At 52.1% G+C, this 67,500-nt stretch overlaps 1 protein-coding gene across 1 annotated transcript; it reads left to right on the top strand.

The window, feature by feature from the left end:
* Nucleotides 1-16,540: 16,540 nt before the first annotated feature.
* LOC142908160 (uncharacterized) lies at nucleotides 16,541-41,054 on the top strand. The gene is made up of 5 exons (XM_076058451.1): nucleotides 16,541-16,895; nucleotides 33,636-33,750; nucleotides 35,631-35,876; nucleotides 35,997-36,693; nucleotides 41,007-41,054. Exons 1-5 carry the CDS (start codon nucleotides 16,541-16,543, stop codon nucleotides 41,052-41,054), a joined length of 1,461 nt encoding a protein of 486 aa, XP_075914566.1.
* Nucleotides 41,055-67,500: the final 26,446 nt, after the last annotated feature.

The following is a 67,500-nucleotide window of genomic DNA, read 5'->3' as shown; positions in this document are numbered from 1 at the left end:
TCACCATCATCATCATCACCATCATCATCATCACCACCATCATCACCATCAACACCATCATCATCAACATCATCATCAACATCGTCATCAGCATCATCAACACCGTCACCATCATCAACATCATCATCAACACCGTCACCATCATCACCACCGTCATCATCAACACCGTCATCATCATCACCATCATCATCATCACCATCATCATCATCAGCATCAACACCATCATCATCATCATCAACACCATCATCATCATCATCAACACCATCATCATCAACACCACCATCATCAACACCGTCACCATCATCACCATCATCACCGTCACCATCATCATCATCACCATCATCATCATCACCACCATCATCATCATCACCATCAACACCATCATCATCAACATCATCATCAACATCGTCATCAGCATCATCAACACCGTCACCATCATCAACATCATCATCAACACCGTCACCATCATCACCACCGTCATCATCAACACCGTCATCATCATCACCATCATCATCATCACCATCATCATCATCAGCATCAACACCATCATCATCATCAACACCATCATCATCATCATCAACACCATCATCATCAACACCACCATCATCAACACCGTCACCATCATCACCATCATCACCGTCACCATCATCATCATCACCATCATCATCATCACCACCATCATCATCATCACCATCAACACCATCATCATTAACATCATCATCATCAACATCGTCATCAGCATCATCAACACCGTCACCATCATCAACATCATCATCAACACCGTCACCATCATCACCACCGTCATCATCAACACCGTCATCATCATCACCATCATCATCATCACCATCATCAGCATCAACACCATCATCATCATCAACACCATCATCATCATCATCAACACCATCATCATCATCATCAACACCACCATCATCAACACCATCAACATCATCACCATCATCACCGTCACCATCATCACCATCATCATCATCACCATCAACACCATCATCATCAGCATCATCACCATCATCATCATCACCATCAACACCATCATCACCATCATCAGCATCATCACCGTCACCATCATCATCACCATCATCAGCATCATCACCGTCACCATCATCACATTCATCAGCATCATCACCGTCATCATCATCACCATCATCATCATCAACACCATCATCACCGTCACCATCATCACCATCATCAGCATCATCACCGTCACCATCATCACCATCATCAGCATCATCACCGTCACCATCATCACCATCATCATCACCATCATCAGCATCATCACCGTCACCATCATCACCGTCACCATCATCACCATCATCAGCATCATCACCGTCACGATCATCACCATCATCATCGTCGTCACCATCATCACCATCATCATCATCAGCATCATCACCGTCACCATCATCACCATCATCATCACCGTTACCATCATCATCACCATCAACACCATCATCACCATCATCATCATCAACACCGTCACCATCATCATCATCATCAACACCGTCACCATCATCACCGTCACCATCATCACCATCATCACCATCATCACCATCATCATCATCACCGTCACCATCGTCATCATCACCATCATCACCATCGTCACTATCGTCACCATCATCATCACCATCATCAGCATCATCACCGTCATCATCATCACCATCATCATCATCAACACCATCATCACCGTCACCATCATCACCATCATCAGCATCATCACCGTCACCATCATCACCATCATCAGCATCATCACCGTCACCATCATCATCATCATCACCACCATCATCAACACCGTCACCATCATCACCATCAACACCATCATCACCATCATCATCAACACCGTCATCATCATCAACACCGTCACCATCATCATCATCATCAGCATCATCACCGTCACCATCATCACCATCATCAGCATCATCACCGTCACCATCATCATCATCACCACCATCATCACCATCGTCACCATCATCATCATCACCATCATCACCATCATCACCATCATCATCAACACCGTCACCATCATCACCATCATCACCATCATCATCAACACCGTCACCATCATCACCATCATCACCATCATCACCATCATCACCATCATCATCAACACCGTCACCATCATCACCATCATCATCAACACCGTCACCATCATCACCATCATCACCATCATCACCATCATCAGCATCATCACCGTCACCATCATCACCATCAACACCGTCACCATCATCATCATCAACACCGTCACCATCATCATCATCAACACCGTCACCATCATCACCATCATCACCATCATCACCATCAACACCACCATCATCAACACCGTCACCATCATCACCATCATCACCATAAACACCGTCACCATCATCACCATCATCACCATCAACACCGTCACCATCATCACCATCATCATCAAAACCGTCACCATCATCACCATCATCACCATAAACACCGTCACCATCATCACCATCAACACCGTCACCATCATCACCATCATCACCATCATCAGCATCATCACCGTCACCATCGTCACCATCATCACCATCATCACCATCATCACCATCAACACCATCATCACCGTCACCATCATCACCATCAACACCGTCACCATCATCACCATCACCATCCACACCGTCACCATCATCAACACCGTCACCATCATCACCATCATCACCATCAACACCGTCACCATCATCATCATCAACACCGTCACCATCATCACCATCATCACCATCAACACCGTCACCATCATCATCATCATCAACACCGTCACCATCATCACCATCATCACCATCAACACCGTCACCATCATCATCATCAACACCGTCACCATCATCACCATCATCACCATAAACACCGTCACCATCATCACCATCAACACCGTCACCATCATCACCATCATCACCATCAACACAGTCGCCATCATCATCATCATCATCAACACCGTCACCATCATCATCATCAGCGTCACCACCATCACCATCATCACCATCATCACCATCATCATCATCAGCATCATCACCGTCACCATCATCACCATCATCACCATCAACACCACCATCATCAACACCATCACCATCATCAACACCGTCACCATCATCACCATCATCACCATCATCAGCGTCATCACCGTCACCATCGTCACCATCATCACCATCATCACCATCGTCACCATCATCACCATCATCACCATCATCACCGTCACCATCATCACCATCAACACCGTCACCATCATCACCATCATCACCATCAACACCACCATCATCAACACCGTCACCATCATCAACACCGTCACCATCATCACCATCATCACCATCATCACCATCATCAGCATCATCACCGTCACCATCGTCACCATCGTCACCATCGTCACCATCATCACCATCATCACCATCAACACCATCATCACCGTCACCATCATCATCATCAACACCGTCACCATCATCACCATCAACACCGTCACCATCATCATCATCATCAACACCGTCACCATCATCACCATCATCATCATCACCATCAACACCGTCACCATCATCATCATCATCAACACCGTCACCATCATCACCATCATCACCATCAACACCGTCACCATCATCATCATCACCATCAACACCGTCACCATCATCACCATCATCACCATCAACACAGTCGCCATCATCACCATCATCACCATCAACACCATCATCACCATCATCATCAACACCACCACCATCACCATCCACACCGTCACCATCATCAACACCGTCACCATCATCACCATCAACACTGTCACCATCATCACCATCAACATCATCACCATCATCACCGTCATCACCGTCACCATCATCATAATCACCATCATCATTATCACCATCAACACCATCACCATCATCACCATCAACACCGTCACCATCAACATCAACACCACCATCATCAACACCACCATCATCACCATCAACACCGTCACCATCACCATCATCATCAACACCACCATCAACACCGTCACCATCATCACCATCATCATCATCACCATCGTGACAGGTGTGTACGTGTGTGTACGTGTGTGTGTACGTGTTGTGCGTGTGTATGTGTCTGTGTGTGTATGTGTGTGACTGTGTGTGTGTACGCGCCTGTGTGTGTGTACGTGCGTGTGCATGTGTGTGTATGTGCGTGTGTGCGTGTGTGTACGTGTGTGTGCGTGTGTTTGTGTGTACATGTGTTTGTGTGTGCGTGTGTGTGTGCGTGTGTGTGTGCGTGTGCTTGTGTGCGTGTGTGTGTGTGTGTCTGTGTGTGTGTGTGTGCTGTGTGTGCGTGTGTCTGTGTGTGTGTCTGTGTGTGTCTGTGTGTGTACAGTGTGTGTGTGTGTGTCTGTGTGTGTCTGTGTGTGTACAGTGTGTGTGTATGTGTGTGTGTGTCTGTGTGTGTGTGTCTGTATGTGTGTGTGTCTGTGTGTGTGTATGTGTGTGTATACACGTGTGTATACCGTCACCACCGTCACCATCATCACCATCATCACCATCAACACAGTCGCCATCATCATCATCATCAACACCGTCACCATCATCATCATCAGCGTCACCACCATCACCATCATCACCATCATCACCATCATCATCATCAGCATCATCACCGTCACCATCATCACCATCATCACCATCAACACCACCATCATCAACACCGTCACCATCATCAACACCGTCACCATCATCACCATCATCACCATCATCACCATCATCAGCGTCATCACCGTCACCATCGTCACCATCATCACCATCATCACCATCGTCACCATCATCACCATCATCACCATCATCACCGTCACCATCATCACCATCAACACCGTCACCATCATCACCATCATCACCATCAACACCACCATCATCAACACCGTCACCATCATCAACACCGTCACCATCATCACCATCATCACCATCATCACCATCATCAGCATCATCACCGTCACCATCGTCACCATCGTCACCATCGTCACCATCATCACCATCATCACCATCAACACCATCATCACCGTCACCATCATCATCATCAACACCGTCACCATCATCACCATCAACACCGTCACCATCATCATCATCATCAACACCGTCACCATCATCACCATCATCATCATCACCATCAACACCGTCACCATCATCATCATCATCAACACCGTCACCATCATCACCATCATCACCATCAACACCGTCACCATCATCATCATCACCATCAACACCGTCACCATCATCACCATCATCACCATCAACACAGTCGCCATCATCACCATCATCACCATCAACACCATCATCACCATCATCATCAACACCACCACCATCACCATCCACACCGTCACCATCATCAACACCGTCACCATCATCACCATCAACACTGTCACCATCATCACCATCAACATCATCACCATCATCACCGTCATCACCGTCACCATCATCACAATCACCATCATCATTATCACCATCAACACCATCACCATCATCACCATCAACACCGTCACCATCAACATCAACACCACCATCATCAACACCACCATCAACACCGTCACCATCATCATCATCAACACCACCATCAACACCGTCACCATCATCACCATCATCATCATCACCATCGTGACAGGTGTGTACGTGTGTGTACGTGTGTGTGTACGTGTTGTGCGTGTGTATGTGTCTGTGTGTGTATGTGTGTGACTGTGTGTGTGTACGCGCCTGTGTGTGTGTACGTGCGTGTGCATGTGTGTGTATGTGCGTGTGTGCGTGTGTGTACGTGTGTGTGCGTGTGTTTGTGTGTACATGTGTTTGTGTGTGCGTGTGTGTGTGCGTGTGTGTGTGCGTGTGCTTGTGTGCGTGTGTGTGTGTGTGTCTGTGTGTGTGTGTGTGCTGTGTGTGCGTGTGTCTGTGTGTGTGTCTGTGTGTGTCTGTGTGTGTACAGTGTGTGTGTGTGTGTCTGTGTGTGTCTGTGTGTGTACAGTGTGTGTGTATGTGTGTGTGTGTCTGTGTGTGTGTGTCTGTATGTGTGTGTGTCTGTGTGTGTGTATGTGTGTGTATACACGTGTGTATACCGTCACCACCGTCACCATCATCACCATCATCACCATCAACACAGTCGCCATCATCATCATCATCAACACCGTCACCATCATCATCATCAGCGTCACCACCATCACCATCATCACCATCATCACCATCATCATCATCAGCATCATCACCGTCACCATCATCACCATCATCACCATCAACACCACCATCATCAACACCGTCACCATCATCAACACCGTCACCATCATCACCATCATCACCATCATCACCATCATCAGCGTCATCACCGTCACCATCGTCACCATCATCACCATCATCACCATCGTCACCATCATCACCATCATCACCATCATCACCGTCACCATCATCACCATCAACACCGTCACCATCATCACCATCATCACCATCAACACCACCATCATCAACACCGTCACCATCATCAACACCGTCACCATCATCACCATCATCACCATCATCACCATCATCAGCATCATCACCGTCACCATCGTCACCATCGTCACCATCGTCACCATCATCACCATCATCACCATCAACACCATCATCACCGTCACCATCATCATCATCAACACCGTCACCATCATCACCATCAACACCGTCACCATCATCATCATCATCAACACCGTCACCATCATCACCATCATCATCATCACCATCAACACCGTCACCATCATCATCATCATCAACACCGTCACCATCATCACCATCATCACCATCAACACCGTCACCATCATCATCATCACCATCAACACCGTCACCATCATCACCATCATCACCATCAACACAGTCGCCATCATCACCATCATCACCATCAACACCATCATCACCATCATCATCAACACCACCACCATCACCATCCACACCGTCACCATCATCAACACCGTCACCATCATCACCATCAACACTGTCACCATCATCACCATCAACATCATCACCATCATCACCGTCATCACCGTCACCATCATCACAATCACCATCATCATTATCACCATCAACACCATCACCATCATCACCATCAACACCGTCACCATCAACATCAACACCACCATCATCAACACCACCATCAACACCGTCACCATCATCATCATCAACACCACCATCAACACCGTCACCATCATCACCATCATCATCATCACCATCGTGACAGGTGTGTACGTGTGTGTACGTGTGTGTGTACGTGTTGTGCGTGTGTATGTGTCTGTGTGTGTATGTGTGTGACTGTGTGTGTGTACGCGCCTGTGTGTGTGTACGTGCGTGTGCATGTGTGTGTATGTGCGTGTGTGCGTGTGTGTACGTGTGTGTGCGTGTGTTTGTGTGTACATGTGTTTGTGTGTGCGTGTGTGTGTGCGTGTGTGTGTGCGTGTGCTTGTGTGCGTGTGTGTGTGTGTGTCTGTGTGTGTGTGTGTGCTGTGTGTGCGTGTGTCTGTGTGTGTGTCTGTGTGTGTCTGTGTGTGTACAGTGTGTGTGTGTGTGTCTGTGTGTGTCTGTGTGTGTACAGTGTGTGTGTATGTGTGTGTGTGTCTGTGTGTGTGTGTCTGTATGTGTGTGTGTCTGTGTGTGTGTATGTGTGTGTATACACGTGTGTATACCGTCACCACCGTCACCATCATCACCATCATCACCATCAACACAGTCGCCATCATCATCATCATCAACACCGTCACCATCATCATCATCAGCGTCACCACCATCACCATCATCACCATCATCACCATCATCATCATCAGCATCATCACCGTCACCATCATCACCATCATCACCATCAACACCACCATCATCAACACCGTCACCATCATCAACACCGTCACCATCATCACCATCATCACCATCATCACCATCATCAGCGTCATCACCGTCACCATCGTCACCATCATCACCATCATCACCATCGTCACCATCATCACCATCATCACCATCATCACCGTCACCATCATCACCATCAACACCGTCACCATCATCACCATCATCACCATCAACACCACCATCATCAACACCGTCACCATCATCAACACCGTCACCATCATCACCATCATCACCATCATCACCATCATCAGCATCATCACCGTCACCATCGTCACCATCGTCACCATCGTCACCATCATCACCATCATCACCATCAACACCATCATCACCGTCACCATCATCATCATCAACACCGTCACCATCATCACCATCAACACCGTCACCATCATCATCATCATCAACACCGTCACCATCATCACCATCAACACCGTCACCATCATCATCATCATCAACACCGTCACCATCATCACCATCATCACCATCAACACCGTCACCATCATCATCATCACCATCAACACCGTCACCATCATCACCATCATCACCATCAACACAGTCGCCATCATCACCATCATCACCATCAACACCATCATCACCATCATCATCAACACCACCACCATCACCATCCACACCGTCACCATCATCAACACCGTCACCATCATCACCATCAACACTGTCACCATCATCACCATCAACATCATCACCATCATCACCGTCATCACCGTCACCATCATCATAATCACCATCATCATTATCACCATCAACACCATCACCATCATCACCATCAACACCGTCACCATCAACATCAACACCACCATCATCAACACCACCATCATCACCATCAACACCGTCACCATCACCATCATCATCAACACCACCATCAACACCGTCACCATCATCACCATCATCATCATCACCATCGTGACAGGTGTGTACGTGTGTGTACGTGTGTGTGTACGTGTTGTGCGTGTGTATGTGTCTGTGTGTGTATGTGTGTGACTGTGTGTGTGTACGCGCCTGTGTGTGTGTACGTGCGTGTGCATGTGTGTGTATGTGCGTGTGTGCGTGTGTGTACGTGTGTGTGCGTGTGTTTGTGTGTACATGTGTTTGTGTGTGCGTGTGTGTGTGCGTGTGTGTGTGCGTGTGCTTGTGTGCGTGTGTGTGTGTGTGTCTGTGTGTGTGTGTGTGCTGTGTGTGCGTGTGTCTGTGTGTGTGTCTGTGTGTGTCTGTGTGTGTACAGTGTGTGTGTGTGTGTCTGTGTGTGTCTGTGTGTGTAGTGGGGAGCGATAGTGTAGCGGTTAGCGCGCTGCGCTATGAACCTGGCGACCCGGGTTCGATTCCCGCTCACGGCCAACACCAGTGACGATTATCTGAACCGGTCCCGGGCCTCCCCTAGGTCGACTCAGCCTCAAATGAGTACCTGGTGCGGTGTGTAAACATTGCCACTAGGGAGACAAAGGCGGTCGGGCGTGGTGCTGGCCACCCACCCCCTCGTGTACCGTTCCGGCCTTCATAGGTGCTCGCTAACAGCACTTGCCCCAACAGTCTGTTAAGGCTATATGGGGGATCTTTTTTCTTTGTCTGTGTGTGTACAGTGTGTGTGTGTATGTGTGTGTGTGTCTGTGTGTGTGTGTCTGTATGTGTGTGTGTCTGTGTGTGTGTATGTGTGTGTATACACGTGTGTGTCTGTGTGTGTACAGTGTGTGTGTGTGACTGTGTGTATGTGTGTGTACAGTGTGTATGTGTGTGTACGTACCGATGTGTAACTGTCATCACTCGAATCAAAATCTTCGATTTTCACTGGAAGAGAGAAACCATCACCATCATCATCATCACTACCACCACCAGTGTAGGAGTGAGTGTATGAGTGAGTGTATGAGTGAGTGTGTGAGTGAGTGTATGAGTGAGTGAGTGTATGAGTGAGTGTATGAGTGTGTGAGTGAGTGTAACAGTGAGTGACTGAGTGAGTGTAACAGTGAGTGACTGAGTGAGTGAGTGTGTGAGTGAGTGAGTAAGTGTAACAGTGAGTGTATGAGTGAGTGAGTGTAACAGTGAGTGAGTGTAACAGTGAGTGACTGAGTGAGTGTAACAGTGAGTGACTGAGTGAGTGAGTTTAACAGTGAGTGAGTAACAGTGAGTGAGTGTATGAGTGAGTGTATGAGTGTGTGAGTGAGTGAGTGTATGAGTGAGTGAGTAAGTGTAACAGTGAGTGTATGAGTGAGTGAGTGTATGAGTGAGTGAGTGTGTGAGTGAGTGTATGAGTGAGTGAGTGTGTGAGTGAGTGTATGAGTGAGTGAGTGTATGAGTGAGTGAGTGTGTGAGTGCAACAATGAGTGAGTGTGTGAGTGAGTGTATGAGTGACTGTATGAGTGAGTGTAACAGTGAGTGAGTGTAACAGTGAGTGTAACAGTGAGTGTATGAGTGAGTGTAACAGTGAGTGTGTGAGTGAGTGTAACAGTGAGTGTAACAGTGAGTGTATGAGTGTAACAGTGAGTGTAACAGTGAGTGTATGAGTGTAACAGTGAGTGTAACAGTGAGTGTATGAGTGTAACAGTGAGTGTGACAGTGAGTGAGTGTAACAGTGAGTGTAACAGTGAGTGTAACAGTGAGTGAGTGTAACAGTGAGTGTGTGAGTGTACCAGTGAGTGACTGAGTGAGTGTAACAGTGAGTGTAACAGTGAGTGTATGAGTGAGTGTAACAGTGAGTGTAACAGTGAGCGTACCAGTGAGTGACTGAGTGAGTGTAACAGTGAGTGAGTGTAACAGTGAGTGTAACAGTAAGTGTAACAGTGAGTGAGTGTAACAGTGAGTGAGTGTGTGAGTGAGTGTATGAGTGACTGTATGAGTGAGTGTAACAGTGAGTGAGTGTAACAGTGAGTGTAACAGTGAGTGTATGAGTGAGTGTAACAGTGAGTGTGTGAGTGAGTGTAACAGTGAGTGTAACAGTGAGTGTATGAGTGTAACAGTGAGTGTAACAGTGAGTGTATGAGTGTAACAGTGAGTGTAACAGTGAGTGTATGAGTGTAACAGTGAGTGTAACAGTGAGTGAGTGTAACAGTGAGTGTAACAGTGAGTGTAACAGTGAGTGAGTGTAACAGTGAGTGTGTGAGTGTACCAGTGAGTGACTGAGTGAGTGTAACAGTGAGTGTAACAGTGAGTGTATGAGTGAGTGTAACAGTGAGTGTAACAGTGAGCGTACCAGTGAGTGACTGAGTGAGTGTAACAGTGAGTGAGTGTAACAGTGAGTGTAACAGTGAGTGTAACAGTGAGTGAGTGTAACAGTGAGTGTACCAGTGAGTGACTGAGTGAGTGTAACAGTGAGTGTAACAGTGAGTGACTGAGTGAGTGTAACAGTGAGTGTAACAGTGAGTGTAACAGTGAGTGAGTGAGTGTAACAGTGAGTGTAACAGTGAGTGTACCAGTGAGTGACTGAGTGAGTGGAACAGTGAGTGAGTGTAACAGTGAGTGACTGAGTGAGTGTACCAGTGAGTGACTGAGTGACTGAGTGAGTGTAACAGTGAGTGTAACAGTGAGTGTAACAGTGAGTGAGTGAGTGTAACAGTGAGTGAGTGTAACAGTGAGTGAGTGTAACAGTGAGTGAGTGTACCGGTGGTGAGTGACTGAGTGAGTGTAACAGTAAGTGAGTGTAACAGTGAGTGACTGAGTGAGTGAGTGTAACAGTGAGTGAGTGTAACAGTGAGTGAGTGTAACAGTGAGTGACTGAGTGAGTGAGTGTAACAGTGAGTGAGTGTAACAGTGAGTGTATGAGTGAGTGAGTGTAACAGTGAGTGTAACAGTGAGTGTAACAGTGAGTGAGTGTAACAGTGAGTGAGTGTACCGGTGAGTGACTGAGTGCGTGTAACAGTAAGTGAGTGTAACAGTGAGTGACTGAGTGAGTGAGTGTAACAGTGAGTGAGTGTAACAGTGAGTGACTGAGTGAGTGAATGTAACAGTGAGTGAGTGTAACAGTGAGTGTATGAGTGAGTGAGTGTAACAGTGAGTGTAACAGTGAGTGTATGAGTGAGTGTAACAGTGAGTGAGTGAAACAGTGAGTGAGTGTACCAGTGAGTGACTGAGTGAGTGTAACAGTGAGTGAGTGTACCAGTGAGTGACTGAGTGAGTGAGTGTATGAGTGAGTGAGTGAGTGTAACAGTGAGTGTATGAGTGAGTGTAACAGTGAGTGTAACAGTGAGTGTATGAGTGAGTGTAACAGTGAGTGTAACAGTGAGTGAGTGTATGAGTGAGTGTATGAGTGAGTATAACAGTGAGTGTAACAGTGAGTGTATGAGTGAGTGAGTGTAACAGTGAGTGTAACAGTGAGTGTAACAGTGAGTGAGTGTAACAGTGAGTGAGTGTAATAGTGAGTGACAGAGTGAGTGAGTGACTGAGTGAGTGTAACAGTGAGTGAGTGTATGAGTGAGTGAGTGTAACAGTGAGTGAGTGTAACAGTGAGTGAGTGTACCAGTGAGTGACTGAGTAAGTGTAACAGTGAGTGAGTGTAACAGTGAGTGACTGAGTTAGTGTAACAGTGAGTGAGTGTAACAGTGAGTGTATGAGTGAGTGAGTGTATGAGTGAGTGTATGAGTGAGTGAGTGTAACAGTGAGTGTAACAGTAAGTGAGTGTAACAGTGAGTGTAACAGTGAGTGAGTGTAACAGTGAGTGAGTGTAACAGTGAGTGTAACAGTGAGTGTATGAGTGAGTGAGTGTATGAGTGAGTGTATGAGTGAGTGAGTGTAACAGTGAGTGAGTGTATGAGTGAGTGTAACAGTGAGTGTATGAGTGAGTGAGTGTATGAGTGAGTGTATGAGTGAGTGAGTGTAAGAGTGAGTGAGTGTAACAGTGAGTGTAACAGTGAGTGTAACAGTGAGTGAGTGTATGAGTGAGTGTGTGTAACAGTGAGTGAGTGTAACAGTGAGTGTAACAGTGAGTGTAACAGTGAGTGAGTGTAACAGTGAGTGTAACAGTGAGTGTAACAGTGAGTGAGTGTAACAGTGAGTGAGTGTAACAGTGAGTGAGTGACTGAGTGAGTGTATGAGTGAGTGAGTGTAACAGTGAGTGAGTGTAACAGTGAGTGAGTGACTGAGTGAGTGAGTGTAACAGTGAGTGAGTGTATGAGTGAGTGTGTGTAACAGTGAGTGAGTGTAACAGTGAGTGTAACAGTGAGTGAGTGAGTGTAACAGTGAGTGTAACAGTGAGTGTAACAGTGAGTGAGTGTAACAGTGAGTGAGTGCAACAGTGAGTGTAACAGTGAGTGTAACAGTGAGTGAGTGAGTGTAACAGTGAGTGTAACAGTGAGTGTAACAGTGAGTGAGTGTAACAGTGAGTGAGTGTAACAGTGAGTGAGTGACTGAGTGAGTGTAACAGTGAGTGTAACAGTGAGTGTATGAGTGAGTGTAACAGTGAGTGTAACAGTGAGCGTACCAGTGAGTGACTGAGTGAGTGTAACAGTGAGTGAGTGTAACAGTGAGTGTAACAGTGAGTGTAACAGTGAGTGAGTGTAACAGTGAGTGTACCAGTGAGTGACTGAGTGAGTGTAACAGTGAGTGTAACAGTGAGTGACTGAGTGAGTGTAACAGTGAGTGTAACAGTGAGTGTAACAGTGAGTGAGTGAGTGTAACAGTGAGTGTAACAGTGAGTGTACCAGTGAGTGACTGAGTGAGTGTAACAGTGAGTGAGTGTAACAGTGAGTGACTGAGTGAGTGTACCAGTGAGTGACTGAGTGACTGAGTGAGTGTAACAGTGAGTGTAACAGTGAGTGTAACAGTGAGTGAGTGAGTGTAACAGTGAGTGAGTGTAACAGTGAGTGAGTGTAACAGTGAGTGAGTGTACCGGTGAGTGACTGAGTGAGTGTAACAGTAAGTGAGTGTAACAGTGAGTGACTGAGTGAGTGAGTGTAACAGTGAGCGAGTGTAACAGTGAGTGAGTGTAACAGTGAGTGACTGAGTGAGTGAGTGTAACAGTGAGTGAGTGTAACAGTGAGTGTATGAGTGAGTGAGTGTAACAGTGAGTGTAACAGTGAGTGTAACAGTGAGTGAGTGTAACAGTGAGTGAGTGTACCGGTGAGTGACTGAGTGCGTGTAACAGTAAGTGAGTGTAACAGTGAGTGACTGAGTGAGTGAGTGTAACAGTGAGTGAGTGTAACAGTGAGTGACTGAGTGAGTGAATGTAACAGTGAGTGAGTGTAACAGTGAGTGTATGAGTGAGTGAGTGTAACAGTGAGTGTATGAGTGAGTGAGTGTATGAGTGAGTGTATGAGTGAGTGAGTGTAACAGTGAGTGTAACAGTAAGTGAGTGTAACAGTGAGTGTAACAGTGAGTGAGTGTAACAGTGAGTGAGTGTAACAGTGAGTGTAACAGTGAGTGTATGAGTGAGTGAGTGTATGAGTGAGTGTATGAGTGAGTGAGTGTAACAGTGAGTGAGTGTATGAGTGAGTGTAACAGTGAGTGTATGAGTGAGTGAGTGTGTGAGTGAGTGTAAGAGTGAGTGAGTGTAACAGTGAGTGTAACAGTGAGTGTAACAGTGAGTGAGTGTATGAGTGAGTGTGTGTAACAGTGAGTGAGTGTAACAGTGAGTGTAACAGTGAGTGTAACAGTGAGTGAGTGTAACAGTGAGTGTAACAGTGAGTGAGTGTAACAGTGAGTGAGTGTAACAGTGAGTGAGTGACTGAGTGAGTGTATGAGTGAGTGAGTGTAACAGTGAGTGAGTGTAACAGTGAGTGAGTGACTGAGTGAGTGAGTGTAACAGTGAGTGAGTGTATGAGTGAGTGTGTGTAACAGTGAGTGAGTGTAACAGTGAGTGTAACAGTGAGTGAGTGAGTGTAACAGTGAGTGTAACAGTGAGTGTAACAGTGAGTGAGTGTAACAGTGAGTGAGTGCAACAGTGAGTGTAACAGTGAGTGTAACAGTGAGTGAGTGAGTGTAACAGTGAGTGTAACAGTGAGTGTAACAGTGAGTGAGTGTAACAGTGAGTGAGTGTAACAGTGAGTGAGTGACTGAGTGAGTGTATGAGTGAGTGAGTGTAACAGTGAGTGAGTGTAACAGTGAGTGAGTGACTGAGTGAGTGAGTGACTGAGTGAGTGAGTGTAACAGTGAGTGTAACAGTGAGTGTAACAGTGAGTGAGTGTAACAGTGAGTGACTGAGTGAGTGTAACAGTGAGTGAGTGTAACAGTGAGTGTAACAGTGAGTGTAACAGTGAGTGAGTGTAACAGTGAGTGTAACAGTGAGTGTATGAGTGTAACAGTGAGTGTAACAGTGAGTGTAACAGTGTAACAGTGAGTGTAACAGTGAGTGTAACAGTGAGTGACTGAGTGAGTGTAACAGTGAGTGTATGAGTGTAACAGTGAGTGTAACAGTGAGTGTAACAGTGTAACAGTGAGTGTAACAGTGAGTGTAACAGTGAGTGACTGAGTGAGTGTAACAGTGAGTGTATGAGTGTAACAGTGAGTGTAACAGTGAGTGTAACAGTGTAACAGTGAGTGTAACAGTGAGTGTAACAGTGAGTGTAACAGTGAGTGTAACAGTGAGTGTATGAGTGTAACAGTGAGTGTAGCAGTGAGTGTAACAGTGAGTGTAACAGTGAGTGTATGAGTGTAACAGTGAGTGTAACAGTGAGTGTAACAGTGAGTGTAACAGTGAGTGTATGAGTGTAACAGTGAGTGTAACAGTGAGTGTAACAGTGAGTGTAACAGTGAGTGTATGAGTGTAACAGTGAGTGTAACAGTGAGTGTAACAGTGAGTGTAACAGTGTAACAGTGAGTGTAACAGTGAGTGAGTGTAACAGTGAGTGTAACAGTGAGTGTAACAGTGAGTGTAACAGTGAGTGTAACAGTGTAACAGTGAGTGTATGAGTTAGTGTAACAGTGAGTGTAACAGTGAGTGTAACAGTGAGTGTAACAGTGAGTGTAACAGTGTAACAGTGAGTGTATGAGTTAGTGTAACAGTGAGTGTAACAGTGAGTGTAACAGTGAGTGTATGAGTGTAACAGTGAGTGTAACAGTGAGTGTAACAGTGTAACAGTGAGTGTAACAGTGAGTGTAACAGTGAGTGTAACAGTGAGTGTAACAGTGAGTGTATGAGTGTAACAGTGAGTGTAGCAGTGAGTGTAACAGTGAGTGTAACAGTGAGTGTATGAGTGTAACAGTGAGTGTAACAGTGAGTGTAACAGTGAGTGTAACAGTGAGTGTATGAGTGAGTGTATGAGTGTAACAGTGAGTGTATGAGTGTAACAGTGAGTGACTGAGTGAGTGTAACAGTGAGTGTAACAGTGAGTGAGTGTAACAGTGAGTGTAACAGTGAGTGTATGAGTGTAACAGTGAGTGTAACAGTGAGTGACTGAGTGAGTGACTGAGTGAGTGTAACAGTGAGTGACTGAGTGAGTGTAACAGTGAGTGTAACAGTGAGTGTAACAGTGAGTGTAACAGTGAGTGTAACAGTGAGTGACTGAGTGAGTGTAACAGTGAGTGTAACAGTGAGTGTAACAGTGAGTGTAACAGTGAGTGTAACAGTGAGTGACTGAGTGAGTGTAACAGTGAGTGTAACAGTGAGTGTAACAGTGAGTGTAACAGTGAGTGTAACAGTGAGTGACTGAGTGAGTGTAACAGTGAGTGACTGAGTGAGTGACTGAGTGAGTGAACCTCGCTGCTGCTGCTGTTCGCCGCCGCCGCTGCTGCGTGTCGTGGGGGACAGCACGATGAGGGGGGCCGCCCCGGGCCCCCCGGCCCCCTTCAGCGGAGACAGCCGCAGCAGGGCCCCCCAAAACGTCTCCGTGCCCCCCAAGGCGCTCGGCTCGGGCGACGAGCAACTCGGCTCCGTGAGGCTCGCTGGCCCCGAGGGGTCGGGGGTCGTCGCCGCGGGCGACACGCCGGCGGGGTCGGAGGTCACGGCGGCGGCGGCGGTTGTTGTGGGTAACAGTGCGGGGTCAGGGGTCACGGCGGTGGCGGTTGTGGGTAACAGTGCGGGGTCGGGGGTCACGGCGGTGGCGGTTGTGGTTGTGGGTAACGGGGCGGGGTCGGAGGTCACGGCGGTGGTGGCGGCGGTGGTTGTGGGTAACAGGGCGGGGGGGTCAGGGGTCACGGTGGTTGTGGGTAACAGTGCGGGGGGGTCAGGGGTCACGGTGGTTGTGGGTAACAGTGCGGCGGGGTCAGGGGTCACGGTGGTTGTGGGTAACAGTGCGGCGGGGTCAGGGGTCACGGTGGTTGTGGGTAACAGTGCGGGGTCATGTGACAGCAGCAGCAGCAGGCCGCTCTGTGGGTGGACACGTGCCCGGTGCAGCCACAGGGACGTGGAGAGGGACGAGGGGGAGGAGGGGTCCACCCTGGGGGAGGGGGGGAGAGACGCGGGGACAATGTCTCTGTGTCTGTGTGTCTGTGTGTGTCTGTGTCTCTGTGTGTGTCTCTGTGTGTCTCTGTGTGTCTCTGTGTGTGTCTCTGTGTGTCTCTGTGTCTCTCTGTGTGTGTCTGTGTGTGTCTGTGTGTGTGTCTCTGTGTGTGTCTCTGTGTGTCTCTGTGTCTCTGTGTGTGTCTCTGTGTGTGTCTCTGTGTGTGTCTCTGTGTGTCTCTGTGTCTCTGTGTGTCTGTGTGTGTCTCTGTGTGTGTCTCTGTGTGTCTCTGTGTGTCTCTGTGTGTGTGTCTGTGTGTCTCTGTGTGTGTCTGTGTGTGTGTCTGTGTGTCTCTGTGTGTGTGTCTGTGTGTCTCTGTGTGTGTCTCTGTGTGTGTCTCTGTGTGTCTCTGTGTGTGTCTGTGTGTCTCTGTGTGTGTCTCTGTGTGTCTCTGTGTGTCTCTGTGTGTGTGTCTCTGCGTGTGTCTCCGTGTGTCTCCGTGCGGGGAGCGGTGGTGCAGCGGTTAGCGCTACAAAATCTGGCCAACACCACACACAATGACGGCGATTATCTGAACCGGTCCTGGGCCTCCCCTAGGTCGACTCAGCCTCAAACGAGTGACCTGGTGCCATGGTGTAGTGGTGGTGGTGTAGTGGTGGTGGTGTAGTGGTGGTGGTGTAGTGGTGGTGGTGGTGGTGTTGTGGTGGTGGTGGTGTAGTGGTGGTGGTGTAGTGGTGGTGGTGGTGTAGTGGTGGTGGTGGTGTAGTGGTGGTGTAGTGGTGGTGGTGGTGTAGTGGTGGTGGTGTAGTGGTGGTGGTGTAGTGGTGGTGTAGTGGTGGTGGTGGTGTAGTGGTGGTGGTGTAGTAGTGGTGTAGTGGTGGTGTAGTGGTGGTGTAGTGGTGGTGGTGTAGTGGTGTGGTGGTGTAGTGGTGGTGTAGTGGTGGTGGTGTAGTGGTGGTGGTGGTGTCGTGAACATCGCTAGCACTGGGGGAGAGACAAAGACGGCCGGGCGTGGTGCTGCTGGGCCACCCACCCCCTCTGTGTGACCCACAGTGCCCGGTAGCCTTCATAGACCCTGCTACTCGCTAGCACAGCACTTGCCCCTACAGCCTGTCACAGGCTACACGGGGGATCTTTGTCTTTGTGTGCTACTCACTAGCACAGCACTTGCCCCTACAGCCTGTCACAGGCTACACGGGGGATCTTTGTCTTTGTGTGCTACTCACTAGCACAGCACTTGCCCCTACAGCCTGTTACAGGCTACACGGGGGAGCTTTGTCTTTGTGTGTCCCCGTGTCTCTGCCTGAGTGTTCCCGTGTCTCTGCCTGAGTGTCCCTGTGTCTCTGCCTGAGTGTCTCGGTGTCTCTGTGTGAGTGTCTCTGTGTCTCTGCCTGAGTGTCTCCGTGTCTCTGAGTGAGTGTCTCCGTGTCTCTGCCTGAGTGTCTCCGTGTCTCTGTGTGAGTGTCTCTGTGTCTCTGCCTGAGTGTCCCTGTGTCTCTGCCTGAGTGTCTCGGTGTCTCTGTGTGAGTGTCTCTGTGTCTCTGCCTGAGTGTCTCCGTGTCTCTGAGTGAGTGTCTCCGTGTCTCTGCCTGAGTGTCTCCGTGTCTCTGTGTGAGTGTCCCCGTGTCTCTGTGTGAGTGTCCCCGTGTCTCTGCGTGAGTGTCCCCGTGTCTCTGTGTGAGTGTCCCCGTGTCTCTGCCTGAGTGTCCCCGTGTCTCTGCGTGAGTGTCTCCGTGTCTCTGTGTGAGTGTCCCCGTGTCTCTGCGTGAGTGTCCCCGTGTCTCTGCGTGAGTGTCCCCGTGTCTCTGCGTGAGTGTTCCCGTGTCTCTGCCTGAGTGTCTCCGTGTCTCTGCCTGAGTGTCCCCGTGTCTCTGTGTGAGTGTTCCCCGTGTCTCTGCCTGAGTGTTCTCCGTGTCTCTGCCTGAGTGTCCCCGTGTCTCTGCCTGAGTGTTCCCGTGTCTCTGCCTGAGTGTCCCCGTGTCTCTGCGTGAGTGTTCCCGTGTCTCACCCTTGGTCTCCTTGCCTCTCACAGTATGGATAGGCGTGGACATTCACTGACACCTGCTTTCAGAGACACACACACAGTGTACACACACACACACACAGTGTACACACACACACACAGTATACACACACACACAGTGTACACACACACACACACTGTGTACACACACACAGGGTACACACACACAGTGTACACACACGCACACAGTGTACACACACACACACAGTGTACACACACACAGGGTACACACACACAGTGTACACACACACACACAGTGTACACACACACACACAGTGTACACACGAACACACAGTGTACACACACACAGGGTACACACACACAGTGTACACACACACACAGTGTACACACACACACAGTGTACACACACACACAGTGTACACACACACACACAGTGTACACACACACACACAGTGTACACACACACAGGGTACACACACACAGTGTACACACACGCACAGTGTACACACACACACGGTGCACACACACAGTGTACACACACACAGTGTACACACACACACACAGTGTACACACACACACACACAGTGTACACACACACACACAGTGTACACACACACAGTGTACACACAGTGTACACACACACACACACAGTGTACACACACACACAGTATACACACACACACAGTGTACACACACACAGTGTACACACACACACACACTGTGTACACACACACACAGTGTACACACACACACACACAGTGTACACACACACAGTGTACACACACACAGTGTACACACGCACAGTGTACACACACACACAGTGTACACACACACACAGTGTACACACACACAGTGTACACACACACACGGTGCACACACACAGTGTACACACACACAGTGTACACACACACACACACACAGTGTACACACACACACAGTGTACACACACACACACAGTGTACACACACACAGTGTACACACACAGTGTACACACACAGACTACACACACACAGTGTACACACACACAGTGTACACACAAATTCTCTCTCTCTCCCTCACCCTTGTGTGCCCAGTCTCCAGGTCGATGTTGGACGAGGTTTGTAAATCTTCCACCGCCTCAAACTGCTCGCGGGAAGACAAAGGCGGTCGGGGAGCGGTGGCGATGATCGGTGAATCGGTCCGCGTGTCTCCACGTGTGTCTCTGTGTGTCTCTGTGTCTCTGTGTGTGTCTCTGTGTGTCTCTGTGTGTGTCGTGGCACCTGGGTCTGCCCCGTGACCTCCTGCCAGCGGGCGTTCGACACTTCACGTGGCCTCAGGGTGCACATGGCCTGGCACAAGCGTCGTGGTGACGTCACCACCACTTAGTGGCGAATGGCGGTTGTTGTTGTGTCTATGTGTGTGTCTATGTGTGTGTGTCTATGTGTGTGTCTCTGTGTGTCTGTGTCTCTGTGTGTCTCCACGTGTGTGTCTCTGTGTGTGTCTCTGTGTCTCTGTGTGTGTCTCCTTGTGTCTCCACGTGTGTGTCTCTGTGTGTGTCTCTGTGTGTGTCTCTGTGTCTCTGTGTGTCTCACTGTGTGTCTCTGTGTGTCTCACTGTGTGTCTGTGTCTCTGTGTGTCTCCACGTGTGTGTCTCTGTGTGTGTCTCTGTGTGTGTCTCTGTGTCTCTGTGTGTGTCTCCTTGTGTCTCCACGTGTGTGTCTCTGTGTGTGTCTCTGTGTCTCTGTGTGTCTCACTGTGTGTCTCTGTGTGTCTCACTGTGTGTCTGTGTCTCTGTGTGTCTCCACGTGTGTATCTCCGTGTGTGTCTCTGTGTGAGTCTCACTGTGTCTCACTGTGTGTCTCTGTGTGTCTCACTGTGTCTCTGTGTCTCTGTGTGTCTCTGTGTGTGTCTCTGTGTGTGTCTCACTGTGTCTCACTGTGTGTCTCTGTGTGTCTCACTGTGTCTCTGTGTGTTTCTGTGTGTCTCTGTGTGTCTCCACGTGTGTCTCTGTGTGTCTCTTTGTCTCCACTTGTGTCTCTGTGTGTGTCTCTTTGTCTCCACGTGTGTCTCTGTGTGTCTCTGTGTGTCTCTGTGTCTCTGTGTGTCTCTGTGTGTCTCTGTGTGTCTCCGTGCGTCTCTGTGTGTTTCTCTGTGTGTTTCTCGGTGTCTCTGTGTGTGTCTCACTGTGTCTCACTGTGTGTCTCTGTGTGTCTCACTGTGTCTCTGTGTGTTTCTGTGTGTTTCTGTGTGTTTCTCTGTGTGTGTCTCGGTGTCTCTGTGTGTGTCTCACTGTGTCTCACTGTGTCTCTGTGTGTTTCTGTGTGTCTCTGTGTGTGTCTCCGTGTGTGTCTCTATGTCTCATTGTCTCCGCGTGTGTCTCCGTGTGTCTCTGTGTCTCTTTGTGTCTCTGTGTGTGTGTCTCTGTGTGTGTGTCTCCGCGTGTGTCTCTGTGTGTGTCTCTGTCTCCACGTGTGTCTCTGTGTGTCTCTGTGTGTCTCCGTGCGTCTCTGTGTGTCTCTGTGTGTGTCTCGGTGTCTCTGTGTGTGTCTCGGTGTCTCTGTGTGTGTCTCTGCGTGTCTCTGCGTGTCTCTGTGTGTGTCTCCGTGTCTCTCTGTCTCCGTGTGTCTCTGTCTGTGTGTCTCTGTGTGTCTCTGTGTGTGTCTCTGTGTGTGTCTCTGTGTGTCTCTGTGTGTGTCTCTGTGTGTCTCTGTGTCTCTGTGTGTGTCTCTGTGTGTCTCTGTGTCTCTGTGTGTGTCTCTGTGTGTCTGTGTCTCTGTGTGTGTCTCTGTATCTCTGTGTCTCTGTGTGTCTCTGTGTGTCTCTGTGTCTCTGTGTGTGTCTCTGTGTGTCTCTGTGTGTCTCTGTGTCTCTGTGTGTGTCTCTGTGTGTCTCTGTGTCTCTGTGTGTCTCTGTGTGTCTCTGTGTCTCTGTGTGTCTCTGTGTGTCTCTGTGTCTCTGTGTGTGTCTCTGTGTGTCTGTGTCTCTGTGTGTCTCTGTGTGTCTCTGTGTGTCTCTGTGTCTCTGTGTGTGTCTCTGTGTGTCTCTGTGTGTGTCTCTGTGTGTCTCTGTGTCTCTGTGTGTCTCTGTGTGTCTCTGTGTCAATGTGTGTGTCTCTGTGTCTCTGTGTGTCTCTGTGTCTCTGTGTGTCTCTGTGTGTCTCTGTGTCTCTGTGTGTGTCTCTGTGTGTCTCTGTGTGTCTCTGTGTCTCTGTGTGTCTCTGTGTGTCTCTGTGTCTCTGTGTGTGTCTCTGTGTGTCTCTGTGTCTCTGTGTGTCTCTGTGTGTCTCTGTGTCTCTGTGTCTCTGTGTGTGTCTCTGTGTGTCTCTGTGTCTCTGTGTGTCTCTGTGTGTCTCTGTGTCTCTGTGTGTATCTCTGTGTGTCTCTGTGTCTCTGTGTGTCTCTGTGTCTCTGTGTGTGTCTCTGTGTGTCTCTGTGTGTCTCTGTGTCTCTGTGTGTGTCTCTGTGTGTCTCTGTGTCTCTGTGTGTCTCTGTGTGTCTCTGTGTCTCTGTGTGTATCTCTGTGTGTCTCTGTGTGTCTCTGTGTGTCTCTGTGTCTCTGTGTGTGTCTCTGTGTGTCTCTGTGTCTCTGTGTGTCTCTGTGTGTCTCTGTGTCTCTGTGTGTGTGTCTGTGTCTCTGTGTGTATCTCTGTGTGTCTCTGTGTCTCTGTGTGTCTCTGTGTGTCTCTGTGTCTCTGTGTGTGTCTCTGTGTGTCTCTGTGTGTGTCTCTGTGTGTCTCTGTGTGTGTCTCTGTGTGTCTCTGTGTCTCTGTGTGTCTCTGTGTGTCTCTGTGTCTCTGTGTGTCTCTGTGTGTCTCTGTGTCTCTGTGTGTATCTCTGTGTGTCTCTGTGTCTCTGTGTGTCTCTGTGTGTCTCTGTGTCTCTGTGTGTGTCTCTGTGTGTCTCTGTGTCTCTGTGTGTCTCTGTGTGTCTCTGTGTCTCTGTGTGTGTGTCTGTGTCTCTGTGTGTCTCTGTGTCTCTGTGTGTGTGTGTCTGTGTCTCTGTGTGTGTGTGTCTGTGTCTCTGTGTGTCTCTGTGTGTCTCTGTGTGTCTCTGTGTGTCTCTGTGTCTCTGTGTGTGTCTCTGTGTGTCTCTGTGTGTCTCTGTGTCTCTGTGTGTCTCTGTGTGTCTCTGTGTCTCTGTGTGTGTCTCTGTGTGTCTCTGTGTCTCTGTGTGTCTCTGTGTCTCTGTGTGTCTCTGTGTGTCTCTGTGTCTCTGTGTGTGTCTCTGTGTCTCTGTGTGGGTCTCTGTGTGTCTCTGTGTCTCTGTGTGTCTCTGTGTGTCTCTGTGTCTCTGTGTGTGTGTCTGTGTCTCTGTGTGTCTCCGTGTGTCTCTGTGTGTCTCTGTGTGTGTCTGTGTGTGTCTGTGTGTGTCTGTGTCTCTGTGTGTCTCTGTGTGTCTCTGTGTCTCTGTGTGTGTCTCTGTGTGTCTCTGTGTCTCTGTGTGTCTCTGTGTGTCTCTGTGTCTCTGTGTGTGTGTCTGTGTCTCTGTGTGTCTCTGTGTGTGTCTCTGTGTGTCTCTGTGTGTGTCTGTGTGTCTCTGTGTGTCTCTGTGTGTGTCTCTGTGTGTCTCTGTGTCTCTGTGTGTGTCTCTGTGTGTGTCTCTGTGTGTCTCTGTGTGTCTCTGTGTGTCTCTGTGTGTGTCTCTGTGTCTCTGTGTGTCTCTGTGTGTCTCTGTGTGTGTCTCTGTGTGTCTCTGTGTGTCTCTGTGTGTCTCTGATACCTTGACGAGTGCTGTGTCCGCCCTGCGTCTGGCCGCCGTCTCCCTCCTCCCCTCCTCCTCCTCCTCCCCCTCCTCATCCTCCTCCTCCTCCACGCGAGGTTCCCTGCAAGAGACACGTCTGTGTACACGTGTGTCCATGTGTACACGCGTGTGTGTGTACACGTGTGTGTGTGTGTGTGTACATGTGTGTCTGTGTACACGCGTCCGGCTAAACAACCCCCTACCTCCTCGCGGTGCCGGACGGGCAACTCTGTCGTGGACAGTGCTGTGGGGGGAGATCCAATTTTGATTGGCTCCTCCCCTCATGGCATATGTGTCCACCACAGGGGCTAAACGGGGGCTCTGAATGGGTGTGAGGGGCTGGTAACCCCTCCACCTTCAATTAATTACCACGAAACCACGAGTTAAACTGAAATATGTAACAAATAAGCTTGTGCCGGAGGCCCCGGGGGGCCAGGCGTCTATGACGTCTCCTGGCCAAACCCCAATTGGCGGAGCCAGGAGATTGAATCTCTACCCTCGGGGCTACTCCAGAAACAACGAAAAGCCACAACGGGTGGCCACGTGGAATGTTCGAACGCTCACTGCGGAGGAGAGGCTGCCACTCCTCTGTCGGGAGCTGGACCGGTACCGCCTGGATCTATGCGGCATTCAGGAGGTCCGGTGGACCGGCTCTGGCTCCTGCCACCATGAGGGGTGGACAGTCCTCTACTCGGGGCAGCAGACTGCCAAACAACAGGGTGTGGCTCTTCTTTTGAAGAGACCGGGAAAGGCAGCGGGCAGAGATGATCTCCCAAGCGAAATGTTGAGGGAGGGTGGCGTTTGTGCACAGACTGCCCTACATGACATCATAACAACAGTCTGGACCACTGGACGGGTTCCACAGGATTGGAAGGATGCCCTGGTGGTCCCCCTTTTTAAGAAGGGGGACCGCACAGACTGTAACAACTACAGGGGCATCTCACTCCTCAGTGTGCCGGGAAAGCTCCTGGCAAGGATTATTCAGCATCGCCTTGCCAGGCACGCTGAGGAGAGGCTTGCGGAGCCCCAATGCGGTTTCAGGAAAGGGCGGTCCTGCACAGATGCCATATTTTCTGTCCGTCTACTACAACAGAGGTGTAGGGAATTCCAACAAGACCTACATCTCTGCTTTATTGACCTGGTCAAGGCCTATGATACCATCAGTAGGCCTGGGCTCTGGGTCGTTCTTCGTGCTTTTGGAGTACCTGACCCTCTGCTCACGATCATTAAGGACCTTCATGATGGTGAGCGGGCCCGGGTAAAACTACGTGGCCGGGAGTCAGAGCCATTCCCTGTACACCTTGGGGTGCGACAGGGATGTCCTCTGGCTCCCACATTATTTAACATCTATTTTGACCACGTAGTTCGTGAAGCCTTCAATAGCTGTACCGGGGGAATCTCCATATGGTACAGATATAATGGGAGGCTGATCGATGCCCGGGTGCGGTCAAGGTATGGCTCCCTATTGCTCAACCACGTTACGTATGCTGATGATTTGGTAATAGCTGCTCAGTCAGAGGAGGAGTTGGAGACGCTGCTGCTGAGACTGGAGCGTGCCACTAAGAGGTGGGGCCTTGCCATCAGCCCCACCAAAACTAAGCACCTGCCTGGGTATTTTGTACCATCGGACACTCCACCCCCACAACTCCCAATCGGTGATGGGGCAGTTGTGGAGAGAGTGGAGAGTTTCCCATACCTGGGCAGTGTGCTTATGACTGGCTCCAGTTTAACAGCAGAGGTCTCACTTCGAATCAGTCGAGCGGCAATATCTTTTCATCGGTTGCGTAACGCTGTGTGGAAGCTACCTGGTCTGTCACTCCGCACTAAGCTTCAGGTCTTCTCGGCCACGGTCATTCCCTTCCTTCTCTACGCTTGCGAAAAGTGGACCCCCCTAATGGAACATCTTCGCCGGTTAGAAACATTTAGGCTGGCCTGCCTACGATCCATCCTGGGTTTAACCAGACTGGATTGTGTGAGGAGCTCACAAATCCTTGAAAGATCTGGGCAAGGTCCCATCGGTGAGCTCCTCCGGCGGGCAAGGCTGCGATGGCTGGGTCATGTAGCCCGCATGCCCAGCCACCACATGCCGAAACAGCTTTTGTTCGGCCGGATCGAGGGGGCTAAACGGGCGCGGCATGGGCTAGAGAAGAGATGGAGTGATGTGGTACAGGAGGACGTGGAGCTGAGTGGACTTGCCCATGACCGGTACCAGCGGTGTCAAGATCGGCCTCTGTGGAGGAGGCTCATGAAGGATGCTACTGGGCAGTTGGAGGCAGTCGCCCTCCAAAAACAACTGAGGGCGGAGGAGCGACGCTCACAACAACGAGCGGAGCGCCGGGTGGCTAAAGCACAGCAGGTTGGCACAGTAGGGGGCACAGGTGGTGCATCAGCCACTCATCTCAGTCAGTCGACCCGTGGCACCTGGGTCTGCCCCGTGACCTCCTGCCAGCGGGCGTTCGACACTTCACGTGGCCTCAAGGTGCACATGGCCTGGCACAAGCGTCGTGGTGACGTCACCGCCACCTAGTGGCGAATGGCAGTTGTTGTTGTTGTGTGTGCGTGTGTTTATGCTTGTGTGTACACGCGTGTGTCCGTGTGTGTGCGTGTGTGTGCGTGTGTGTACGTGTGTGTGCGTGTGTGTGCGTGTGTGTGCGTGTGTGTGCGCGTGTGTACGTGTTCGTGTGTGCGTGTGTGTGCGTGTGTGTACGTGTGTGTACGTGTGTGTGCGTGTGTGTGCGTGTGTGTGCGTGTGTGTACGTGTGTGTACGTGTGTGTGCGTGTGTGTGCGTGTGTGTGCGCGTGTGTACGTGTTCGTGTGTGCGTGTGTGTGCGTGTGTGTGTACGTGTGTGTACGTGTGTGTGCGTGTGTGTGTGTGTGTACACGCGTGTTGTGGGGAGCACTGTGGTTTAGCGTTTTCAGTTCCCGCTCACGGCCACCACCAGTGATGATAATCTGAGTGGGTGGGTGAGTGAGTGAGTGGGTGGGTGAGTGGGTGGGTGAGTGAGTGAGTGGGTGGGTGAGTGGGTGGGTGAGTGGGGGAGTGACTGAGTGAGTGACTGGGTGAGTGAGTGACTGGGTGAGTGACTGGGTGAGTGACTGGGTGAGTGGGTGAGTGACTGGGTGAGTGACTGGGTGAGTGGGTGAGTGACTGGGTGAGTGAGTGACTGGGTGACTGGGTGAGTGGGTGAGTGACTGGGTGAGTGAGTGGGTGAGTGAGTGAGTGAGTGACTGAGTGAGTGAGTGAGTGACTGGGTGAGTGACTGGGTGAGTGAGTGGGTGAGTGAGTGAGTGACTGACTGAGTGACTGAGTGAGTGACTGAGTGAGTGACTGAGTGACTGAATGACTGGGTGAGTGACTGAGTGAGTGACTGAGTGACTGGGTGAGTGGGTGAGTGAGTGGGTGAGTGAGTGGGTGAGTGAGTGAGTGAGTGGGTGAGTGGGTGAGTGACTGGGTGAGTGACTGAGTGACTGAGTGAGTGATTGAGTGAGTGACTGAGTGACTGGGTGAGTGGGTGAGTGACTGGGTGACTGGGTGAGTGACTGGGTGAGTGGGTGACTGGGTGAGTGACTGAGTGACTGGGTGAGTGACTGGGTGAGTGACTAGGTGAGTGACTGGGTGAGTGACTGGGTGAGTGAGTGGGTGAGTGGGTGAGTGAGTGGGTGAGTGAGTGACTGGGTGAGTGACTGGGTGAGTGGGTGAGTGAGTGGGTGAGTGAGTGACTGGGTGAGTGGGTGAGTGACTGAGTGACTGGGTGAGTGACTGGGTGAGTGAGTGAGTGACTGGGTGAGTGAGTGGCTGGGTGACTGGGTGAGTGACTGGGTGAGTGAGTGGGTGAGTGAGTGGGTGAGTGACTGAGTGAGTGACTGGGTGAGTGAGTGACTGGGTGAGTGACTGGGTGAGTGGGTGAGTGACTGGGTGAGTGAGTGACTGGGTGACTGGGTGAGTGGGTGAGTGATTGGGTGAGTGAGTGAGTGACTGGGTGAGTGACTGGGTGAGTGACTGAGTGAGTGACTGGGTGAGTGACTGAGTGAGTGACTGGGTGAGTGGCTGAGTGAGTGAGTGAGTGACTGGGTGAGTGGGTGAGTGAGTGACTGGGTGAGTGAGTGACTGAGTGACTGGGTGACTGGGTGAGTGACTGGGTGAGTGACTGGGTGAGTGACTGGGTGAGTGGGTGAGTGAGTGGGTGAGTGAGTGACTGGGTGAGTGGGTGAGTGAGTGACTGGGTGAGTGAGTGACTGAGTGACTGGGTGACTGAGTGAGTGACTGGGTGAGTGACTGGGTGAGTGACTGGGTGAGTGGGTGAGTGACTGGGTGAGTGACTGGGTGAGTGGGTGAGTGACTGGGTGAGTGACTGGGTGAGTGGGTGAGTGACTGGGTGAGTGAGTGACTGGGTGAGTGGGTGAGTGACTGGGTGAGTGAGTGAGTGACTGGGTGAGTGACTGAGTGAGTGACTGGGTGAGTGACTGAGTGAGTGACTGGGTGAGTGGCTGAGTGAGTGAGTGACTGGGTGGCTGGGTGAGTGGGTGAGTGACTGGGTGAGTGACTGGGTGAGTGACTGGGTGAGTGACTGGGTGACTGGGTGGGTAAGTGGGTGAGTGACTGAGTGGGTGAGTGACTGGGTGAGTGGGTGACTGGGTGAGTGAGTGACTGGGTGAGTGACTGGGTGAGTGCGTGAGTGGGTGAGTGAGTGACTGGGTGAGTGATTGACTGGGTGAGTGGGTGAGTGAGTGACTGGGTGAGTGAGTGACTGGGTGAGTGACTGGGTGAGTGAGTGAGTGGGTGAGTGACTGGGTGACTGGGTGAGTGAGTGACTGAGTGAGTGACTGAGTGAGTGACTGGGTGAGTGAGTGGGTGAGTGAGTGGGTGAGTGACTGAGTGAGTGACTGGGTGAGTGAGTGACTGGGTGAGTGACTGGGTGAGTGACTGGGTGAGTGGGTGAGTGACTGGGTGAGTGACTGAGTGAGTGACTGGGTGAGTGACTGAGTGAGTGACTGGGTGAGTGGCTGAGTAAGTGAGTGAGTGACTGGGTGAGAGGGTGAGTGAGTGACTGGGTGAGTGAGTGACTGAGTGACTGGGTGACTGGGTGAGTGACTGGGTGAGTGACTGGGTGAGTGACTGGGTGAGTGAGTGGGTGAATGGGTGAGTGAGTGGGTGAGTGAGTGACTGGGTGAGTGACTGGGTGAGTGGGTGAGTGAGTGACTGGGTGAGTGAGTGACTGAGTGACTGGGTGACTGGGTGAGTGACTGGGTGAGTGACTGGGTGAGTGACTGGGTGAGTGAGTGGGTGAGTGGGTGAGTGAGTGGGTGAGTGAGTGACTGGGTGAGTGACTGGGTGAGTGGGTGAGTGAGTGACTGGGTGAGTGAGTGACTGAGTGACTGGGTGACTGGGTGAGTGACTGGGTGAGTGACTGGGTGAGTGAGTGGGTGAGTGGGTGAGTGACTGGGTGAGTGACTGGGTGAGTGGGTGAGTGACTGGGTGAGTGACTGGGTGAGTGGGTGAGTGACTGGGTGAGTGAGTGACTGGGTGACTGGGTGAGTGGGTGAGTGACTGGGTGAGTGAGTGAGTGAGTGACTGGGTGAGTGACTGAGTGAGTGACTGGGTGAGTGACTGAGTGAGTGACTGGGTGAGTGGCTGAGTGAGTGAGTGACTGGGTGACTGGGTGAGTGGGTGAGTGACTGGGTGAGTGACTGGGTGAGTGGGTGAGTGACTGGGTGAGTGAGTGACTGGGTGACTGGGTGGGTAAGTGGGTGAGTGACTGAGTGGGTGAGTGACTGGGTGAGTGGGTGACTGGGTGAGTGAGTGACTGGGTGAGTGACTGGGTGAGTGGGTGAGTGGGTGAGTGAGTGACTGGGTGAGTGATTTACTGGGTGAGTGGGTGAGTGAGTGACTGGGTGAGTGAGTGACTGGGTGAGTGACTGGGTGAGTGAGTGAGTGGGTGAGTGACTGGGTGACTGGGTGAGTGAGTGACTGAGTGAGTGACTGAGTGAGTGACTGGGTGAGTGAGTGAGTGAGTGACTGGGTGAGTGAGTGAGTGAGTGACTGAGTGAGTGACTGAGTGAGTGACTGGGTGAGTGAGTGGGTGAGTGAGTGACTGGGTGAGTGAGTGAGTGACTGAGTGAGTGACTGAGTGACTGGGTGAGTGACTGAGTGACTGGGTGAGTGACTGGGTGAGTGAGTGGGTGCGTGACTGGGTGAGTGACTGAGTGAGTGACTGGGTGAGTGACTGAGTGAGTGACTGGGTGAGTGGCTGAGTGAGTGAGTGACTGGGTGACTGGGTGAGTGGGTGAGTGACTGGGTGAGTGACTGGGTGAGTGGGTGAGTGACTGGGTGAGTGAGTGACTGGGTGACTGGGTGAGTGAGTGAGTGACTGGGTGAGTGGGTGGGTGAGTGGGTGAGTGAGTGAGTAACTAAGTGACTGGGTGAGTGACTGGGTGAGTGGGTGAGTGGGTGAGTGACTGAGTGACTGGGTGAGTGGGTGAGTGAGTGAGTGAGTGACTGGGTGAGTGACTGAGTGACTGGGTGACTGGGTGAGTGGGTGAGTGACTGAGTGACTGGGTGACTGGGTGAGTGGGTGAGTGACTGGGTGAGTGGGTGAGTGACTGGGTGAGTGACTGAGTGACTGGGTGAGTGACTGGGTGAGTGACTGGGTGAGTGAGTGGGTGAGTGACTGGGTGAGTGAGTGACTGGGTGACTGGGTGAGTGGGTGAGTGACTGGGTGAGTGGGTGAGTGAGTGGGTGGGTGAGTGAGTGGGTGAGTGCGTGGGTGAGTGACTGGGTGAGTGACTGGGTGAGTGGGTGAGTGAGTGGGTGAGTGAATGAGTGGATGAGTGAGTGACTGGGTGACTGGGTGAGTGACTGGGTGAGTGAGTGACTGGTTGAGTGACTGAGTGACTGGGTGAGTGGGTGAGTGAGTGACTGAGTGACTGGGTGAGTGGGTGAGTGAGTGACTGGGTGAGTGACTGAGTGAGTGACTGAGTGACTGGGTGACTGGGTGAGTGACTGGGTGAGTGACTGGGTGAGTGACTGGGTGAGTGAGTGGGTGAGTGAGTGACTGGGTGAGTGACTGGGTGAGTGGGTGAGTGACTGGGTGAGTGGGTGAGTGAGTGGGTGAGTGAGTGACTGGGTGAGTGGGTGAGTGACTGAGTGACTGGGTGAGTGACTGGGTGAGTGAGTGACTGGGTGAGTGAGTGGCTGGGTGACTGGGTGAGTGACTGGGTGAGTGAGTGGGTGAGTGAGTGGGGGAGTGACTGAGTGAGTGACTGGGTGAGTGAGTGACTGGGTGAGTGACTGGGTGAGTGACTGGGTGAGTGGGTGAGTGACTGGGTGAGTGACTGGGTGAGTGGGTGAGTGACTGGGTGAGTGAGTGACTGGGTGACTGGGTGAGTGGGTGAGTGACTGGGTGAGTGAGTGGGTGAGTGAGTGAGTGAGTGACTGAGTGAGTGAGTGAGTGACTGGGTGAGTGACTGGGTGAGTGAGTGGGTGAGTGAGTGAGTGAGTGAGTGACTGACTGAGTGACTGAGTGAGTGACTGAGTGAGTGACTGAGTGACTGGGTGAGTGGGTGAGTGAGTGGGTGAGTGAGTGGGTGAGTGAGTGAGTGGGTGAGTGGGTGAGTGACTGGGTGAGTGACTGAGTGACTGAGTGAGTGATTGAGTGAGTGACTGAGTGACTGGGTGAGTGGGTGAGTGACTGGGTGACTGGGTGAGTGACTGGGTGAGTGGGTGACTGGGTGAGTGACTGAGTGACTGGGTGACTGGGTGAGTGACTGGGTGAGTGACTGAGTGAGTGACTGAGTGAGTGGGTGAGTGACTGGGTGACTGGGTGACTGGGTAAGTGAGTGACTGGGTGAGTGACTGGGTGAGTGAGTGACTGGGTGAGTGAGTGGGTGAGTGGGTGAGTGAGTGAGTGAGTGACTGAGTGACTGGGTGACTGGGTGAGTGAGTGACTGAGTGGCTGAGTGAGTGACTGGGTAAGTGAGTGGGTGAGTGAGTGGGTGAGTGGGTGAGTGGATGAGTGACTGAGTGAGTGACTGGGTGAGTGAGTGGGTGAGTGACTGAGTGACTGGGTGAGTGAGTGAGTGAGTGGGTGAGTGACTGAGTGAGTGACTGAGTGACTGGGTGAGTGAGTGAGTGACTGGGTGACTGGGTGAGTGAGTGAGTGACTGAGTGACTGAATGAGTGACTGAGTGACTGGGTGAGTGAGTGAGTGACTGGGTGACTGGGTGAGTGAGTGAGTGAGTGACTGAGTGAGTGACTGAGTGACTGGGTGAGTGACTGCGTGAGTGAGTGAGTGAATGGGTGACTGGGTCAGTGGCTGAGTGAGTGACTGGGTGAGTGACTGAGTGACTGGGTGAGTGACTGGGTGAGTGACTGGGTGACTGGGTGAGTGGGTGAGTGAGTGACTGAGTGACTGAGTGAGTGACTGGGTGAGTGACTGGGTGAGTGGGTGAGTGACTGGGTGAGTGACTGGGTGAGTGACTGGGTGAGTGACTGAGTGAGTGGGTGAGTGGGTGAGTGAGTGACTGCGTGAGTGGGTGAGTGACTGGGTGAGTGACTGGGTGAGTGAGTGAGTGACTGGGTGAGTGACTGGGTGAGTGGGTGAGTGACTGGGTGAGTGACTGGGTGAGTGACTGGGTGAGTGAGTGAGTGACTGAGTGAGTGGGTGAGTGGGTGAGTGAGTGACTGGGTGAGTGGGTGAGTGAGTGACTGGGTGAGTGGGTGAGTGAGTGACTGGGTGAGTGAGTGAGTGGGTGAGTGACTGGGTGAGTGACTGAGTGACTGAGTGAGTGGGTGAGTGACTGAGTGACTGGGTGAGTGACTGGGTGAGTGACTGGGTGAGTGGGTGAGTGAGTGACTGGGTGAGTGACTGGGTGAGTGACTGGGTGACTGGGTGAGTGGGTGAGTGACTGAGTGAATGAGTGAGTGACTGGGTGAGTGACTGGGTGAGTGGGTGAGTGACTGGGTGAGTGACTGGGTGAGTGACTGGGTGAGTGACTGAGTGAGTGGGTGAGTGGGTGAGTGAGTGACTGGGTGAGTGACTGGGTGAGTGACTGGGTGAGTGACTGGGTGAGTGAGTGAGTGACTGAGTGAGTGGGTGAGTGGGTGAGTGAGTGACTGGGTGAGTGGGTGAGTGAGTGAGTGAGTGACTGGGTGAGTGGGTGAGTGAGTGACTGGGTGAGTGAGTGAGTGGGTGAGTGACTGGGTGAGTGACTGAGTGACTGAGTGAGTGGGTGAGTGACTGGGTGACTGAGTGACTGGGTGAGTGACTGGGTGAGTGACTGGGTGAGTGGGTGAGTGAGTGACTGGGTGAGTGGGTGACTGAGTGACTGGGTGAGTGACTGAGTGACTGGGTGAGTGACTGGGTGAGTGACTGGGTGAGTGAGTGGGTGAGTGAGTGGGTGAGTGAGTGGGTGAGTGAGTGAGTGACTGGGTGAGTGACTGGGTGAGTGAGTGGGTGAGTGAGTGAGTGAGTGAGTGACTGGGTGAGTGAGTGGGTGAGTGAGTGGGTGAGTGAGTGGGTGAGTGAGTGGGTGAGTGAGTGAGTGGGTGAGTGGGTGAGTGAGTGAGTGGGTGAGTGAGTGGGTGAGTGAGTGGGTGAGTGAGTGGGTGAGTGAGTGAGTGGGTGAGTGAGTGGGTGAGTGAGTGGGTGAGTGAGTGAGTGGGTGAGTGGGTGAGTGAGTGTGCAGGGCACCAACTGCACTTGCCCCAGCAGTGTGTTGTGCTACACGGGGCGCCTTTGTCTGTGCCCAACTGACCTGCGCCTGCAGGCGACGAGCTCACAGAAGAGGAGCGTGCGGCAGTGGAGGTCATCCACCTGGCGGGGTCACGGGGTCACGGGGGTCAGAGGTCATCCGGGAACACTCCAGCAGGTCACCAGAGGTGGTGAGTGTGGTGGTGGTGAGTGTGGTGGTGAGCGTGGTGGTGAGCGTGGTGGTGAGCGTGGTGGTGAGTGTGGTGGTGAGTGTGGTGGTGAGTGTGGTGGTGAGTGTAGTGGTGAGTGTGGTGGTGAGTGTAGTGGTGAGTGTGGTGGTGAGTGTAGTGGTGAGTGTGGTGGTGAGTGTGGTGGTGAGTGTGGTGGTGAGCGTGGTGGTGAGCGTGGTGGTGAGTGTGGTGGTGAGCGTGGTGGTGAGTGTGGTGGTGAGCGTGGTGGTGAGCGTGGTGGTGAGCGTGGTGGTGAGTGTGGTGGTGAGCGTGGTGGTGAGTGTGGTGGTGAGCGTGGTGGTGAGCGTGGTGGTGAGCGTGGTGGTGGTGAGTGTGGTGGTGAGTGTGGTGGTGAGTGTGGTGGTGAGCGTGGTGGTGAGTGTGGTGGTGAGTGTGGTGGTGAGTGTGTTGGTGAGTGTGGTGGTGAGCGTGGTGGTGAGTGTGGTGGTGAGTGTAGTGGTGAGTGTGTTGGTGAGTGTGGTGGTGAGCGTGGTGGTGAGCGTGGTGGTGAGCGTGGTGGTGAGTGTGGTGGTGGTGAGTGTGGTGGTGAGTGTGGTGGTGAGTGTGGTGGTGAGCATGGTGGTGAGTGTGGTGGTGAGTGTGGTGGTGGTGAGTGTAGTGGTGAGTGTGGTGGTGAGTGTGGTGGTGAGTGTGGTGGTGAGCGTGGTGGTGAGCGTGGTGGTGAGCGTGGTGGTGAGCGTGGTGGTGAGCGTGGTGGTGAGCGTGGTGGTGGTGAGTGTGGTGGTGAGTGTGGTGGTGAGTGTGGTGGTGAGTGTGGTGGTGAGCGTGGTTGTGAGTGTGGTGGTGAGTGTGGTGGTGAGTGTGTTGGTGAGTGTGGTGGTGAGTGTGGTGGTGAGTGTGGTGGTGAGTGTGGTGGTGAGTGTGGTGGTGAGTGTGGTGGTGAGCGTGGTGGTGAGTGTGGTGGTGGTGAGTGTGGTGGTGAGCGTGGTGGTGAGCGTGGTGGTGAGCGTGGTGGTGAGCGTGGTGGTGAGTGTGGTGGTGAGTGTGTTGGTGAGTGTGGTGGTGAGTGTGGTGGTGAGTGTGGTGGTGAGCGTGGTGGTGAGTGTGGTGGTGGTGAGTGTGGTGGTGAGCGTGGTGGTGAGCGTGGTGGTGAGCATGGTGGTGGTGAGTGTGGTGGTGAGTGTGGTGGTGAGTGTGTGGTGAGTGTGGTGGTGGTGAGTGTGGTGGTGAGCGTGGTGGTGAGCGTGGTGGTGAGCGTGGTGGTGAGCGTGGTGGTGAGCGTGGTGGTGAGCGTGGTGGTGAGTGTGGTGGTGAGCGTGGTGGTGAGCGTGGTGGTGAGTGTGGTGGTGAGCGTGGTGGTGAGCGTGGTGGTGAGTGTGGTGGTGAGCGTGGTGGTGAGTGTGGTGGTGAGCGTGGTGGTGAGCGTGGTGGTGAGCGTGGTGGTGAGTGTAGTGGTGAGTGTGGTGGTGAGTGTGGGTGGTGAGTGTAGTGGTGAGTGTGGTGGTGAGTGTAGTGGTGAGTGTGGTGGTGAGTGTAGTGGTGAGTGTGGTGGTGAGTGTGGTGGTGAGTGTGGTGGTGAGCGTGGTGGTGAGCGTGGTGGTGAGTGTGGTGGTGAGCGTGGTGGTGAGTGTGGTGGTGAGCGTGGTGGTGAGCGTGGTGGTGAGCGTGGTGGTGAGTGTAGTGGTGAGTGTGGTGGTGAGTGTGGTGGTGAGTGTGGTGGTGAGTGTAGTGGTGAGTGTGGTGGTGAGTGTAGTGGTGAGTGTGGTGGTGAGTGTAGTGGTGAGTGTGGTGGTGAGTGTGGTGGTGAGTGTGGTGGTGAGCGTGGTGGTGAGCGTGGTGGTGAGTGTGGTGGTGAGCGTGGTGGTGAGTGTGGTGGTGAGCGTGGTGGTGAGCGTGGTGGTGAGCGTGGTGGTGAGTGTGGTGGTGAGCGTGGTGGTGAGTGTGGTGGTGAGCGTGGTGGTGAGCGTGGTGGTGAGCGTGGTGGTGGTGAGTGTGGTGGTGAGTGTGGTGGTGAGTGTGGTGGTGAGCGTGGTGGTGAGTGTGGTGGTGAGTGTGGTGGTGAGTGTGTTGGTGAGTGTGGTGGTGAGCGTGGTGGTGAGTGTGGTGGTGAGTGTAGTGGTGAGTGTGTTGGTGAGTGTGGTGGTGAGCGTGGTGGTGAGCGTGGTGGTGAGCGTGGTGGTGAGTGTGGTGGTGGTGAGTGTGGTGGTGAGTGTGGTGGTGAGTGTGGTGGTGAGCATGGTGGTGAGTGTGGTGGTGAGTGTGGTGGTGGTGAGTGTAGTGGTGAGTGTGGTGGTGAGTGTGGTGGTGAGTGTGGTGGTGAGCGTGGTGGTGAGCGTGGTGGTGAGCGTGGTGGTGAGCGTGGTGGTGAGCGTGGTGGTGAGCGTGGTGGTGGTGAGTGTGGTGGTGAGTGTGGTGGTGAGTGTGGTGGTGAGTGTGGTGGTGAGCGTGGTTGTGAGTGTGGTGGTGAGTGTGGTGGTGAGTGTGGTGGTGAGTGTGGTGGTGAGTGTGGTGGTGAGTGTGGTAGTGAGTGTGGTGGTGAGTGTGGTGGTGAGCGTGGTGGTGAGCGTGGTGGTGGTGAGTGTGGTGGTGAGCGTGGTGGTGAGCGTGGTGGTGAGCGTGGTGGTGAGCGTGGTGGTGAGTGTGTTGGTGAGTGTGGTGGTGAGTGTGGTGGTGAGTGTGGTGGTGAGCGTGGTGGTGAGTGTGGTGGTGGTGAGTGTGGTGGTGAGTGTGGTGGTGAGTGTGGTGGTGAGCGTGGTTGTGAGCGTGGTGGTGAGTGTGGTGGTGAGTGTGTTGGTGAGTGTGGTGGTGAGTGTGGTGGTGAGTGTGGTGGTGAGTGTGGTGGTGAGTGTGGTGGTGAGTGTGGTGGTGAGCGTGGTGGTGAGTGTGGTGGTGGTGAGTGTGGTGGTGAGCGTGGTGGTGAGCGTGGTGGTGAGCGTGGTGGTGGTGAGTGTGGTGGTGAGTGTGGTGGTGGTGAGCGTGGTGGTGGGCGTGGTGGTGAGTGTGGTGGTGAGTGTGGTGGTGAGTGTGGTGGTGAGTGTGGTGGTGAGCGTGGTGGTGAGTGTGGTGGTGGTGAGTGTGGTGGTGAGCGTGGTGGTGAGTGTGGTGGTGAGCGTGGTGGTGAGTGTGGTGGTGAGTGTGGTGGTGGTGGTGAGTGTGGTGGTGAGTGTGGTGGTGGTGAGTGTGGTGGTGAGTGTGGTGGTGAGTGTGGTGGTGAGTGTGGTGGTGAGCATGGTGGTGGTGAGCGTGGTGGTGGTGAGCGTGGTGGTGAGCGTGGTGGTGAGCGTGGTGGTGAGTGTGGTGGTGAGCGTGGTGGTGGTGAGTTTGGTGGTGGTGCGCGTGGTGGTGAGTGTGGTGGTGAGCGTGGTGGTGAGTGTGGTGGTGAGTGTGGTGGTGAGTGTGGTGGTGAGTGTGGTGGTGAGTGTGGTGGTGAGTGTGGTGGTGAGTGTGGTGGTGAGCGTGGTGGTGGTGAGTGTGGTGGTGGTGCGCATGGTGGTGAGTGTGGTGGTGAGTGTGGTGGTGAGCGTAGTGGTGAGTGTGGTGGTGAGCGTGGTGGTGAGTGTGGTGGTGAGTGTTGTGGTGAGTGTGGTGGTGAGCGTGGTGGTGAGCGTGGTGGTGAGTGTGGTGGTGGTGAGTGTGGTGGTGAGCGTGGTGGTGAGGGTGGTGGTGAGCGTGGTGGTGAGTGTGGTGGTGGTGAGCGTGGTGGTGAGTGTGTGGGTGAGCGTGGTGGTGAGTGTAGTGGTGAGTGTGGTGGTGAGCGTGGTAGTGGTGGTGGTGAGTGTGGTGGTGAGCGTGGTGGTGGTGAGCGTGGAGGTGGTGAGCGTAGTGGTGAGCGTAGTGGTCAGTGTAGTGGTGAGTGTAGTGGTGAGCGTAGTGGTGAGCGTAGTGGTGAGTGTAGTGGTGAGTGTGGTGGTGAGTGTAGTGGTGAGTGTGGTGGTAGTGTAGTGGTGAGTGTGGTGTTGAGTGTAGTGGTGAGTGTAGTGGTGAGCGTGGAGGTGGTGAGCGTGGAGGTGGTGAGTGTATTGGTGAGTGTAGTGGTGAGTGTAGTGGTGAGTGTAGTGGTGAGTGTGGTGGTGAGTGTAGTGGTGAGAGTAGTGGTGAGTGTAGTGGTGAGTGTGGTGGTGAGTGTGGTGGTGAGTGTGGTGGTGAGTGTGGTGGTGAGTGTAGTGGTGAGTGTGGTGGTGAGTGTGGTGGTGAGTGTGGTGGTGGTGAGTGTAGTGGTGAGTGTGGTGGTGAGTGTAGTGGTGAGTGTAGTGGTGAGTGTAGTGGTGAGTGTAGTGGTGAGCGTAGTGGTGAGTGTAGTGGTGAGCGTAGTGGTGAGTGTAGTGATGAGTGTAGTGCTGAGTGTAGTGGTGAGTGTAGTGGTGAGTGTAGTGGTGAGCGTGGAGGTGGTGAGTGTGTTGGTGAGTGTGTGGGTGAGTGTAGTGGTGAGTGTGTTTGTGAGTGTAGTGGTGAGTGTAGTGGTGAGCATAGTGGTGAGCGTAGTGGTGAGTGTAGTGGTGAGTGTAGTGGTGAGTGTGGAGGTGGTGAGCGTAGTGGTGAGTGTGTGGGTGAGTGTATTGGTGAGCAGAGTGGTGAGTGTGTGGGTGAGTGTAGTGGTGAGTGTGGTGGTTAGTGTAGTGGTGAGTGTGGTGGTGAGTGTAGTGGTGAGCATAGTGGTGAGTGTGGTGGTGAGTGTGGTGGTGAGCGTGGAGGTGGTGAGCGTAGTGGTGAGCATAGTGGTGAGTGTAGTGGTGAGTGTGTTGGTGAGTGTAGTGGTGAGTGTAGTGGTGAGTGTAGTGGTGAGCGTGGAGGTGGTGAGTGTAGTGGTGAGTGTAGTGGTGAGCGTAGTGGTGAGTGTAGTGGTGAGTGTAGTGGTGAGTGTAGTGGTGAGTGTAGTGGTGAGTGTAGTGGTGAGTGTAGTGGTGAGTGTAGTGGTGAGTGTAGTGGTGAGCGTGATGGTGAGTGTGGTGGTGAGTGTAGTGGTGAGCATAGTGGTGAGTGTGGTGGTGAGTGTAGTGGTGAGCATAGTGGTGAGTGTGGTGGTGAGTGTAGTGGTGAGCATAGTGGTGAGTGTGGTGGTGAGTGTAGTGGTGAGTGTGGTGGTGAGTGTGGTGGTGAGTGTAGTGGTGAGCATAGTGGTGAGTGTGGTGGTGAGTGTGGTGGTGAGCGTGGAGGTGGTGAGCGTAGTGGTGAGCATAGTGGTGAGTGTAGTGGTGAGTGTGGTGGTGAGTGTAGTGGTGAGTGTAGTGGTGAGTGTAGTGGTGAGTGTGGTGGTGAGTGTAGTGGTGAGTGTAGTGGTGAGTGTAGTGGTGAGTGTAGTGGTGAGCGTGGAGGTGGTGAGTGTAGTGGTGAGTGTGGTGGTGAGTGTAGTGGTGAGTGTAGTGGTGAGTGTGGTGGTGAGTGTGGTGGTGAGCGTGGAGGTGGTGAGCGTAGTGGTGAGCATAGTGGTGAGTGTAGTGGTGAGTGTGGTGGTGAGTGTAGTGGTGAGTGTAGTGGTGAGTGTAGTGGTGAGTGTGGTGGTGAGTGTAGTGGTGAGTGTAGTGGTGAGTGTAGTGGTGAGTGTAGTGGTGAGCGTGGAGGTGGTGAGTGTAGTGGTGAGTGTAGTGGTGAGTGTAGTGGTGAGTGTAGTGGTGAGTGTGGTGGTGAGTGTAGTGGTGAGTGTAGTGGTGAGTGTAGTGGTGAGCGTGGAGGTGGTGAGTGTAGTGGTGAGTGTAGTGGTGAGTGTAGTGGTGAGTGTAGTGGTGAGTGTAGTGGTGAGTGTAGTGGTGAGTGTAGTGGTGAGTGTAGTGGTGAGCGTGGAGGTGGTGAGTGTAGTGGTGAGTGTAGTGGTGAGTGTAGTGGTGAGTGTAGTGGTGAGCGTGGAGGTGGTGAGTGTAGTGGTGAGTGTAGTGGTGAGCGTAGTGGTGAGCGTAGTGGTGAGCGTAGTGGTGAGTGTAGTGGTGAGTGTAGTGGTGAGCGTAGTGGTGAGTGTAGTGGTGAGTGTAGTGGTGAGTGTAGTGGTGAGTGTAGTGGTGAGTGTGGTGGTGAGTGTGGTGGTGAGTGTAGTGGTGAGTGTAGTGGTGAGTGTAGTGGTGAGTGTGGTGGTGAGTGTGGTGGTGAGTGTGGTGGTGAGTGTGGTGGTGAGTGTAGTGGTGAGTGTAGTGGTGAGTGTAGTGGTGAGTGTGGTGGTGAGTGTGGTGGTGAGTGTAGTGGTGAGTGTAGTGGTGAGTGTAGTGGTGAGTGTAGTGGTGAGCGTGGAGGTGGTGAGTGTAGTGGTGAGTGTAGTGGTGAGCGTAGTGGTGAGTGTAGTGGTGAGTGTAGTGGTGAGTGTAGTGGTGAGTGTAGTGGTGAGTGTAGTGGTGAGTGTAGTGGTGAGTGTAGTGGTGAGTGTAGTGGTGAGTGTAGTGGTGAGTGTAGTGGTGAGTGTAGTGGTGAGTGTAGTGGTGAGCGTGGAGGTGGTGAGTGTAGTGGTGAGTGTAGTGGTGAGTGTAGTGGTGAGCGTAGTGGTGAGTGTAGTGGTGAGTGTAGTGGTGAGTGTAGTGGTGAGTGTAGTGGTGAGTGTAGTGGTGAGCGTGGAGGTGGTGAGTGTAGTGGTGAGTGTAGTGGTGAGTGTAGTGGTGAGTGTAGTGGTGAGTGTAGTGGTGAGTGTAGTGGTGAGTGTGGTGGTGAGTGTAGTGGTGAGTGTAGTGGTGAGTGTAGTGGTGAGCGTGGAGGTGGTGAGTGTAGTGGTGAGTGTAGTGGTGAGTGTAGTGGTGAGCGTGGAGGTGGTGAGTGTGGTGGTGAGTGTAGTGGTGAGTGTAGTGGTGAGCGTAGTGGTGAGTGTAGTGGTGAGTGTAGTGGTGAGCGTAGTGGTGAGCGTAGTGGTGAGTGTAGTGGTGAGTGTAGTGGTGAGCGTGGAGGTGGTGAGTGTAGTGGTGAGTGTAGTGGTGAGCGTAGTGGTGAGTGTAGTGGTGAGTGTAGTGGTGAGCGTAGTGGTGAGTGTAGTGGTGAGTGTAGTGGTGAGTGTGGTGGTGAGTGTAGTGGTGAGTGTAGTGGTGAGTGTAGTGGTGAGCGTGGAGGTGGTGAGTGTAGTGGTGAGTGTAGTGGTGAGTGTAGTGGTGAGTGTAGTGGTGAGTGTAGTGGTGAGTGTAGTGGTGAGTGTAGTGGTGAGCGTGGAGGTGGTGAGTGTAGTGGTGAGTGTAGTGGTGAGTGTAGTGGTGAGTGTAGTGGTGAGTGTAGTGGTGAGTGTAGTGGTGAGTGTGGTGGTGAGTGTACTTCACCTTGTGGCTGTAAATCTTCACCACCTCGTTGATGAGTAGAGCAACATCTTGGAAGTTCATGCAGGTGACAGGACGCAGCTCAGATAGGTGAGCACTCACCTACACACAGACACACTCACCAACTCACTCACCAACTCACTCACCAACTCACTCACCTACACACTCACCAACTCACTCACCAAGTCACTCACCAACTCACTCACCAACTCACTCACCAAGTCACTCACCAACTCACTCACCTACACACTCACCAACTCACTCACCAAGTCACTCACCAACTCACTCACCAACTCACTCACCTACACACAGACACACTCACCAACTCACTCACCAACTCACTCACCAACTCACTCACCAACTCACTCACCAACTCACTCACCAACTCACTCACCTACACACAGACACACTCACCAACTCACTCACCAACTCACTCACCAACTCACTCACCTACACACTCACCAACTCACTCACCAAGTCACTCACCAACTCACTCACCAACTCACTCACCAAGTCACTCACCAACTCACTCACCTACACACTCACCAACTCACTCACCAAGTCACTCACCAACTCACTCACCAACTCACTCACCTACACACAGACACACTCACCAACTCACTCACCAACTCACTCACCAACTCACTCACCAACTCACTCACCAACTCACTCACCAACTCACTCACCTACACACAGACACACTCACCAACTCACTCACCAACTCACTCACCAACTCACTCACCTACACACTCACCTACTCACTCACCAACTCACTCACCAACTCACTCACCTACACACAGACACACTCACCAACTCACTCACCTACACACAGACACACTCACCAACTCACTCACCAACTCACTCACCAACTCACTCACCAACTCACTCACCTACACACAGACACACTCACCAACTCACTCACCAACTCACTCACCAACTCACTCACCTACACACAGACACACTCACCAACTCACTCACCTACACACAGACACACTCACCAACTCACTCACCAACTCACTCACCAACTCACTCACCTACACACAGACACACTCACCAAGTCACTCACCAACTCACTCACCTACACACTCACCAACTCACTCACCAACTCACTCACCAACTCACTCACCAACTCACTCACCAACTCACTCACCAACTCACTCACCAACTCACTCACCAACTCACTCACCTACACACAGACACACTCACCAACTCACTCACCAACTCACTCACCAACTCACTCACCAACTCACTCACCAACTCACTCACCAACTCACTCACCAACTCACTCACCAACTCACTCACCTACACACAGACACACTCACCAACTCACTCACCAACTCACTCACCAACTCACTCACCAACTCACTCACCAACTCACTCACCAACTCACTCACCAACTCACTCACCAACTCACTCACCAACTCACTCACCAACTCACTCACCTACACACAGACACACTCACCAACTCACTCACCAACTCACTCACCAACTCACTCACCTACACACAGACACACTCACCAAGTCACTCACCAACTCACTCACCTACACACTCACCAACTCACTCACCAACTCACTCACCAACTCACTCACCAACTCACTCACCAACTCACTCACCAACTCACTCACCAACTCACTCACCAACTCACTCACCAACTCACTCACCTACACACAGACACACTCACCAACTCACTCACCAACTCACTCACCAACTCACTCACCAACTCACTCACCAACTCACTCACCAACTCACTCACCAACTCACTCACCAACTCACTCACCAACTCACTCACCAACTCACTCACCAACTCACTCACCAACTCACTCACCTACACACAGACACACTCACCAACTCACTCACCAACTCACTCACCAACTCACTCACCTACACACAGACACACTCACCAAGTCACTCACCAACTCACTCACCTACACACTCACCAACTCACTCACCAACTCACTCACCAACTCACTCACCAACTCACTCACCAACTCACTCACCAACTCACTCACCAACTCACTCACCAACTCACTCACCTACACACAGACACACTCACCAACTCACTCACCAACTCACTCACCAACTCACTCACCAACTCACTCACCAACTCACTCACCAACTCACTCACCAACTCACTCACCAACTCACTCACCAACTCACTCACCAACTCACTCACCAACTCACTCACCAACTCACTCACCTACACACAGACACACTCACCAACTCACTCACCAACTCACTCACCAACTCACTCACCTACACACAGACACACTCACCAAGTCACTCACCAACTCACTCACCTACACACTCACCAACTCACTCACCAACTCACTCACCAACTCACTCACCAACTCACTCACCAACTCACTCACCAACTCACTCACCAACTCACTCACCAACTCACTCACCAACTCACTCACCTACACACAGACACACTCACCAACTCACTCACCAACTCACTCACCAACTCACTCACCAACTCACTCACCAACTCACTCACCAACTCACTCACCAACTCACTCACCAACTCACTCACCAACTCACTCACCAACTCACTCACCAACTCACTCACCAACTCACTCACCTACACACAGACACACTCACCAACTCACTCACCAACTCACTCACCAACTCACTCACCAACTCACTCACCAACTCACTCACCAACTCACTCACCTACACACAGACACACTCACCAACTCACTCACCAACTCACTCACCAACTCACTCACCTACACACTCACCAAGTCACTCACCTACACACAGACACACTCACCAACTCACTCACCTACACACAGACACACTCACCAACTCACTCACCTACACACTCACCAACTCACTCACCAACTCACTCACCAACTCACTCACCTACACACAGACACACTCACCAACTCACTCACCAACTCACTCACCAACTCACTCACCTACACACTCACCAAGTCACTCACCTACACACAGACACACTCACCAACTCACTCACCTACACACAGACACACTCACCAACTCACTCACCTACACACTCACCAACTCACTCACCAACTCACTCACCAACTCACTCACCTACACACAGACACACTCACCAACTCACTCACCAACTCACTCACCAACTCACTCACCTACACACAGACACACTCACCAACTCACTCACCAACTCACTCACCAACTCACTCACCTACACACTCACCAAGTCACTCACCTACACACAGACACACTCACCAACTCACTCACCTACACACAGACACACTCACCAACTCACTCACCTACACACTCACCAACTCACTCACCAACTCACTCACCAACTCACTCACCTACACACAGACACACTCACCAACTCACTCACCTACACACAGACACACTCACCAACTCACTCACCAACTCACTCACCAACTCACTCACCTACACACAGACACACTCACCAACTCACTCACCAACTCACTCACCTACACACTCACCAACTCACTCACCGAACTCACTCACCTACACACAGACACACTCACCAACTCACTCACCAACTCACTCACCAACTCACTCACCTACACACAGACACACTCACCAACTCACTCACCTACACACAGACACACTCACCAACTCACTCACCAACTCACTCACCAACTCACTCACCTACACACAGACACACTCACCAACTCACTCACCAACTCACTCACCTACACACTCACCAACTCACTCACCGAACTCACTCACCTACACACAGACACACTCACCAACTCACTCACCAACTCACTCACCAACTCACTCACCTACACACAGACACACTCACCAACTCACTCACCTACACACAGACACACTCACCAACTCACTCACCAACTCACTCACCAACTCACTCACCTACACACAGACACACTCACCAACTCACTCACCAACTCACTCACCTACACACTCACCAACTCACTCACCGAACTCACTCACCTACACACAGACACACTCACCAACTCACTCACCAACTCACTCACCAACTCACTCACCTACACACAGACACACTCACCAACTCACTCACCTACACACAGACACACTCACCAACTCACTCACCAACTCACTCACCAACTCACTCACCTACACACAGACACACTCACCAACTCACTCACCAACTCACTCACCTACACACTCACCAACTCACTCACCAACTCACTCACCAACTCACTCACCTACACACAGACACACTCACCAACTCACTCACCTACACACAGACACACTCACCAACTCACTCACCAACTCACTCACCAACTCACTCACCTACACACAGACACACTCACCAACTCACTCACCAACTCACTCACCTACACACTCACCAACTCACTCACCGAACTCACTCACCTACACACAGACACACTCACCAACTCACTCACCAACTCACTCACCAACTCACTCACCTACACACAGACACACTCACCAACTCACTCACCTACACACAGACACACTCACCAACTCACTCACCAACTCACTCACCAACTCACTCACCTACACACAGACACACTCACCAACTCACTCACCAACTCACTCACCTACACACTCACCAACTCACTCACCGAACTCACTCACCTACACACAGACACACTCACCAAGTCACTCACCAACTCACTCACCAACTCACTCACCTACACACAGACACACTCACCAAGTCACTCACCAACTCACTCACCAACTCACTCACCTACACACAGACACACTCACCAACTCACTCACCAACTCACTCACCAACTCACTCACCTACACACTCACCAAGTCACTCACCTACACACAGACACACTCACCAACTCACTCACCTACACACAGACACACTCACCAACTCACTCACCTACACACTCACCAACTCACTCACCAACTCACTCACCAACTCACTCACCTACACACAGACACACTCACCAACTCACTCACCTACACACAGACACACTCACCAACTCACTCACCAACTCACTCACCAACTCACTCACCTACACACAGACACACTCACCAACTCACTCACCAACTCACTCACCTACACACTCACCAACTCACTCACCGAACTCACTCACCTACACACAGACACACTCACCAACTCACTCACCAACTCACTCACCAACTCACTCACCTACACACAGACACACTCACCAACTCACTCACCTACACACAGACACACTCACCAACTCACTCACCAACTCACTCACCAACTCACTCACCTACACACAGACACACTCACCAACTCACTCACCAACTCACTCACCTACACACTCACCAACTCACTCACCGAACTCACTCACCTACACACAGACACACTCACCAACTCACTCACCAACTCACTCACCAACTCACTCACCTACACACAGACACACTCACCAACTCACTCACCTACACACAGACACACTCACCAACTCACTCACCAACTCACTCACCAACTCACTCACCTACACACAGACACACTCACCAACTCACTCACCAACTCACTCACCTACACACTCACCAACTCACTCACCGAACTCACTCACCTACACACAGACACACTCACCAACTCACTCACCAACTCACTCACCAACTCACTCACCTACACACAGACACACTCACCAACTCACTCACCTACACACAGACACACTCACCAACTCACTCACCAACTCACTCACCAACTCACTCACCTACACACAGACACACTCACCAACTCACTCACCAACTCACTCACCTACACACTCACCAACTCACTCACCAACTCACTCACCAACTCACTCACCTACACACAGACACACTCACCAACTCACTCACCTACACACAGACACACTCACCAACTCACTCACCAACTCACTCACCAACTCACTCACCTACACACAGACACACTCACCAACTCACTCACCAACTCACTCACCTACACACTCACCAACTCACTCACCGAACTCACTCACCTACACACAGACACACTCACCAACTCACTCACCAACTCACTCACCAACTCACTCACCTACACACAGACACACTCACCAACTCACTCACCTACACACAGACACACTCACCAACTCACTCACCAACTCACTCACCAACTCACTCACCTACACACAGACACACTCACCAACTCACTCACCAACTCACTCACCTACACACTCACCAACTCACTCACCGAACTCACTCACCTACACACAGACACACTCACCAAGTCACTCACCAACTCACTCACCAACTCACTCACCTACACACAGACACACTCACCAAGTCACTCACCAACTCACTCACCAACTCACTCACCAACTCACTCACCAACTCACTCACCTACACACTCACCTACACACAGACACACTCACCAGCTCACTCACCTACACACAGACACACTCACCAACTCACTCACCTACACACAGACACACTCACCAACTCACTCACCAACTCACTCACCAACTCACTCACCTACACACAGACACACTCACCAAGTCACTCACCAACTCACTCACCAACTCACTCACCTACACACAGACACACTCACCAAGTCACTCACCAACTCACTCACCAACTCACTCACCAACTCACTCACCAACTCACTCACCTACACACTCACCTACACACAGACACACTCACCAGCTCACTCACCTACACACAGACACACTCACCAACTCACTCACCTACACACAGACACACTCACCAACTCACTCACCTACACACTCACCTACACACAGACACACTCACCAACTCACTCACCTACACACAGACACACTCACCAACTCACTCACCTACACACAGACACACTCACCAACTCACTCACCAACTCACTCACCAACTCACTCACCAACTCACTCACCTACACACAGACACACTCACCAACTCACTCACCTACACACAGACACACTCACCAACTCACTCACCAACTCACTCACCTACACACTCACCAACTCACTCACCTACACACAGACACACTCACCAACTCACTCACCTACACACAGACACACTCACCAACTCACTCACCAACTCACTCACCTACACACAGACACACTCACCAACTCACTCACCAAATCACTCACCTACACACTCACCAACTCACTCACCTACACACAGACACACTCACCAACTCACTCACCAACTCACTCACCTACACACAGACACACTCACCAACTCACTCACCAACTCACTCACCTACACACAGACACACTCACCAACTCACTCACCAACTCACTCACCTACACACTCACCAACTCACTCACCTACACACAGACACACTCACCAACTCACTCACCAACTCACTCACCTACACACAGACACACTCACCAACTCACTCACCTACACACAGATACACTCACCAACTCACTCACCAACTCACTCACCTACACACAGACACACTCACCAACTCACTCACCTACACACAGACACACTCACCAACTCACTCACCAACTCACTCACCAACTCACTCACCTACACACAGACACACTCACCAACTCACTCACCAACTCACTCACCTACACACTCACCAACTCACTCACCTACACACTCACCTACACACAGACACACTCACCAACTCACTCACCAACTCACTCACCAACTCACTCACCAACTCACTCACCTACACACTCACCAACTCACTCACCTACACACTCACCTACACACAGACACACTCACCAACTCACTCACCTACACACAGACACACTCACCAACTCACTCACCAACTCACTCACCAACTCACTCACCTACACACTCACCTACACACAGACACACTCACCAACTCACTCACCAACTCACTCACCAACTCACTCACCAACTCACTCACCTACACACTCACCAACTCACTCACCTACACACTCACCTACACACAGACACACTCACCAACTCACTCACCTACACACAGACACACTCACCAACTCACTCACCTACACACAGACACACTCACCAACTCACTCACCTACACACTCACCTACACACAGACACACTCACCAACTCACTCACCAACTCACTCACCAACTCACTCACCTACACACTCACCAACTCACTCACCTACACACTCACCTACACACAGACACACTCACCAACTCACTCACCTACACACAGACACACTCACCAACTCACTCACCTACACACAGACACACTCACCAACTCACTCACCAACTCACTCACCAACGCACTCACCTACACACAGACACACTCACCAACTCACTCACCAACTCACTCACCAACGCACTCACCTACACACAGACACACTCACCAACTCACTCACCAACTCACTCACCAACTCACTCACCTACACACTCACCAACTCACTCACCTACACACTCACCTACACACAGACACACTCACCAACTCACTCACCTACACACAGACACACTCACCAACTCACTCACCTACACACAGACACACTCACCAACTCACTCACCAACTCACTCACCAACTCACTCACCTACACACTCACCAACTCACTCACCTACACACTCACCTACACACAGACACACTCACCAACTCACTCACCTACACACAGACACACTCACCAACTCACTCACCAACTCACTCACCAACTCACTCACCTACACACTCACCAACTCACTCACCTACACACTCACCTACACACAGACACACTCACCAACTCACTCACCTACACACAGACACACTCACCAACTCACTCACCAACTCACTCACCAACGCACTCACCTACACACAGACACACTCACCAACTCACTCACCAACGCACTCACCTACACACAGACACACTCACCAACTCACTCACCAACTCACTCACCAACTCACTCACCTACACACTCACCAACTCACTCACCTACACACTCACCTACACACAGACACACTCACCAACTCACTCACCTACACACAGACACACTCACCAACTCACTCACCTACACACAGACACACTCACCAACTCACTCACCAACTCACTCACCAACTCACTCACCTACACACTCACCAACTCACTCACCTACACACTCACCTACACACAGACACACTCACCAACTCACTCACCTACACACAGACACACTCACCAACTCACTCACCAACTCACTCACCAACTCACTCACCTACACACTCACCAACTCACTCACCTACACACTCACTTACACACAGACACACTCACCAACTCACTCACCTACACACAGACACACTCACCAACTCACTCACCTACACACAGACACACTCACCAACTCACTCACCAACTCACTCACCTACACACTCACCAACTCACTCACCTACACACTCACCTACACACAGACACACTCACCAACTCACTCACCTACACACAGATACACTCACCAACTCACTCACCTACACGCTCACCAACTCACTCACCTACACACTCACCAACTCACTCACCTCCACACAGACACACTCACCAATTCACTCACCTACACACAGACACACTCACCAACTCACTCACCTACACACTCACCAACTCACTCACCTACACACTCACCAACTCACTCACCTACACACAGACACACTCACCAACTCACTCACCTACACACAGACACACTCACCAACTCACTCACCTACACACTCACCAACTCACTCACCTACACACTCACCAACTCACTCACCTACACACAGATACACTCACCAACTCACTCACCTACACACTCACCAACTCACTCACCTACACACTCACCAACTCACTCACCTCCACACAGACACACTCACCAATTCACTCACCTACACACAGACACACTCACCAACTCACTCACCTACACACTCACCAACTCACTCACCTACACACTCACCAACTCACTCACCTACACACAGACACACTCACCAACTCACTCACCTACACACAGATACACTCACCAACTCACTCACCTACACACTCACCAACTCACTCACCTACACACTCACCAACTCACTCACCTCCACACAGACACACTCACCAATTCACTCACCTACACACAGACACACTCACCAACTCACTCACCAACTCACTCACCTACACACTCACCAACTCACTCACCTACACACTCACCTACACACAGACACACTCACCAACTCACTCACCTACACACAGACACACTCACCAATTCACTCACCTACACACAGACACACTCACCAACTCACTCACCTACACACTCACCAACTCACTCACCTACACACTCACCAACTCACTCACCTACACACAGACACACTCACCAACTCACTCACCTACACACAGACACACTCACCAACTCACTCACCTACACACTCACCAACTCACTCACCTACACACTCACCAACTCACTCACCTACACACTCACCAACTCACTCACCTCCACACAGACACACTCACCAATTCACTCACCTACACACAGACACACTCACCAACTCACTCACCTACACACTCACCAACTCACTCACCTACACACTCACCAACTCACTCACCTACACACAGACACACTCACCAACTCACTCACCTACACACAGACACACTCACCAACTCACTCACCTACACACTCACCAACTCACTCACCTACACACTCACCAACTCACTCACCTACACACAGACACACTCACCAACTCACTCACCTACACACAGATACACTCACCAACTCACTCACCTACACACTCACCAACTCACTCACCTACACACTCACCAACTCACTCACCTCCACACAGACACACTCACCAATTCACTCACCTACACACAGACACACTCACCAACTCACTCACCTACACACTCACCAACTCACTCACCTACACACTCACCAACTCACTCACCTACACACAGACACACTCACCAACTCACTCACCTACACACTCACCAACTCACTCACCAACTCACTCACCAACTCACTCACCTACACACTCACCTACACACAGACACACTCACCAACTCACTCACCTACACACAGACACACTCACCAACTCACTCACCAACGCACTCACCTACACACAGACACACTCACCAACTCACTCACCAGCTCACTCACCAACTCACTCACCTACACACAGACACACGCACCAACTCACTCACCAACTCACTCACCTACACACTCACCTACTCACTCACCTACACACAGACACACTCACGAACTCACTCACCAACTCACTCACCTACACACAGACACACTCACCAACTCACTCACCAACTCACTCACCAACACACAGACACACTCACCAACTCACTCACCAACTCACTCACCAACTCACTCACCTACACACAGACACACTCACCTACACACAGACACACTCACCAACTCACTCACCAACTCACTCACCTATACACAGACACACTCACAAACTAACTCACCAACTCACTCACCAACTCACTCACCAACTCACTCACCAACTCACTCACCCACCCACTCACTCACTCACTCACCCACTCACCCACCCACTCACTCACTCACCCACCCACTCACTCACTCACCCACTCACCCACTCACTCACCCACCCACTAACTCACTCACTCACCCACCCACTCACTCACTCACCCACTCGCCCACCCACTCACTCACTCACCCACCCACTCACTCACTCACCCACTCACCCACCCACTCACTCACTCACCCACCCACTCACTCACCCACCCACTCACCCACTCACCTACACACTCACCAACTCACTCACCTACACACAGACACACTCACCAACTCACTCACCTACACACTCACCAACTCACTCACCAACTCACTCACCAACTCACTCACCTACACACTCACCTACACACAGACACACTCACCAACTCACTCACCTACACACAGACACACTCACCAACTCACTCACCAACTCACTCACCTACACACAGACACACTCACCAACGCACTCACCTACACACAGACACACTCACCAACTCACTCACCAGCTCACTCACCAACTCACTCACCTACACACAGACACACTCACCAACTCACTCACCAACTCACTCACCTACACCCTCACCTACTCACTCACCTACACACAGACACACTCACGAACTCACTCACCAACTCACTCACCAACTCACTCACCTACACACAGACACACTCACCAACTCACTCACCAACTCACTCACCAACACACAGACACACTCACCAACTCACTCACCAACTCACTCACCAACTCACTCACCTACTCACTCACCTACACACAGACACACTCACCTACACACAGACACACTCACCAACTCACTCACCAACTCACTCACCTACACACAGACACACTCACCAACTCACTCACCTATACACAGACACACTCACAAACTAACTCACCAACTCACTCACCCACCCACTCACTCACTCACCCACTCACCCACCCACTCACTCACTCACTCACCCACCCACTCACTCACCCACCCACTCACCCACTCACCCACCCACTCACTCACTCACTCACCCACCCACTCACTCACCCACCCACTCACTCACTCACCCACTCGCCCACCCACTCACTCACTCACCCACCCACTCACTCACTCACCCACTCACCCACCCACTCACTCACTCACTCACCCACCCACTCACTCACCCACCCACTCACCCACTCACCCACTCACTCACTCACTCACCCACCCACTCACCCACCCACTCACCCACTCACTCACCCACTCACCCACCCACTCACTCACCCACCCACCCACCCACTCACTCACCCACTCACCCACCCACCCACTCACTCACTCACCCACTCACCCACCCACCCACTCACTCACCCACTCACCCACCCACTCACTCACCCACCCACCCACCCACTCACTCACTCACCCACTCACCCACCCACCCGCTCACCCACTCACCCACTCACCCACTCACTCACTCACCCACTCACTCACTCACCCACTCACTCACTCACTCACCCACCCACTCACCCACTCACCCACTCACTCACCCACTCACTCACCCACTCACCCACTCACTCACTCACTCACCCACCCACTCACCCACTCACTCACTCACTCACCCACCCACTCACCCACCTCACCCACTCACCCACTCACACACTCACTCACTCACTCACCCACCCACTCACCCACTCACCCACCCACTCACCCACCCACCCACCCACTCACCCACCCACTCACTCACTCACCCACTCACACACCCACTCACTCACTCACCCACTCACTCACTCACCCACTCACACACCCACTCACTCACTCACCCACCCACTCACCCACTCACCCACTCACACACTCACCTACTCACCCACTCACTCACTCACTCACCCACTCACCCACTCACTCACTCACTCACCCACCCACTCACTCACTCACCCACTCACTCACCCACTCACTCACCCACTCACCCACTCACCCACTCACTCACTCACCCACTCACCCACTCACTCACTCACTCACCCACTCACTCACCAACTCACTCACTCACTCACCCACCCACTCACCCACTCACCCACTCACCCACTCACTCACTCACTCACCCACCCACTCACCCACTCACCCACTCACTCACTCACTCACCCACCCACTCACCCACCCACCCACTCACCCACTCACTCACCCACCCACTCACCCACCCACTCACCCACTCACTCACCCACTCACCCACCCACCCACCCACTCACCCACCCACCCACCCACTCACCCACCCACTCACCCACTCACTCACCCACTCACTCACTCACCCACCCACTCACCCACCCACCCACTCACTCACCCACTCACTCACCCACTCACTCACCCACTCACCCACTCACCCACTCACTCACTCACCCACTCACCCACTCACTCACCCACTCACTCACCAACTCACTCACTCACCCACTCACCCACTCACCACTCACTCACCCACCCACTCACCCACTCACCCACTCACTCACTCACTCACCCACTCACCCACCCACCCACTCACCCACTCACTCACCCACCCACTCACCCACCCACTCACCCACTCACTCACCCACTCACCCATCCACCCACCCACTCACCCACTCACTCACCCACCCACTCACCCACCCACTCACCCACTCACCCACCCACCCACTCACCCACCCACCCACCCACTCACTCACCCACTCACCCACTCACTCACTCACCCACCCACTCACCTGTTGAGTACATGAGGTAAGAAGTGATTGGAGATCTGTGGCCCAGTCGGGAGCCCCCAGGGCCAGCGCTGAGCCCTGGGGGCAGCCGCGGTGCCCCAGGGCCCAGCGGAGCCACAGCAGCGCGTCCATCTAGAGAGAGACACACAGAGAGAGAGAGAGAGACAGAGACATACACACAGAGACACCCACACAGAGACACACACACAGAGACACAGAGAGAGAGAGACACACAGACACAGAGAAAGAGACACACACACATACATACACACATACATACACACAGAGACACACACACACACATACACACACAGAGACACACAGAGAGAGACACACACACAGAGAGACACACAGAGAGACACAGAGACACACAGAGAGAGACACAGAGACACACAGACACAGAGACACACACATACATACAGAGACACACACACACATACAGAGACACACACATACATAGAGAGACACAGAGACACACACACATACATAGACACACAGAGACACACATACATACAGAGACACACACACATACAGAGACACACACCTACATACAGAGACACACATACATACAGAGACACACACATACATACACACATACACATACATACAGAGACACAAACATACACACACAAATACATACAGAGACACACACACACCTACAGAGACACACACATACATACAGAGACACAGAAACACAGAGAGATACACATACATACAGAGACACAGAGACACACATACATAGACACACAGAGACACACACAGAGACACACACAGAGACACACACAGAGACACACACAGAGAGACACACACACAGAGACACACACACAGAGACACACACAGACACACACACACAGAGAGACACACACAGAGAGACACACACAGACAGACACACAGACAGAGACACACACACAGACACACACACAGACACACACACAGACAGACACACACACAGATACACACACAGACACACACACACACACAGACACACACACACAGACACACACAGACACACACAGAGACACACACAGCCAGACACACACAGACATACACACATAGAGAGAGACACACAAAGATACACACACACAGACACACACACAGACACACACACAGACACACACACAGAGACACACACACACAGAGACACACACACACAGAGACACACACAGACACACACACAGACACACACACAGACACACACAGAGACACACACACACAGAGACACACACAGACACACACAGACACACACAGAGACACACACACAGACACACACAGAGACACACACACACAGACACACACACACAGACACACACACACAGACACACACACAGACACACACACAGAGACACACACACACAGAGACACACACAGACACACACACAGACACACACACAGACACACACAGAGACACACACACAGAGACACACACAGACACACACACAGAGACACACACAGACACACACACAGAGACACACAGACACACACAGAGACACACACAGACACACACACAGAGACACACAGACACACACAGAGACACACACAGACACACACACAGAGACACACAGACACACACAGAGACACACACAGAGACACACACACACACAGACACACACACACAGACACACACACAGACACACACACAGATACACACACACAGACACACAGACACACACACACACAGTCACAGACACACACACAGGCACACACACAGACACACACACACAGAGAGACACACAGTCACACACACACACACAGACACACACACAGACACACACAGAGAGACACAGACACACACAGAGACACACACACACAGAGACACACACACAGACACACACACAGTCACACACACAGACACACACACAGACACACACAGACACACACACAGACACACACACAGAGAGACACACAGTCACACACACAGACACACACACAGACACACACAGAGACACAGACACACACAGAGACACACACAGAGACACACACACACAGACACACACACAGTCACACACACAGACACACACAGTCACACACACAGACACACACACAGTCACACACACAGTCACACACACAGACACACACACAGTCACACACACAAACACACACACAGACACACACACACAGAGAGTGATTAATTACCGAGACCACACGGCGTTACACCCCTTCCAATGTGGGCAAAGTTTATTGGCGATAGGTTCGCGATTCCCTCCTTGTGGTGATGGTGACTTTGTGCGATGAACTTTGAGGTTTAGAGGGGGGCACGGGGTGACCTGTAGGGTCTGAATTGGGTCTCTTGTAAGGTAGGCCACTGACAAGGGGGTGACAGCTCTGTAGTGTAGTGTGTAGTGTAGTGTATAGTGTAGTGTAGTGTGTAGTGTAGTGTGTAGTGTAGTGTGTAGTGTAGTGTGGTGTGTAGGGTTGTGTGTGGTGTAGTGTGTGGTGTAGTGTAGGGTAGTGTGTAGTGTAGTGTGTAGTGTGTAGGGTAGTGTAGTGTGTAGTGTAGTGTGTAGTGTAGTGTGTAGTGTAGTGTATAGTGTAGTGTAGTGTGTAGTGTAGTGTGCAGTGTAGTGTGTAGTGTAGTGTGTAGTGTAGTGTGTAGTGTAGTGTGTAGTGTGTAGGGTAGTGTGTGGTGTAGTGTATAGTGTAGTGTATAGTGTACTGTAGTGTGTAGTGTAGTGTGCAGCGTAGTGTGTAGTGTAGTGTGTAGTGTAGTGTAGTGTGTAGTGTGTAGGGTAGTGTGTGGTGTAGTGTATAGTGTAGTGTATAGTGTAGTGTAGTGTGTAGTGTAGTGTGCAGTGTAGTGTGTAGTGTAATGTGTAGTGTGTAGTGTAGTGTGGTGTGTAGGGTAGTGTGTGGTGTAGTGTGTGGTGTAGTGTAGGGTAGTGTAGTGTGTAGTGTAGTGTGTAGTGTAGTGTGTAGTGTAGTGTGTAGGGTAGTGTAGTGTGTAGTGTAGTGTGTGGTGTAGTGTGTGGTGTAGTGTGTGGTGTAGTGTAGGGTAGTGTATTGTGTAGTGTAGTGTATAGTGTAGTGTAGTGTGTAGTGTAGTGTGTAGTGTAGTGTATAGTGTACAGTGTAGTGTGTAGTGTATAGTGTAGTGTAGTGTGTAGTGTATAGTGTAGTGTGTAGTGTAGTGTATAGTGTAGTATGATAAGGGGTTGACAGCTGAGATATACACACAGGTACATAAAGAGATGTACACTCAATCACTCACCCACCCACTCAGTCACCCACTAACCCACCCATTCACTCACCGACCCACCCACTCACCCACACACTCATTCATTCATTGACCCACCCACCCACTCACCCACCTACTCACCCACCAACTCACCCACTCATTCATTCACCCACCCACTCACCCACCCACCCATTCACCCACCCACTCACTGATCCACTCACTCATCCACCCACTCACCCACTCATCCACCCACTCGCCCACCCACCCACTCACCCACCAACTCACCCACCCACCGACTCACCCAGTCACCCACTCACTCACCCACCCACTCACCCACCCACCCACTCACACACCCACTCACTCACCCACCCACTCACTCACCCATCCACCCACCCACCAACCCACTCACCCACCCACTCACACACTCACCCACCCACTCATTCATTCACCAATTCACCCACCCATTCACCCACCCACTCACTCACCCACCCACTCACCATCTCACTCACCTACTCACCCACCCACTCACTCACCCCCTCACTCACCCACCAACTCACCCACCCACTCACTCACCCACCCATTCACTCACTCACTCACCCACCCACTCACTCACTCACCCACGTACCCACTCACCCACCCACCCACTCACTCACATACCCACCCACCCACCTACCCACCGACTCAACCACTCACTCACCCACCCACTCACCCACCCATTCACTCACTCACCCACCTACCCACTCACCAACCCACTCACCCACTCACTCACCGACCCACTCACCCACCCACCCACTCACGCACTCACTCACTCACCCACCCACCCACTCACTCACCCACCCAATCACTCACTCACCCACTCACCCACCCACCCACTCCCTCACCCACTCACCCACCCACTCACCCACATACTCACCCACCCACTCACCCACCAACTCAACCACCCACCCACTCACCCACCGACTCAACCACCCACTCAACCACCCACTCATCCACCTACTCATCCACCCACTCACTCACTGACCCACCCACCCACTCACCCACCCACTCACTCACCCACCCACCCACCCACTCATTCACCCACTCACTCACCCACCCACTCACTCACCCACCCACTCATTCACCCACTCATTCACCCACTCACTCACCCACCCACCCACTCACCCACCTACTCACCCACCCACTCATTCACCCACTCATTCACTCACCCACTCACTCACCCACTCACCCACCCACTCACCCACCCACTCACCCTCCCACTCATTCACCCACTCATTCACCCACTCACTCACCCACCCACTCACCCACTCACTCACCCACCCACTCACCCACCCAATCACCCACCCACCAACCCACTCACTCACCCACCCATTCACTCACTCACTCACCCACCCACTCACTCACTCACCCACCCACTCACCCACCCACTCACCCACTCACTCACTCACCCACCCACCCACCAAACCACTCACTTATTCATTCACCCACCCACCCACTCACCCACCCACTCACCCACTCACTCACCCACCCACCAACCCACTAACTCATTCATTCACCCACCCACCCACTCACTCACCCACCCACCCACTCACTCACTCACCCACCCACTCACCCACCCACTCACCCACTCACTCACCCACCCACCCACCAAACCACTCACTCATTCATTCACCCACCCACCCACTCACCCACCCACTCACTCACTCACCCACCCACTCACCCACCCACTCACCCACTCACTCACCCACCCACCCACCAAACCACTCACTCATTGATTCACCCACCCACCCACTCACCCACCCACCCACCCACCGACCCACTCACCCACCCACCCACTCACGCACTCACTCACTCACCCACCCACCCACTCACTCACCCACCCAATCACTCACTCACTCACCCACTCACCCACCCACCCACTCACTCACCCACTCACCCACCCACTCACCCACATACTCACCCACCCACTCACCCACCAACTCAACCACCCACCCACTCACCCACCGACTCAACCACCCACTCAACCACCCACTCATCCACCTACTCATCCACCCACTCACTCACTGACCCACCCACCCACTCACCCACCCACTCACTCACCCACCCACCCACCCACTCATTCACCCACTCACCCACCCACTCACTCACCCACCCACTCACTCACCCACCCACTTACTCACCCACCCACTCATTCACCCACTCATTCACCCACTCACTCACCCACCCACCCACTCACCCACCTACTCACCCACCCACTCATTCACCCACTCATTCACTCACCCACCCACTCACTCACCCACTCACCCACCCACCCACTCACCCACCCACTCACCCTCCCACTCATTCACCCACTCATTCACCCACTCACTCACCCACCCACTCACCCACTCACTCACCCACCCACTCACCCACCCAATCACCCACCCACCAACCCACTCACTCACCCACCCATTCACTCACTCACTCACCCACCCACCCACTCACTCACTCACTCACCCACCCACTCACCCACCCACTCACCCACTCACTCACCCACCCACCCACCAAACCACTCACTTATTCATTCACCCACCCACCCACTCACCCACCCACTCACCCACTCACTCACCCACCCACCAACCCACTAACTCATTCATTCACCCACTCACCCACTCACCCACCCACCCACTCACCCACCCACCCACTCACCCACCCACTCACCCACCCACCCACTCACTCACCCACCCACCCACTCACCCACCCACCCACTCACTCACCCACTCACTCACTCACCCACTGACCCACCCACCCACCAACTCAACTCACCAGCAGTGGCGGAGGAGGCGGCCGAGGCTCCAGGGAGACTTCACCAACAACACAACCAGATCACAACCACAACAACAACCACAACAACAACAACCAGATCACAATCACAACAACCAGATCACAACCACCAGACCACAACCACAACAACCAGATCACAACCAAACAACCAGATCACAATCACAACAACCAGATCACAACCACAACAACCACCACAACAACAACAACCAGATCACAATCACAACAACCAGATCACAACCACCAGACCACAACCACAACAACCAGATCACAACCACAACAACCAGATCACAACCACAACAACCAGATCACAACCACAACAACCAGATCACAACCACAACAACCACCACAACAACAACAACCAGATCACAATCACAACAACCAGATCACAACCACCAGACCACAACCACAACAACCAGATCACAACCAAACAACCAGATCATAACCACAACAACCAGATCACAACCAAACAACCAGATCATAACCACAACAACCAGATCACAACCACAACAACCAGATCACAACCACAACAACCAGATCACAACCACAACAACCAGATCACAACCACAACAACCAGATCACAACAACCAGATCACAACCACAACAACCAGATCACAACAACCAGATCACAACCACAACAACCAGATCACAACCACCAGATCACAACCACAACAACCAGATCACAACGACAACAACCAGATCACAACAACCAGATCACAACAACCAGATCACAACCACAACAACCAGATCACAACCACAACAACCAGATCACAACCACAACAACCAGATCACAACCACAACAACCAGATCACAACTACAAAAAACCAGATCACAACCACAACAACCAGATCACAACCACAACAACCAGATCACAACCACAACAACCACCACAACTACCAGATCACAACCACAACAACCAGATCACAACCACCAGACCACAACAACCAGATCACAACCAAACAACCAGATCACAACCACAACAACCAGATCACAACCACAACAACCAGATCACAACCACAACAACCGCCACAACAACCAGATCACAATCACAACAACCAGATCACAATCACAACAACCAGATCACAACAACCAGATCACAACCACCAGACCACAACCACAAAAACCAGACCACAACCACCACAACCACAACCACCACAACAACCACAACCAAAGATCACCCGTATAGCCTCTAACAGTGCTGGAGGGTCAAGTGCAGTCCAGTAGTTAGCCAGCAGCACCGCCACTGATACTACCACCACCACAACCACCACCACCACAACCACCACCACCACTACCACTACAACCACCACTACCACAACCACCACCACAACCACCACCACCACAACCACCACTACCACCACTACCACCACGACCACAACAATCACAACAACCACCACAACAACAACCACAACAACAACCACAACAACAACCACCACAACAACCACCACAACAACCACCACAACAACCACCACAACAACCACCACAACCACCACCACAACAACCACCACAACAACCACCACAACAACCACCACCACAACCACCACCACCACAACCACCACTACCACAACCACCACCACGACCACCACCACTACCACCACAACAATCACAACAACAACCACAACAACAACCACAACAACCACCACAACAACCACCACAACAACCACCACAACAACCACCACAACAACCACCACAACCACCACAACAACCACCACAACAACCACCACAACAACCACCACAACAACAACCACGACTACAACCACAACCACCACAACAACCACCACAACAACAACCACCACTACAACCACAACAACAACCACCACAACAACCACAACAACAACCACCACAACAACCACAACCACCACAACAACCACACCCACCACAACAACCACCACAACAACCACCAGAACAACCACCACAACAACCACCACAACAACCACAACAACCCCCACAACAACAACCACCACTACAACCACAACCACCACAACAACCACCACAACAACAACCACCACTACAACCACAACAACAACCACAACAACCACCACCACCACAATCACAACAACCACCACAACAACAACCACCACAACAACCACAACAACCATAACAACAACCACCACAACAACCACCACAACAACAACCACAACAACAACCACCACTACAACCACAACAACCACCACAACAATCACAACAACCACCACAACAACCACCACAACAACCACCACCACAACAATCACAACAACCACCACAACAACAACCACCACCACAACCACCACCACAACAACCACAACAACAACCAGATCACAATCACAACAACCAGATCACAACTACCAGACCACAACCACAACAACCAGATCACAACCAAACAACCAGATCACAATCACAACAACCAGATCACAACCACCAGACCACAACCACAACAACCAGATCACACCCAAATAACCAGATCACAACCACAACAACCAGATCACAACCACAACAACCACCACAACAACCAGATCACAACCACAACAACCAGATCACAACCACCACCACGACAACCAGATGGCAATCACAACAACCAAATCACAACCACAACAACCATCACAACAACCAGATCACAACCACAACAACCACCACAACAACCAGATCGCAATCACAACAACCAGATCACAACCACCAGACCACAACCACAACCACCAGACTACAACCACAACAACCAGATCACAACCAAACAACCACCACAAAAACAAGACCACAACCACCACACCACAACCACACCAACCAAACAACCACAACCAAGGATCACCCGTATAGCCTCTAACAGTGCTGGAGGGTCAAGTGCAGTCCAGTAGTTAGCCAGCAGCACCGCCACTGATACTACCACCACCACAACCACCACTATCACAACCACAACCACCACTACCACAACCACCACCACCACTACCACCACCACAACCACCACTATCACAACCATAACCACCACTACCACCACCACGACCACCACCACCACAACCACCACAACCACCACTACCACAACCACCACGACCACCACCACCACGACCACCACCACCACAACTACCACAACCACCACCACAACCACTACCACAACCACCACCACCACCACGACTACCACAACCACCACAACCACCACCACCACGACTACCACAACCACCACCACAACCACCACGACTACCACAACCACCACAACCACCACGACCACCACAACCACCACGTCTGCCTTTGTCTCCCCCCACCAGTGACCACGACTACGCACAGCAGGACACCAACTAATTCATTTGAGGCTGAGTCGACCTAGGGGGGAGAGGGAGGCCTATAGGTGGTGGTAGTCGGATCATGGCTCTCGGTAGTGGTGGTGGTGATGGTGGTGATAGTGGTGATGGTGGTGATGGTGGTGATAGTGGTGATGGTGGTGATGGTGGTGATGGTGGTGATGGTGGTGATGATAGTGGTGATGGTGGTGATGGTGGTGATAGTGGTGATGGTGGTGATAGTGGTGATGGTGGTGATAGTGGTGATGGTGGTGATAGTGGTGATGGTGGTGATGGTGGTGATAGTGGTGATGGTGGTGATGGTGGTGATAGTGGTGATGGTGGTGATGGTGGTGATAGTGGTGATGGTGGTGATGGTGGTGATGGTGGTGGTGATGGTGGTGATGGTGGTGATGGTGGTGATGGTGGTGATAGTGGTGATGGTGGTGATGGTGGTGATAGTGGTGATGGTGGTGATAGTGGTGATGGTGGTGATAGTGGTGATGGTGGTGATGGTGGTGGTGATAGTGGTGATAGTGGTGATGGTGGTGATAGTGGTGATGGTGGTGATGGTGGTGATGGTGGTGATGGTGGTAGTGGTGATGGTGATGGTGGTGATGGTGGTGATGGTGGTGATAGTGGTGATGGTGGTGATGGTGGTGGTGATAGTGTTGATAGTGGTGATGGTGGTGATAGTGGTGATGGTGGTGATGGTGGTGATAGTGGTGATGGTGGTGATGGTGGTGATGGTGGTAGTGGTGGTGGTGATGGTGGTGATAGTGGTGATGGTGGTGATGGTGGTGATAGTGGTGATGGTGGTGATGGTGGTGATGGTGGTGGTGATGGTGGTGGTGATGGTGGTGGTGATGGTGGTGATAGTGGTGATGGTGGTGATGGTGGTGATGGTGGTGATAGTGGTGATGGTGGTGATGGTGGTGATAGTGGTGATGGTGGTGATGGTGATGGTGGTGATGGTGGTGATAGTGGTGATGGTGGTGATAGTGGTGATGGTGGTGATGGTGGTGGTGATAGTGGTGATAGTGGTGATAGTGGTGATGGTGGTGATAGTGGTGATGGTGGTGATGGTGGTGATGGTGGTGATAGTGGTGATGGTGGTGATGGTGGTGATAGTGGTGATGGTGGTGATGGTGGTGGTGATAGTGGTGATGGTGGTGATGGTGGTGATAGTGGTGATGGTGGTGATAGTGGTGATGGTGGTGATGGTGGTGATGGTGGTGATGGTGGTGATAGTGGTGATGGTGGTGATGGTGGTGATAGTGGTGATGGTGGTGATGGTGGTGATAGTGGTGATGGTGGTGATGGTGGTGGTGATAGTGGTGATAGTGGTGATGGTGGTGATAGTGGTGATGGTGGTGATGGTGGTGATAGTGGTGATGGTGGTGATGGTGGTGGTGATAGTGGTGATGGTGGTGATAGTGGTGATGGTGGTGATGGTGGTGATAGTGGTGATGGTGGTGATGGTGGTAGTGGTGATGGTGGTGATGGTGGTGATGGTGGTGATGGTGGTGGTGATAGTGGTGATAGTGGTGATGGTGGTGATAGTGGTGATGGTGGTGATAGTGGTGATGGTGGTGATGGTGGTAGTGGTGGTGGTGGTGATGGGTGATAGTGGTGATGGTGGTGATGGTGGTGATAGTGGTGATGGTGGTGATGGTGGTGGTGATGGTGGTGGTGATGGTGGTGATGGTGATGTGTCGGTTTTTAAACCTGCACCCTACACGCCGCCTTGATTGAGTTGAGAGTTCGTCAACAACAACCAAACACAACAACCACCACAACTACCACCACCACCACCACAACCACCACGACAACCACCACCACAACCACCAGACAACCCCACCCACAACTACCCACAACAACACCACACCACCACAACCACAACAACCACCACAACAACAACACAACCACCACACCCACACAACAACCACCACAACCACCACGACAACCACCACCACAACTACCACAACAACCACCACCACAACCACCACAACCCACCACCACAACCACCACCACAACCACCACGACAACCACCACCACAACTACCACAACAACCACCACCACAACCACCACAACCATAACAACCACCACAACAACAACCACCACAACCACCACAACAACCACCACCACAACCACCACAACAACCACCACCACAACCACCACGACAACCACCACCACAACTACCACCACCACAACCACCACAACCACAACAACCACCACAACCACCACAACAACCACCACCACAACCACCACAACAACCACCACCACAACCACCACAACAACCACCACCACCACAACCACAACAACCACCACAACAACCACCACAACAACCACCACAACAACCACCACGACAACCACCACGACAACCACCACCACCACCACCACAACCACCACCACAACAACCACCACAACAACCACCACAACAACCACCACCACCACAACCACCACCACAACAACCACCACAACAACCACCACCACAACAACCACCACAACCACCACCACAACCACCACAACAACCACCACAACAACCACCACAACCACCACAACAACCACCACAACAACCACCATAACAACCACCACAACCACCACAACAACCACCACAACAACAACCACAACCACCACAACAACCACCACAACAACAACAACCACCACAACAACAATCACAGCAGGAACAACAATCACCTCACGTCGCCATTCAACGGATGAAACCCAAGAAACCTTCTGTTGCTAATTCGGTGACGTCACCACGGCAGAGCGCGCGCGCTCTGATTGGTCCTTGCTGGAGCGTGCGGTGATGTCACCGGACCCCTCTCCCCGCCCCACCTTAACCGCCCCGCCCCCTCCGTACCGCCCCGCCCCCAAACTCAACATATCGCCCCGCCCACCGTCACCGCCCCGCCCACCCACTACCTCCAACGCCCCGCCTCCCAACTCAACAAATCGCCCCGCCCACCGTCACCGCCCCCGCCCACCCACTACCTCCAACGCCCCGCCCCCCAACTCAACAAATCGCCCCGCCCACCGCCACCGCCCCCGCCCACCCACTATCTCCAACGCCCCGCCTCCCAGCCCCTCCCACGTGACAACCGCCGTGCCCCAGGCTACGTGGAGGGTCACGTGACAACCGCCGTGAGCAGGAGAACTGTGACGTCAGCAGCCTTTGTGCGTCCCACCTGATGAAGGCTGCTTCTGTCGCGATCCCATCATTTTTCTACCCACGTGACTATAGGGGCCGTCCATAAATGACGTCACGCACCGAGAGAGAGAGGGGGGGGGTCAGACATTTATACCCTTGGCTTCTAGTCGGTAAAGTCACTTAGAAGTATAAAACAGCAAAAAAAATTAAAATGAAAACAACAAAAATTCACGACAGGGACACAGAGACAG

The sequence above is a fragment of the Petromyzon marinus genome (assembly GCF_048934315.1).
Source record: "Petromyzon marinus isolate PM22_M1 ecotype Great Lakes invasive population chromosome 75 unlocalized genomic scaffold, UKy_Petmar_22M1.pri1.0 chr75_unloc.1, whole genome shotgun sequence".
Classification (NCBI taxonomy): domain Eukaryota; kingdom Metazoa; phylum Chordata; class Hyperoartia; order Petromyzontiformes; family Petromyzontidae; genus Petromyzon; species Petromyzon marinus.
The sequence above is the reverse complement of the archived record's forward strand: the minus strand, read 5'-3'. Positions and strand labels throughout refer to the sequence as shown.

Excerpts from the sequence above, each read along its gene's own strand:
- LOC142908160 (XM_076058451.1), top strand. The coding sequence starts at position 16,541 with ATGAGGGGGGCCGCCCCGGGCCCCCCGGCCCCCTTCAGCGGAGACAGC. Across the intron at positions 33,751-35,630 it reads CCAGCAGGTCACCAGAGGTG|CGTGGTGGTGAGCGTGGTGG; the intron begins GTGAGTGTGGTG and ends TGTGGTGGTGAG. Across the intron at positions 35,877-35,996 it reads GTGAGTGTAGTGGTGAGTGT|TGTGGTGGTGAGTGTGGTGG; the intron begins GTTGGTGAGTGT and ends CATGGTGGTGAG.